Genomic DNA, 72,089 nt, shown 5'->3' on the forward strand with positions numbered 1-72,089 from the left:
GAAGCCACTAGATGGGCATGTCGAGAGCATGTCGAGGGAATGGGAGTTGCACAACAACAGAAGAAGCAGAATCAAGAGCATGTCGAGAAGCCACTAGATGGGCCAAAGATATAGGAGCAACAAGGATAGTCTTCCTTAACGACAATATCAATGTCATCAACGCCATGAGAAGAAGAAATTTTGCAGTCAATTGGAGAAGCAAAGTTTTTATACACAAGGCTTTAGAAATTTCCAATTCTTTTTGCTTCCTCTTCCTTCTATTATATCAAAAGGGATTATAATTTGTTAGCGGATAGGTTTGCTAAGTATTTGAATAAGTTTGATGTGTCGGAAGTAAACTCTAAAAACTGAGTTAGGAGTAGGAAGATAGATTTCTTTTCTAAAGTCTGTAATATTAACTATGATGTAATGTTTTCTGCTTAGTTGAATGAAGGTTTTCTTTTATTAAAAATAAAATAAAAAAATACAGTATATGAGTCGGATACCTATCCACAATCGGTAGATTCGATCCCAAATGCCCGACTTAGTAATCACAAAGTATGATGGTATAAAGCCCAAGACAGTTTTGATGAGCCTAATTTTGCCAGCATGAGTAACTGAGTTTCTTGTCAACTTGACAACTTAGTTTCAACATGGTTGAGATATTGAGGCCATCGGCACGTTATCTAAGATTTTAGATAGTTTTTTTTTTCTTTTTTTGGTAAATCAAAACGTAAGTTCGTGCGTGGTGCATAGCTGATAGCCCCGACTATTCCATTGCATTTGGGAGGTACTTGTGGCAATGGGTCCAAGTTATGGGCATGTAATATTAAACAGGCTTTTAACGCCCAAAATACTCCAGGCTTTGAATCCTTTGATAACTTTGAGTACATTAGTACAATTCATGAGCAATCCCAATATTAGATGCAGAAGTAGCAGCAGAACCCAAATATAAGAGAGCCACATTGAACCATAATCCTGACTCTGCTGCTCACTACCTTGCAGTATTTGCTTCACATAATCACATATAAAATCGGTGGCCGATTTCTTCACCTCTTTCTTGCATTAGCGTTCTCTTGAGTTTGAGTGATCAAAACTGAAATTCCTCTTTGCTTAATGTTTACATTTTCTTGCATCTTGGTCTGTAGCAGGACAACTACCCTATGGAAAGTCGGATATTCTTTCTTTCAGTTTTGTCTTCAAATCATATCCAATTCAAGGTGAGAAAACTACTTTGAGTTTGAACCCTCTCACCTCTGGGAAGTTGGATATACAAATGACACACGAACTGCATTGTACATGCAACCTGATACAATCTGTTATAGTTGAAGCCTTAAAAGTCTTGATTAACCCAAAAGATTAAACGGCATTTTGTCATAAACCAAAAATAATATAATGTAGATCACATATATTAACAAAATTAAGTTAAACAACATAATAATTGTTTTATTCTAGTTATCATCTGAAGAGTGAAGAAAGATAAAAAGAGACCCATTTGCTTTTGATCCAGCTTTCACCTTCCTCGATTCATCTCTTGTTTAAACTTTAAACTACCAGAGTATATATATATATATATGTCTTTTGTCTAAGTGTTGCAGTAAAAATTAACAAACCATATTTTATCTCTCTCCGGTTCACCCACCTTGAGTAGAAAGAGGAACCAGAATCAATTTAGCCATAATGGTGATTCTCATCATCATGGTTATTAGTTGCAAACTTTGCTGCTTTCGCCGGGGGAGGAAGTGATCTGCATCCACGGTGCCCCACGACATTCCATTGTCTTCATCTCTTTCAATGACGATGACCCACGGACATTACTGTTAACCTCGTCGCGCCCTCTCTTCTTATTACTCCCTTTCAACCAAACCCCGAACAATTTCATTCCTTCCTCTTCTTTTCTTCCATTTTCGTCGTCATCATCAACATCCTTTTCGTAAATGTCAACTGTTTGCTCATGGCTGGACCTAGACCCACTGGCAGAACTTTCCAACATGATGCGGTCTATATCACCCGATGCCACATTGAAATACTTGGATAGTACATTTACGAGTTCTCCACATTGTTTCTTCGTTTGCGCCAATTCTGAACTTAGGATTTCATTGTTTTTCTTGAGCTTTTCATTTTCGTTTGATAGATCGTACAGTTGATTGATGTTTGTGGTCTCCTCCATTGTTTGACTCTTGGAACCAGTATTTGAAGTCTCTGAACAACTTTGGTCTTCACTCGGATTTGACGGAGACAATGAGGAACTGCCATTGGATTTTCCATCAGCCAGCGTCTGAAGTGTTTTCGTTGGGGGAGGATGCACTACTTTTCTGCGGTGGATCTCAGAGAGGAGTTCTTTTTCTCCTCGCTTGAAGTTGTCGTTTGCGAACTCCCATCTATCTGGCACGATCTTTCGAAATGCCTGCATGACAATTTCATTCGAGAATACATGCTATTTTAGGACGGAGTACGGATTCAACTCGGCATTTTCAGCTTCTTATAGCAAGAAAATCTAGGAAAACGTCATAGCAAGATTCCCATATGTTCAAGGTCAAAACTTACTTAGTCTCTGTATGGGTCGCTTAGAAAATGAGTTGAACAAAAACAAGAAAATTTTCCAAGAAAACCAAAATAAAATATAATGGATAACGTTATACCATGACAACTATGCGGATTCACCTAACGTCTTTGCGTTAGAAAATGACAACTTTGACAAAACCAACCACTTGACTTTAAAAAATCGGCAGTACAATATGAACGCACAAGGAAGGAGCGGAGGCCTGGTTAGGTGAAGAACTCTAGTCCCACCTTGCACGTAACGTCGGACAATTATGGTCAAAACCAATGACCTTGACTTTATTATAAAATTTTGCCCACCGTTTGTAGTTGTCCATGCAGTTACAAGTTTCTTGAGAAAAAAAATTAAATAGCCTTAATGGCTCATACTATTTGGTAGGTGGAAAGTATAAGGGAAATAACAAAACATCCGTTGGATGTATTGATATGATTCTAAATTGCTTTCGCAACATCTTAAACACGTACAAGTGACCCATTGACCAGTGGCCACTGCCCTACACTTGTGTGAACTAGCAACTATAAATGATCATCTGTAGCATCCTGCTAGTAACATGTGACACTTTGTTTCCTTTCAACCTTATTTAGTGGGACCCTAACAACAGAATTTTCCGAACTTCCCACTTCCAGAAGGAAAGTGGTAGAAAGTCTTTTGGCATGACAAACAGATGAAGTTACGTTCCAACTACTCAATTCTCATGAGAAGAAGAAAGAAGTTTCTTTCTAGAAGAAACTAGGAAAAACAACCAGTTCCTACCAAATGACAATCTACTCCATTTCTCAAGAAGATTAGCAGAACAGTAAGTTCGGGTTTCTATCTAGATGTTCATGTTCTAAATCAAGTTAATTAAAAGACTTAATAAATAAATAGCTAGCGTGCACTTTGATCGAAAAGCAAAATATAATAAAAAACTGTTCTAAAAATTACAGATGAAATGAAGAGTAGAGATGGAAAAATACGTACGTAAGTATTAAGTTGACGAACGAAGCTTGAGAAATTGTTGTGTTTGAAGTAATTAGGAAGCAAATCTCTAGCGAAATCAGCAGGTTTCCAAACAACAAAAGTAGTACCAGTTTCATTCCATGAAACAACTTCATCAGTACTTGAATCTTCTACCAATTGATATGTCTTTGTTAAGAATGGTGCCGGTACACATCTATGTGCCATCTTTCTATACACTTGAAAAAACAGACCTTAATGAAACTGCTATAATAATGACAATTTACAAAGCAATAATCAAAGATTCTTCCTTTGATGATTTTCTTTGATATCCCTTTGCTTTCCTAAACTATGTATATGGTGATCTATATATATGATTAGTAGCTGACTATTGATTAGTATGATAAGGAACTGAAGATAAGAATAGCAGTGAGAAATTCCCAACTCCAGACATAAAAACCAGAAACAAAACGGCAATTCATGAGAATCCAATAAGCTTGAAACCGTGTGTATAGAAGATCATTACAAGTTCTCTCTATTTCCATCAGTACTATCTACTCCTACTATAAAAACTCTGATTCTAAGCGCATAATCATAGTCTTTATTTGTTTTTGTTTTTTTGTCTTGAGTAATATGGTGTGTCTTTTTCTTTGAAATGCCTGGAAATCCAAATGGAATGGTATCTAGAGGGTTTTTTATAGCAACAAAGCAGAGAAGGAGAAGAAGGGAACTTCGAGAGAGAGAAGAATGACTTTTGGTGTTTGTGTAAATATTTAACTGATCCTTGTTGGAATTTTTAAAGAAGTTTGGTTTTGCTTTTCCACCCAGATGAAGAAACTTCAGGGAGTTTCTTTACAATATGGTGTCAAAAAAGTCAACACTCGTGTGTACACGTGGACCAGATTAATAATGATTTTTTAAAGCGTAAATAATGTTTGTTCTTCGACCAGACTAGAATTGGGAATTCTCGACTGGAACCATGTTTGTTCTTCTGGTAGAGCTGTATAGGAACCGGACCGGAATTGGGAACTCTGGACTGGAACCATGTTTGTTCTTCTGATAGAGCTGCATAGGAACCGGACCGAAATTGGGAACTCTCGACTTGAACCCATTAGGAGGTACATGGAATGGGACTGAGCATAGCAACCGGTCAGTACCAAATACTTTGTTCTAAATGGAACCGGATTCGCAACGTATCGAAATTACTTGTTAATATTAGCTATCGATTAGAAGTGAATCCTAGCCATCCATGTAGGTATCCATAAACATATATCACTAATCACTTAATCAGTATCAGTTCATTTCTTTTTTCGACTTCTTTTTCTTTTCTGCAGTGAAGAAGAACAACAGTACCATCAGTGATCCAGCCACACCATCTCTGAGTCTCTATCACCACCACCTTCATCTTTACCACCACCACCACCACTATGAGGCATCAGTGAAACTTTAATCTTTTTTCAGTTGCTTCTTCTTCTTCACACAAGTCAACAAAATTTTAGGGTAATTCATTCATTTGATTTGATTAATTTAGGGTTCTGTTTTAGTCATTGCATGTTCGAATCAAACAATTTGATTAATTAAGGATTCTGTTTTTCTTAATTGCATGTTTAGGGTTTTGAATTATAGTTATGATTGATTGGAAATTAAAATCAATGCGACATGAATTCAATCTCTCTATCTTCCACTTTAATTCTAAATTTGGTTATGATCGATTGACATCAATTAAGAATCTGTGTCTTCAGCATTGGGAAGAGGTTTTTAATGTAGGTGTTAGAGCAATGCTCGGTTTAACCCACTAGCATTGGTATGTCAAGTTAGTTGTCAAATTTAGATGACAAAATGCATCCTTGTTTTAGTCATTAAAGTCAGTTTCAGACCAAGCTAGGTTTAAGAAGTATAGTATAAAATCAAAGACATCCTTGAAGAATGGAGATTGAAGACTACACGAAGACATCTTGGATAACTTCATTAAAGGTTGGTAACAAACTCTTGATTCTCTTATTTACTCTACCTCTCTATCTAACGAAACAAGTGCCCACTCTATGGAACAATTCCTATGAAGATAACTATATATATATATATATATATATATATATACTCGAGGATATTTGAGCCCATGACTTTCTGAGATTGACCTTTATCACTAGAAAGGTCCTCATGTTGTAGTGACTGAGAGTACGAATGTAACAAGCCAAGAATCACTCAATTCCGAGTTATAACAAAAAAGTTACCGAGTTATAACGAAAAAGTTATGAGTGATTTATTAAAGCAACACTTATAAGTGTGCTAAGATTGATTTCGTGAATATGTAATTGTACTCGAACTTTTGGCAACAATTCGTGAACCAAAACCGTGAATATGTGACTAAAAGCCTATTTTGGTGAAGTATTTGGGTGTTTCCTTTCCTAGACAACGTAGCTTTGTTTCCAAGCAACCTAGCCTTGATCATTCACTATAAATAGAGGTTTCACATAACCACGCAACCTATCCCTTGAAAAATTGTGTGTGTGTTGCATAAGGTTGTTTTCCATTTTTTTGTTCTTCACGAACAAGAGTGGGATTTCAAAAGACTTTACTTGGGGATAGTAAAGCACGGGCAAGCTACCTTCTTTGATAATTACGAACATGTTCTTAGGTGTTTTTCATAAACCCTAGATTTGATAGATCAAGATATCTCTAGATTTTTCTAGGTGATCTTGTGAGGAAGAAACAATTAGGTTACAGAATGGTAGACCCTAATTGTTGAGGAGCATCTTCTAAAGAAGATTAACATTCTGCTAGAGGATTTTCAAAAGCATCTTTTAAAGAGAATTGGGGGTCTGCTAGAAGGTTTACAATAGGAATCCCTAAAGATAATCGGGTTCTACTAGAAGTTCTACAGGTGCGCGAATACAACTAAAACATGTATTACATCTAGTATGAAATCTAGTAGTAGGTAATTGGTGTAACAACTTAAATCAGGGATTGTTCAATCTGAACTAGGTCCCGGGGTTTTTCTACAAGATTTTAGTTTTCCTCATTAACAAAAATCTCTGGTGTCTATGTTATTTCTTTTCTGGATTATATTGTTTTACCTTTATAATTGAAATATCACAGGTTGTACGTATTTAAAGCTAGATAGTATTAACTCGGCTGTAAAGAACCTACAAGACTCGTTCTTCTTGAATTCATATCTTGAAATATAGATTACAAGACTTGATCATGTTGTAACTCGGTTCGTGAATAGTTCAGGTATATACTAGGTCCACCTTGTTAAAACAATCTTAATTAAATACAGTTTTGAAACAGAACGTATAGACTGTACAAGGATTGTCTATATATATGTTTCCGAGCGAAAAAGTTGGTGGAGTACTAGTCACCCTCTACTTTTCAGTAGGTACTTTGGAAGCAAGTATCATGTACCTGACCTAGATCTTATTATAGATGCAATTGGTTTTTGATTTTTAGAGATTTATTTTTATCACCTGTGGTATGTTATGACTGTATTTTACTGTGTTTTAAGATTAAAAATCATATGATTGCTTTGAAGTTTCTGATTGAATTAATTTTGGTGACAACATGGATCTGGTCTTTGATTTGGACAACTTCATTAGTACAAGCATTGACATGGAAGCAACAATTGACGTTAAATTTAGACTAAATTTTCATCTTGTTGAAACTGTTGATTGTGCTAATGTTCATTTCCTCTTTATATTTGTAATATTATTGTTATTATTATGTCCTCATGTTTAAGCCAGAACAACTCTTTGAGTGCATCAAATGCAGTATAGCTACACCTGTTAGCTTCTTCATCTTCACTGAATGTGTATTTGGTTGCTGCAATATGGGCTTAAGAGTGTTTGCAATGGTTTATGCATTGATATGTGTTTATTCAGAGTGTGGGATTTTAGTTGTCATTTCTTATGACTGAACAACATGCATTGTTAAATGAGACATCTATGGGAACACTTTGAAAAACTGGATTCTATAACTACAAACTGTAGGCACTGCTTAAATATATGTATGTATGTTTATGCCAAGCGACATATAACTTGATAGTTCATATACAAAATTTCCCGTATATTATCAATAGGAAGAAGAAAAAATTTTTACTTGAACTTTCAACTGATATAATGGAATGGAGCCTAGATTCAAGTTGTCCTCTCGGCGAGAATTAAGGCAGGTATTAAATATATCTTTTACTGAGCTACTCATAATTTTTGATACAATATATCTTCTTTTGGTCTTTTTTATGTATTTTAACTTATTGTTCATTTTTAATGTTCAAAATGATTGATAATTACAGCCACAAAGGGAAAGAGGACTTAAAGGAAGGTTGGTATTCATTTTCTTGTCTCAGGCTCGTATACTTATGGAATGGAAGTGGAAGTGTTGTTTTTAACTTTGTTTAATGTTAAACACTTGAAGTTGAACTTTGAACTATTTTTTAACATGTTTTAAACTTTGTTACTGTTGTTCACTGAAGAAAATAAGTAGTTGAAGAACCAGTTTTAGTATATGTATGCAAGTATGTATATGAAAATTACAGGTAAAAAACTGGAGCCGGACTGGAACCAAATCGGTCATACAGGTACATGTACTGAAACATGGAACTGATCAGTACCAGGTACTCGGTTCTTATGAAACCTATACCGTACCGCCCCATGTGCAGCGCTAGTTCTTCATTTTGAACTTAGCAAGTGGAGAGCACGTGCTTTGCACGGCGAATGATTCACATATAAAATTGTAAGAGCGAGATTTAAAATAGACATTTACAATAGTATTTAATTTCACGTATATTAGTGTTACTAATGCCAGGGAAGGGACATCGTCATTGGCTTCACGTTAACTACATATGTCGGCTACTGAACGGCGGTTGTTAAAATCTAAGATTTTCCTACGTATTTAGCAATATTTATAAGCGTAATTTTAAAAATGTGACTATAAGCTGAAAATAAACATATGGGCGAAAAATACGTGCGAGACAAAAAATGTTTAGCGCTTTTCAGCTTGTTGATGGCATTACAAGAGGGGAGATATATATTTTTTTATTTTTGATGTGGAATACGCAGCTAAACATAACTTAGATATTCATGTTATAAAGAATCGAAGGGAGGAGGTTTATTCTTTCCGAAATCTACAAATTAAACTTATCATAATATGCCAAGTACTTACACACTCAAGCAAGGTATCATTTGCGTATAGTCCAATATGATCAAAAGTTATACAGTTCAAATCTACAAATTAAAGTCAACATTGATGTGTCATGAAAACCCTGCCAGATTTACAGATTTAACTTCAACAACAAAATCTGAAGATTACGCAATCTTATACTACTTCAAATTCATGCAACTTACTGGAAACAACGGTCCAGGATTGAGTGGCTACAGTCCAGAGACAACAATATAACCTTGTTTCATACTTATGAAACAGTCCAAGAGGGATGCAACAACATTAAACAACTAGATCACGTATAAGACTCAAATTAACCAATTTCTGATAGATCACTTCACCTCACAATATTTTGCACCATTAACCACCATCAATGAAGAAATTTTCGAGTCAATTACTCTGAGTTTTATACTCGGATAATACTTGATGCTTATACAAAAAATCACAACGCCTAAATTTAAAGATGTATTTTCTCTATCGGTTTAGAGCGAGCTCCAGGCCCTTTTCATTAGGCTTGAGAAACCAAGATTGAGATAACAAGCAAGGTGCTAAACTCCTTCATTTCATTTGTCTTGATGGATTGGGACATAGTTTGTGAATCTAGGATAGGTACATGGACATCCCTAGATGGATTCACTAGTAAGTTTTACAAAGTCTTTTGGGATACCACCCATCGCCAACTTATGGTCGTGGTCAAGAAGTTCTGCACCAACCTGGACATGCACTCTCTCATGAACCAAAAAAATAGCACTTTAATACCAAAAGTAGAGCATCCATCAAAACCATCTCAATTCCAAATCATGGGATTATATGACGTCACCAACAAAATTAATCTCATAGATTTCTCCCTCTTCTTCCTTTTCTTATCATCCCATTTTAAAGTGCCTTTGTTCCTCAAAGATCCATCCATGACAACATCGTCGTAGCTGGAAAACTATTCCACTACATCAAAAATACTCTAAAAAACATAAGACATTCTTGATTGGGGTTTCACCCACCGAACCTTCATTCACTTAAGTTTCCCAATACGTTTCTATAATATATTACGATGTGCATCTCAGCCACCTACACCATCAACATCAATAGTATTCCCCGTAGCTACATTACCCCTAGGATATGAATTATACAAGGGTATCCACTCTCGTCTTATATATTCATTATTAGCGCCAAAAAAATTTCCTCTAACCTTGCACACCAAGAAAACCTAAACCACATTCAGGGTCTAATTAAGTACTTCACCTTGCACACCTGATCAATTGTTAAGATTTACTTCAGTGCTGACAACACCTCTAGCAACTGTTACAACCCTATTACATGTAGGCGAGACAACACATCAACACCGTGAAATCCATGACAATTCATCTTCGAAGGCTCCCGCAGAATTCAGTGCAATATATACAAAGGATTTTCAATATACCTACTTCAACCTCTATATCTTAGTGTTAGTTTCAAGCATCGTAGACCGTTAAGATAATGTACAAACATATCTCCTGGAGAGATTATCCAGGAAGGCGAAAGATGGAAAACAAAATGCCTCGACCCAGCGAGAAGGTTAATACTAATAAAATTTTCTCTCAATCCCACGTATTGTTAACCGCACAATGCCGACATAACTCCTTCTCACCCATGTTCACAACAAGATAAACTATATCACTAGGAAATTTTTTTCTAATGAGATAATTCTCAATCAAGAAACTCCACCCATCGGATTGGGAGAAGCTGACAAACCCAAAAGCTAAAGGAGGGTTAAGAATCAGAAAAAAACACAAACCACAATAAAGTACTGCTTATGGAGAGTGCATGGACCATTCGTGAACAACCATATTTTATATAAGCAACTTTATGTAAGAAAACATACCTCAAGCAAATGCTCATTTTTACCGCTGAAATCACACTTGTCGTTTACATCCAACCCTCTTTCGGAACAACTTGTTTACCTCATACTCATCATCTAATAACACTTACAATACCGAATCGGGACTGACACCTCCACATCCATCTGACCTCATTGACCCAAATTTATATTCATGGACTCAAACCAACCTTAACGAATTACCAAATTCAACTACAACTATCATCATAAACATCCATATTCCCAAATATGAGTCACCAGATATTATCATTTGGCATCACACAAAGTCAATGAAATATACTACTAGCTCTGGTTACAAACCATCACCCAAAACCAAACTCAACAACTGTTTCCAAATATAGTACTTATGGACACTTTCTTGTCCATAAAAAATACAAATTTTCTTATGGAAAACACTAAATGAAGGTCTACCTACCTTTACCATCCGTCAACGAATTCACTTCACCAATGCTCATCTCTGCCCAGGATGTCATGTAACCCCGGAATCCATAGAACACTTTCTCATTAACTACTAGATTTCAATCGGAGCTTGGAGTCTACTTATTACCAACTTATCTTGTGCCCAATATTTCATCAAGAATAATCAACTTGTCCATATCACCGACTCCACCATAATACCTTAGCTCCTGCAACTTAAGAAACCTTTCCACATCACCGTAACATTCTAGTTTTTATTATATAGTCCTTATGGTTGGATAGAAATGAGCAAAATTACCGTTGGAAACCTCAACAACCAGCAAATTAATCACTTGGGAAAATAAGGTCATGTCTCCCGTACCTTCCAGATACTCTTCCAGAGGTAAATCACATTCTCCCCAATCCGTACCACAACCACAATCTCGGGTGGCTGGATTCTTTCAAACCCAGGTTTGATCAAAATAAACATGGATAGAAAATTGAAGGAAACCCGGGACATGATGGAGGAGGATTCATATGCAGAGAATATAAAAAAAAAATAATCATCTCAATGACACAATCTCTCTGTATTACAACAACTTTGTTAGTATAAACTTGCACAATTCTAATGGAAACGAGACTTGCGAGAGAGAGGCAATGACCTGTTTTCAAACAGATTCAACGAATCACGCATGTTTTATGACCATGGCCGCCAAATCTCCTTGGTACCTGTCAGGTATGATCGGAAAATCAACCATTGTGAAATCCCACAATGCACTCTTCATCATATATACAGAAAGGAAAAATAGACGGCGAACGAGCTAGCTAATCATGCAGATGACGGAAATCTGCAAGAAACCTTCTCAGCAACAATCTGAGATCTTATGATACCAATTTTTACTATCCAAACTGTATTAAATGACCCTATGCATGTAACTTACCCTCGTGTAATCCCAGCTTAATTTAATATAATTTTCTGTATGATTCAAAAAAATAGAATTTGGAAAATTAGAAGTATAATGTAACATAGAATAACTCGGGAAGTTATATATCTTGTACCAAGTTATCTAATTAGTATAGTTAGAACAATGCATTATATTTGTAAAACCTATTATGTTGTACACACGAAGCAACGTGCCCAACATATTTCTTGTCGTGTTATATTGTGTCAGAAATTAAGAGTGTTTGGGTATGTATGGAATTAAGTCATGTTGTATCATGTTGTGATTTGACATCAATTAATCATGTTTTGACGTGTTATGTTGTGCCGACACACGTATTTTATGCTTTTCCAAATATTTTTTTTTCAAATATTTGCAAAACGTGTAATTCAATGAATTTTTTTAGATTATTATAATAAATTGAGAAAAACTTATAAATCTTTTGTATGCATGATTTTACTATGCAGTATATAACATCCACGTATATACAAAAATATTTTGCCAAAAAGCACCGATTATTTTTTCTTTATAAAAATAAATAAATTACCAAACTGGACAAGATGCTCATGACAATCTTAATCGTACTAGTACATCTTACAATCATACAACACTAATATCTTCCCAATTAAAATTAACTTGCGACACTAAATATCCATCAAACGTGCCATTGGTTGAACACTAAAAATCATAGTATGCATGATAACCTAAATACAAGTACGTCTTAACATTATACCACATCAGGGTTATCGATCAATCCTTATAGCCCAAAACTGAGTGATTTCGAATACATATATTTGGGTGGGGAATATAATGATCTTATCTTCAGCGTCATTTATTCTCCAACACATCTTTGATTGAATGTATCATATTTAAGAAGATAGATGCATGTAATGCACTGAATGGACAAGGTGAAATCTATAAATAAGAAAATGTAGCATTTGAGATTAGAGTCGATTTGGTTATATATACCGTGATTAATGACACCTTTATTTTGTAATTTATAAATTTCATCAACAAATACAAATCTCAAAACAAAGTAAGTAGTTTAGTTGACGAGTGGGAATCTATAAATGTGGCTAAGTTCAAATCTTGGTCAAGAAGACAAGGAAAAGTTAAACCCAGATAAAATAGGCTTTGAAAATCATTGATTCGAGATCAATGACTCTTTATTTCCTTTGTTATTATTGACAAAATCATTGAGGGATAACTCAGTTAACATTGGTGAATTGGAAGTAATAGTAAGTGATAAAACAAGATAATGTAATATTATAGGAAACCAGTTGGATTCTTGCTTTGATATAATCGTGCAACAAGTGTGGGGTAAAGGTATGTGTGGTTAGTCTGCAGTAGATTTCATAGGATTCTCGGGTGGCATTCTTATTAATTGGAATAAAAACGCGGTATATCGAAGACCGTGTGAAGGGTTTACACTGGATCTCTTTTAAATGTAAAATGATCTTAGATAATTTTATATGGATGTTATCAGGAGTTTATGCTCCGTGTGATGAAAGGGTTAGAAGAACGTTGTAAGATGAACTGAAGTTGGCTATCGATTCTTGGAATCTCCCTTGGTGCTTAGGTGGAGACTTCAATAAAGTAATTCGTCTCTATGAAGGAGAGAATTGTGTCTCTATAACTTCTGACATGCGAGAATTCTCCCAATTCATAGGGGAAAATGAGTTAATTGACTTGCCTATGTCGGGGTCCAGGTTCACTTGGTCTAGACAGGGATCAAATGCAATCAAGATGGATAGATTTCTGATTTTTGATGATTTTGACCTTCATTATGCCACTTTGGCAGCTTCGGTTCTAGGTAAGCCTCTTTCTGATCGCTTCCCAATTAGATTTTCTTATGAAATGGAAGGTTGGAGAGCTCCATCCTGGAGATTTGAGGATATGTGGTTGCAAGGGACGAATATTTTAGAACTGATGCGACAATGGTTGACTTCTTCCAATTTTAATGGGTCAGTTGGTTACGTTCTAGCTAAGAAGCTTCTAGCTTTCAAATTCAATCTTAAAGAATGGAACAAGACTTTTTTTGGAAGAATAGACCTTCAATCGGAAGGGTTGGTGAGGGAAATTAAGGGCTTGGAGGCCTTGCATCCTCTCTTAGAAACTCAGTTGGCCACAGAATTGTATGCAATTTTCTCTCACAACGGAGTTTAAGAATTTTTCAGACAATAAGGATGTTATGCTCTAGTAGAAATATCGTATGCAATTTTATAGGAATGGTGAAAGTAATAAAAGGTTTTATCACAGAATTGTGAAAGTTCGCAGGCGGAGAAATAACATTTCAAGTCTGAAGATTAATGGTGTTTTTTCGGCGGATAAGGCCGAGATAAAATATACCTTCACTTATTTTTTCGGCGGATAAGGCCGCCAAATCTACTTTCAAACATACTCGAGACCTATACCTAGCATTATGAATATAGACTTCAAGAAGATAAATATTTTGCAGGTCGCGGTTCTAGAAAGAGACGGAAAATGAGGGGGTCTAACAACCACACCCAACAATTCGTTTGGCAATCTGAGAGGACTTACTCCAATACACTTTCTAGAGAATCAACTAGACTGTCAGACTCAATCTAGATTAAAGTATATCAAAGAGTTTAATATCTCTAACTCTTAATTCAATCTACAATCAGCAAATAGAAATCTGCGAGACCGATTGAATAAGAGGAGTAACTTGAACGGTACCAAAGACCAATGTTCAAGTGTCAATCAATGTAAATCAACAACCCAAGGTTGGATATTCTAATTGATTGATCTTGACGCACAACCTGTGATATTTCAATTATATAACAAAATATAATGCGGAAAAGAAATAACACAGACACCAGAATTTTGTTAACGAGAAAACCGCAAATGCAGAAAAACCCCGGGACCTAGTCCAGATTGAACACCACACTGTATTAAGCCTCTACAGACGCTATCCTACTACCAAATAACTTCGGACTGGACTATAGTTGAACCCTAATCAATCTCACACTGATTCAAGGTACAGTTGCGCTCCTTACGTCTCTGATCCCAGCAGGATACTACACATTTGATTCCCTTAGTTGATCTCACCCACAACTAAGAGTTGCTACGACCCAAAGTCGAAGACTTGATAGACAAATATGTCTCACACAGAAAAGTATATAGGATTGAATATCTGTCTCCCACAGAAATACCAAAGAGTTTTTGTTCCGTCTTTTGATAAATCAAGGTGAACAGGAACCAATTGATAAACCAGACTTATATTCCCGAAGAACAACCTAGTATTATCAATCACCTCACAATAAACTTAATCGACTAGAGAAACAAGTTATTGTGGAATCACAAACGATGAGACGAAGTTTATTTGTGATTACTTTTCTATCTTGCCTATCAGAGATATAAAATCTCGAGCCAATTATTTCAATTGCACTCAACATGATAGAAACAGCAAGATCAGATCACGCAACTACAAAGAGAATAGTTGAGTCTGGCTTCACAATCCCAATGAAGTCTTCAAGTCGTTAACCTACAGGGTCTTGAGAAGAAACCTAAGGTTAAAGGAGAATCGACTGTAGTTATGCAACTAGTAACACACAGGAGGTGTGGGTATTAGTTTTCCCAGTTGCTAGATTTCTCCTTTATATAGTTTTCAAATCAGGGTTTGCAATCCAAGTTACCTTGGTAACAAAGCATTGAATATTCACCGTTGGATGAAAAACCTGATTCAACCAAACTAATATATTTCAACCATTAGATCGAACTTAGCTTGTTACACACAAATGAAATGTACCCTCATTTAGGTTTATATAGTCGTACCTAAACGTGTACACCATGTTGGTTCACAAATAGTTAACTGAGGTTAGCCATATGATTACTCTCATATCAACCTTATTAATCTCAACCATAACTAGTTCAAATGACTCAAATGAAACTAGTTAAAGAGTTGTTCAATTGTTTATAAAACACAATTGAAATCAAATCGGTTTGCTTCACTTAAATCAATCATGAACATTATAGCCACGGTTTGCAAAGATTGCATTCCTTATGATTTAAATGTTTAAGTTCATGGACTTGACCGATTTGACAAAGTAACCAGCTTAATTATGCGTACTTAAGCAACCGGATTTGAGTTTGTAAAGTTTCCAAACTCAGCAGAAATTTTCGATTTAATAACTTCCGCCAGTATGCGTACGGGTGCGCATACTTAAGGTGACTAGTTAAGAGTTTTGCCAAAACCAAACTCAGCAGAAATTCTCGGTTCGAGAACTTCCGCCAGTATAAGTACGGGTACGCATACTTAACCTGTCTCCTTCACCAATTTCGTATACACACATATGCATAATCTTGGCTCCCGGTTTATGGACTTATACACTAATGTGCGAACACACTATATATGCTTATATCCAAAGATGGTTACATCATCAACTCTTTATTTCAATCATTGGAACATTCTTCTATAATGACAATAGTCGTTTTCGCACACTATTAGCATCAAAGCAATTTTCAAGATATTGAAAAAATCATTGTCGAAACATTCCAAGCCTACATCAAATGATCGTATCACACAAACCATGTAAGATGTTACTCGGAAATTTTCTCATGATATAAGATGAACTTGGTCGAAACGAAAGCTTACCAACACATATTTCGAGAAATATGTAAGCGAGATATACTCAGCTCGAATACTCAAATGTGTATAAAAATAACTATATCGTAACACGACTTATGTATCAATATAGGAGATAATAGAAATAGACTTTCCAAGTGATAGATAAGTTCAAGTCTCCACATACATTTTGTCGAAGAAGTTCCACAAGCTCCCCTTAGTAGTTCTCGTCTTCAAGAGATGGACATCGAGAGATTTAAGCTCAACTACACTATCTATGTCCTAGTCCGAGACATCTACAAATAGGCTAGAAATCAAGACTTATAGTTTTGATCACTAAAATTAACAAACATGCTTGAGATAGCGCATGCGAGTTTGACCGAGCAATGCTCTAACAATCTCCCCCTTTGTCAATTTTAGTGACAAAACTATCAATACATATGGATTACAAAAAAGATAAAAAATAATCTTCTTACCCACATGCTTGATCTCCTTGGAATCTTCAACGCGACTCGAAATCTTCGTCACTTCCAAGTACTCCATGATCGTAAAGGTTGTAAGTTCAATATCACAGTTGTTGAAGATCCGTAGCTATAACAATGAAAAAACAAATGCTCTCAATTATTGTTATACAGTGTCATAGTATTATTACACAGCATCAAAGTTCAATTGTATCACAACATTGATAATAACACTATGGTGATATGTATCGCTCCCCCTTAGTCAATACATATTTCAACATGAAAACCACTCCCCCTTACATAATGATCCGTAAACCATATGTATTTGTTGTGGACTACACATGAATTCTCCGCATTTTTGTCAACAAAATTGGCAAAGGTACGAAAATTAGTGGGATCCTAATGAAATTTCCACGGAGATACATATGTTTATGGGTAAAAACCGATTCTGATGTTTTTTGGTAATTTGGGGTGTGTTGAATGAGAAACGAATCTAAACCCTAAACAAATGCACTGCATGGGAATGTTTTTAGGTTCGAGAAATCAATCTGTAAGACTCTGGCCTAAACCAAGAAATGGATGTTCCAGATTCAATTCGGTCACACGGTGAAGGAGAAGGATTGATCTTAGGAAGGGAAGCGGAGAAGGTGTATGAGATCATAATGTTGAAGGTGTGGATGTTTATGACTTGCGTATCATAAAATGGTTTCTGGCTACTTGTGTTTTTTGTGTTGAATAGGTTGCAAACCTATTTATACAAGTCATTGAGCGCACCCTGATCTCTTAGGAAGTGGAGGAAGTGAAGTAGTGGAGAAGTGGGTTTTGTACGGAAGGTAGTGATCATCGTGTCTCGTTATGAGGGATGACTGATCACACGTTCTCCCACTACTCTCATTACTGATAACCGTCTGCCTTTCCTGACACATTCTCATAATGGACGCGTTGCACGTCGCACACTGTAAACCGCCAGACCAATACCCCAGTAAGCATCCCCCGGTTTGTGACATGTTTGATGTCTCGAATAAGTGGGTCGTGGGACCCACCGTGGAGAATAGCATGGTGCTATTAGGTGAAACAACTAAGTTGTTTATGAGGGCAATATAAAATATTTTGTTTATTCGATGCATGTGAAGCATCGCAATTAAGCAGCTCAAACTAATCGATGTGTATGCAGCATCATAGTTTTAGAGCCTGATTGCATAAGTCGCGGATTGGCGTCTTAATGGAGGCATGATCGACCACCTTTGGGTGATCGTTTAAGGACCTTACGATCAAGTCATCACTTGGTCGATCGCCTCATGTGGAAGAAGGATGGTCGGTCTTCACAATGTTGCTTTGCTTGTTTTCTAAAAATAAATCTATACCATTCAAATAGGCTGGAGAAGTAGGATGGTCGTGATCGTTTGCGGCAGTTTCAAACTGCCATTGACGCGACTTTAGGGTTTAAGGGGTTGCGTGGCCAACCCTCTTTGGGCGAGCTATTTCGAGGCTTCGATCGTCAGCTCGAGCAGGTTGGTCGGTCATACGGTAATGTGGGCCGACAGTGATCACGTTGATGTCTTCGAGGACGTTTGAGGTTAAATCTAAGCTACTCAAATCAGCTGGCGAAGATGAGTGGTCGAGATCGATTTGCGGAAGTAATGTATTGCCGCAAAGTAATTTTAGGTTTTTTGAAACGGCGTGTTCACGCTTCTTTGGGCTGGCGTTTTGATGCGCTTTATTCTTGTTATGAGCAAGTTGATCGACCACGTGTGGAGTTGGTTCGATGCTGAACGCGTTGGCATCTCCTTGATCATTTGAAACACGATCTAATCCGTCCAATTAGGCTGGCGAAGTTGGACGTATACGATTGATTAGCGGCAGTTGTGTAACGCTACTTATTCAATTTAGGGTTTTAAAGGATGCGCGATCACCCTCCTTGGGACGGTGTTTTAGTAAGCTTTGGTCCCGTTGGGGACAGGTCGATCGACCAAGGGAGAGCTTGGGCCGATAGTGAACACATCGACATCTCTTTGATTGCTCGAAATTTGATCCAAGCCGTCCAACTAGGCCGTCTAAGTTGGACGGACGTGATGCGTTTTGTGACCGTTTTTGTCGGTCTCAATTCGTTTGAGTTATGTTATGCAACGTGAATGCCCATGTTTGGTTCGGTGTTTGAAACACTTGTGAACGAGTTACATAGGGCTCGATCGACTAGGGCATTAGTGGGCCCGTCGGTGGTTATTAAGGTGATTACCTAGTTCTGCTAGGAGTAATCCAAGCTTGTTAAATCGCGCGGACAAATCGTGTGGCCGCGATTATTTTTGAGACTGATATTAACAGTTTAGATTCTATTTAGGGAATAAACATGCGTTCGATCGCGCTATCTTTGATTAAAAGGGCGTCAATACGAGATTCTCTTTGTCAGAGAATGATGTAGCCTGTGCGGGTATTTTGTGCAGATCTCAACACTGGCACTTCGGGAGATTCATGCTACTCTGCTGAGAGTGAACACTTAATCGTCATGTCGTGTCAGTGATGAGAGTTCGGCTGAGAACATAGCACGGAAAATACTAGGCAAATTATGCATTAATTATTAATGCGACATGTTGAAATTTATAGAATATCTGGGATTAATGCACCATTCTGATAAATTTCATAAATATATCGAATTGCTCAATACATATATATATATATATATAAGTGAAGAGGTTTGAACACTCATCACTTCTTAAATGGCTTTATACCCTTGCAGGGCGTCAGTGCATTAAATACAGGGTTTTACAATTTTAGCCTTATTCGAAAAACCACCATCAATATTAAGTCCCCTGCTTAGCACGTAACAATAACATTGTTACGGGGTAATCAATGTATAGTGACGGTTAAATATAAAACTTATGAGGCAAGGTATACAGATGTTACCAGGATAGAGGCCGACTAGGTCTTTGAGCAAGATACGCTTAACGAAGTAACAAGGCTTGCAGTGATCGTCTCCTATCATACGTCAATTGCCTCCAGGTAGATTTGGAAATTTGGTAAACTCCATTGCGCTCGATTGCGAGAGGCCTTGACTTAAATTGATTGGAGTTCGGACTGCTGAGTCGCAACGCAAATCTTCTTTAAACTCCTGAACATTGACTGGAACGGAATTGCGTTCATTCTGACCCTTTATCTCATAGGCTCATTCTTGCCCTTCTGATTCCGATGGTGAAATGCTTGGAATGCTTGTATCGGAAAAATATTCTGGAGTCTTTGAGTGAAGTAAACGAGCTGAGAGGCGTTCTGTTGCTGACGTGCTGCTATCAAGTTTTCAAGGACTTCGTTCTAAGCGACATCCTTTGAACCGTCTTCTGAATCTTTGATGATTGTATGGAATGAGATGCGATGAGAAGTCCCCAGTTACACTTCATATTCGATGGCGCGGCTGGATACGTGAAACCATCTCCGATTTGTACTTTTGGAGTCTTTAATGCACATGTACGTCTTCATGTTGAGAATTTTCTGCGGCTCGTAAAGCTTCAACAATGATGATGCTGATATTAGAAATGAACTGGTTGAGGGACGTGAAGGCATCCTGGCAGTCTCCAAGTGTAATTATCCCGAGCTTATTTTCTCTTGAAAGACGTACTTCCATTGCATTTTCTGGTAAGGTGTTGGAGTGTCTTCAGCCTCTGAAGAGAGGGCTGAAGCGGCTTCGGGGGAGAGTGCTGAAGCAGCTTCGAGAGAGCGTTGAAGCGGATCCTTCTGGAGAGAGCGTTGAAGCGGCTTCAGGAGAGAGCGTGCGTCGAAGCAACTTATGGAGCGTGCGTTGAAGCGGCTTCTTCTGGAGAGAGCGTTAAAGCGGCTTCAGGAGAGAGCATTGAAGCACCTTCTTATGGAGAGAGCGTTGAAACATCTTCAGGAGAGAGCGTTGAAGCGTCTTCAGGAGAAAGCATTGAAGCACCTTCTTATGGAGAGAGCGTGCGTTGAAGCGGCTTCTTCTGGAGAGGGCGTTGAAGCGGCTTCTCCTTCAGTTTGATTTTTCTTTGCAAATTACATGCTTCTTGATTGACCGTCTCTCTTGTGTTGAAGAAATCCTTGACCGACGGTGAAGGAATTTCATGCTGAGTATCAGTCCCCAAGCGTGAGTTACATGGCTCTATCTTGTATGGTCGGTGGGTTTACCATAATAAAGATATCATCATCTCACCTCCGTACTGGTGAATCTATTACTTCTCCATGGGAAAGTAAAATATGCAGAAGTTCGGATTACCTCTGTCCATAGTGGTCGTTGCTATGGTGAAGCTCTGGCGAGCAACAACGATTCTTGGCAGCAGCTATGATCAGAAGAGACTGGCAGGGAGAGGCATGGTAGCTACTTGCACGAATTTGGCAGTCTTCATATATGAGCTTTCAACTTGATAGATGTTGTCACGCTGGGTCTTTGAAGAAGTAGTTTGGGAGAGATTTGGAGTTGAACCCAATGTTGATGAGGATAGTATGAGGCTGTCTTTGCGTCTACGTTGCATTTCATAGACATCCAGGCATATCGTCGGTCTTTAAACAATACATCTGCTCCCTCGAATACGTCTACGTCTTTGGGCATCTTGGAATCAGAATGACAGCGGGCTTGCGTCTCTCCAAATTCAGCATCTTTGAGATGGGTAGTGCTAAGCAGTCTCCAGCGACGCTCCTTTTCCTTTATCATTTTTGGATCGTGTCTCTGAGGAGTAGGGAAGTCCCCTCATGCGAATGACTTAACTAATAGGTCCTGCAAATATGATGAAGCTCTTGACATGGAGAGTCTGTGTGTACCTCTTAAGTTCCAGTCACAACCTCCTTTAGTGACGCAACTACTTCTTCTACGGGAGACGAAATTCTAAAAGAGTCTCTCATAGATGTTGTTGCCGTCGAGCCAGATATGGAATATCTTGGACGTTGTTTTATCATTGTGGCAGTCGTGCATGTGGTACTGGAGTTGAAGTGGGCGATTTTGGATGCGCAGGATGTTGTATCTCAGTGGTTTTTCTCTTGCTGCTTCAGTGAAACCTCTTACAGAAGGTTGAAGGTTGTATTGCTTTTTGGTTCGACGTGTCGAAGAATATTTATCCTCCATTCATGTCATGAGCAGCGTGACTGGGTGCACTGAGGAGGTGGTTTCAAAATGGGAGTTCCACTGAGATGTGTTTACGAAGTTTGAATTCAATGTTTCTTGGTTCTATGAAGGGTTTTCTAAAATCCAGAAGCTGCAAGATGAAACAAACGAATTTCCCTCCGTGGACTTCGTTGCTCGGCAAGAGGAGGAGATCGAGAGGCTATCCTTGGAATTGAAGATGAAGCAGGATGTTCTCCGCAAAAATGAAAGGCGCTCTTTCCAAAAAGAATGAGTTGTTGCTGAAAGAATTCCCTTGAATACTTGCGCATTTTCTTTTATATTTCCATTTTAGGTGTCTTGAGTGATGTAAGGAATTCCTTTCACAGTTTGATTTTCTGGTTTTTGAACTAGTAGGTGATTGAAGTTTTGAATTGGTTTATTTTTGAGATGATTTTATGAATGAGTTTCTGAAAGGAATTATGTTTGAATCGGCTGAAAGCCGACATTCTGGTTTTGAATTTGATCATTCTAAGTATCTCGTAAAAATTGCAAATGTTGCACAAAAAGGGAAACATGTAAAAGGAAGATAATGTGGTGTCTAAGAACAACTGTATCATTGACTTCCTTCCTCGATGTGGGACGTCAAGTCCCCAGCAGGATTTTAAAATGTAAAATTGTTTAACGAAACTTCCTTGTTCACAAGATCTCGGTTGAACGAGACTTGAATTCTCCAAGAGTGGTCGCTTCGAATCCAAGTTGTTATGGTGCGCCTCGAGAAACCCGTAATTGGTTCGATCACTTCGATGAAACTGCGCACGTTAATCTTCGGAGAAAGGGGGTAACTCTCCTGAGTTAATCTTCCTTTGGAGAATATGCTTCAGGACATTGCATTCACTGGTAAAGCAACGAATGAATCTGCGGCAGTGGCAGTACCTCGGGTCCGTCATCTCTTGATCATTTGGATGTTCGTTGTTTCGCTGAAACATTCTTCCTAAAAGAGTGATTCGCCCAAACTGCGGATTCTTTCTCGACATGATGACGCGGGGATTGTTATCTTCTTGAGGCTGTTCTCTTGAGGTGTCGGCTCCATTAGACCTGAATATGTCCCGGGATCGCTCTTATCCGGGTTGACATAATATATATGCGAACCCTTTATGATGATTTGAAGATGTGTCAAGCCTCCTTTGTTTGTAGATGTACGAATTCTCGGAATTACACCATATTCTGGATCTAGACGTTTTGTTGATGAAGTGATAGCGGATAATCCTGATCTTAAATTGGTAGCAGTGGTGGAGTAGATATAGACCTTTTCTTTTGTGACTTCTGCAGGTGTCTTCCTAGGACTCTAGTGGTGTTGAATTTGTTGTCGACTATCTCCATACTGAAACAACGGCTACGCGAATCTTCACTTCGTCTTTCTGGGTGTGGACCTTTGAGGCATTTCTGGCTTGCTCCATACAACACTTGTGGTGTTGCAGAAAAGGTGATTGCTCCATCCGGATCTCGAGAGAAGCCGTTGCGTTCTTCTAAGTAGTAGTCGCGTCTTTTGTCTCCACGCGGCTTTCTGGTCCTTTCATCTGGGAGATTTACTGGTGCTCAGCTATCCAAGGTATTTCCAGTAGCATTGCTTGAAAAGCATTTTTGTGAAGCTTCTTAGTGAATGGAACACCGGAATTGAAATTGGTTGTTGAACCTAAATTGAATTTAATGATTGAATTGAATCTAAGATCTACCCATTTGAAATTGAGAAAATTGGAATGAATCTTTAGAAACTGATTTTGCAACCGAGAGATCAATCTCCCACTGTGGTCGCCAATTGTTTATGGGTAAAAACTGATTCTGTTGTTTTTTGGTAATTTGGGGTGTGTTGAATGAGAAACGAATCTAAACCCTAAACAAATGCACTGCACGGGAATGCTTCTAGGTTCGAGAAATCAATCTGTAAGACTCTAGCCTAAACCAAGAAATGGTCGTTCCAGATTCAATTCGGTCACAAGGTGAAGGAGAAGGGTTGATCTTAGGGAGGTAAGCGGAGAAGATGTTTGAGATCAGGATGTTGAAGGTGTGGTTGTTTATGACCCGCGTATCAGAAAATGGTTTCTGGCTACTTGTGTTGATAACACTCGTGTTTTTTTTTGTGTTGAATAGGTTGAAAACCTATTTATACAAGTCATTGAGCGCACCCTGATCTCTTAGGAAGTGGAGGAAGTGAAGTAGTGGAGAAGTGGATTTTGTACGGAAGGTAGTGATCATCGTGTCTCGTTATGAGGGATGACTGATCACACGTTCTCCCACTACTCTCACTACTGATAACCGTATGCCTTTCCTGACACGTTCTCGTAATGGACGCGTTGCACGCCGCACGCTGTAAACCGCCAGACCAATACCCCAGTAAGCATCCCCCAGTTTGTGACATGTTTGATGTCTCGAATAAGTGGGTCGTGGGACCCACCGCGAATAATACCATGGTGCTATTAGGTGAAACAACTAAGTTGTTTATGAGGCCAATATAAAATATTGTGTGTATTCGATGCATGTGAAGCATCGTAATTAAGCATCTCAAACTAATCGATGTGTATGAAGCATCATTGTTTTAGAGCCTGATTGCATAAGTCGCGGATTGGCGTCTTAAAGGAGGCATGATTGACCACCTTTGGGTGATCGTTTAAGGACCCTACGGTCAAGTCATCACTTGGTCGATCGCCTCATGTGGAAGAAGGATTGCCGGTCTTCACAATGTTGCTTTGCTTGTTTTATAAAAATAAATCTATACCATCCAACTAGGCTGGCGAAGTTGGATGGCCGTGATCGTTTGCGGCAGTTCCAAACTGCCATTGACGCGACTTTAGGGTTTAGGGGGCTGTGCGGCCAACCCTCTTTGGGCGAGCGATTTCGAGGCTTCGATCGTCAGCTCGATCAGGTCGGTCGGTCATACGGGAAGTGGGCCGACAGTGATCACGTTGATGTTTTCGAAGCCGTTTGAGGTTAAATCTAAGCCACTCAAATCAGCTGGGGAAGATGAGTGGTCGAGATCGATTTGCGGAAGCAATGTATTGCCGCAAAGTAATTTTAGGTTTTTTGAAACGGCGTGTTCACACTTCTTTGGGCTGGCGTTTTGATGCGCATTAGTCTTGCTATGAGCAAGTCGATCGACCACGTGTGAAGTTGTTTCGATGTTGAACGCGTTGGCATCTCCTTGATCATTTGAAACACGATCTAAGCCGTCCAATTAGGCTGGCGAAGTTGGACATATACGATTGATTAGCGGCAGTTGTGTAACGCTACTTATACAATTTAGGGTTTTAAAGGATGCGCGATCACCCTCTTTGGGCCGGCGTTTTAGTGTGCTTTGGTCCCGTTGGGGACAGGTCGATCGACCAAGGGAGAGCTTGGGCCGATAGTGAACACATCGACATCTCTTTGATTGCTCGAAATGTGATCCAAGCCGTCCAACTAGGCCGTCTAAGTTGGACGGACGTGATGCGTTTTGTGACCGTTTTTGTCGGTCTCAATTCGTTTGAGTTATGTTATGCAACGTGAATCCCCATGTTTGGTTCGGTGTTTGAAACACTTGTGAACGAGTTACATAGGGCTCGATCGACTAGGGCATTAGTGGGCCCGTCGGTGGTTATTAAGGTGATTACCTAGTTCTGCTAGGAGTAATCCAAGCTTGTTAAATCGCGCGGACAAATCGTGTGGCCGCGATTATTTTTGAGACTGATATTAACAGTTTAGATTCTATTTAGGGAATAAACATGCGTTCGATCGCGCTATCTTTGATTAAAAGGGCGTCAATACGAGATTCTCTTTGTCAGAGAATGATGTAGCCTGTGCGGGTATTTTGTGCAGATCTCAACACTGGCACTTCGGGAGATTCATGCTACTCTGCTGAGAGTGAACACTTAATCGTCATGTCGTGTCAGTGATGAGAGTTCGGCTGAGAACATAGCACGGAAAATACTAGGCAAATTATGCATTAATTATTAATGCGACATGTTGAAATTTATAGAATATCTGGGATTAATGCACCATTCTGATAAATTTCATAAATATATCGAATTGCTCAATACATATATATATATAAGTGAAGAGGTTTGAACACTCATCACTTCTTAAATGGCTTTATACCCTTGCAGGGCGTCAGTGCATTAAATACAGGGTTTTACAATTTTAGCCATATTCGAAAAACCACCATCAACAACATCATGACCAAAAGGTGTATTAACATACCAACAAATTTAGATGCAATCATAAAGCCGAAGCTAAATGCATTCATCAAGGAGTTAATGAAGATACAAGATAACCCCTAAAAATTCCACAGCCGCACTCCCCACAACGATTTGGCAATTAAGCACAAGTTCGAAATAAACTCTCTCCCATAAAATGTCATCCCCTAAGGAACAACAAAGGCGACCTTACTTTCACAAAAAAATAAGGATTTCTTTTGGACAAACAAATCACATGAAAACACGAATTTGTATCCACAAAATTCAATTGAAATAACCACAAGAGAACCCATAGTTAGTTCAATCGAAAAATAACAACCAAATTAATCACAAGAGAACCCATGATTAATTCAATTGGAATACACAACCAAATTAACTACAAAAAGTGATCAATTTAATTGGTCATGCTCGACGTAAGCGAACTTACGGAGCAACAACTAAAATAACCAAAAGAGAATGATTAATTTAGTTGAACATGTTCGACATAGGGAACCTCACGGAGCAACAACTAAGTTAATCATAAGAGAATAAACAACTCAGTCGATTGTGCTCAACATAAGAATCCTTATGGAACAACACAGTATATGCACAAACATTGTGGATAGGAGATCGACCAAATACTGCGGAATAAACAAGGATTCATTCTACTTTTCGTCACTATTTGCACAATGACATATAATAGACTTAATACTTGTAAAAAAAAGTTTTATCCTTTCTTTTTATCAAAAACATGACATAAAAGGCTTTAACTTTTGTAATGTCAAAAGTTAATTCTATCTTCCATCAATACATTCATATCGACATAATAGAGATAACTTTTGAACAAGTATGGGATGGTCATAGGTTCACGGACGTAAACAACATATCACATAACAATTTTCAATATATAAAATCATAAAGATTAAATTTGCAAAAATAATCTTCCAAAAAAAATTTTAGAATATAAATAAATAAATCTAAAAACAATGAAGATGAAAATCGTTGGACATAGCTATGTGTACTCACAATAATGGCTATTTCAAACCCTAGTTATTCTTCTAAAAAACAAAAAAGAATATTTACTAGACATTGAGACCTCTGAAGAATTCTTTATCGTCCCCGAACTCTTTGTCGTCAACAGCCATAGGTACATAGGGTTCATGGAGAAAGGAGTCAATTCCAACAAACCTTCTAGGCTGATGATGTCGAACCAGGGCCTTCTGAATTTCGAGAGTTCTCATTACAAAAGTCTTTATTTGCTTAATCTCCTTTCTAGCTTCCTTCAACTCTTCAAGAACATCAGAAAACTTCTGAGAACTTGAAGTAACAGCTCTTGGCTTCCTCACATTCCTTCTTTTTCTTTTCAAAGTTGGAGGCAACGGAGATTTTTCTTTTTCCTTTATGATTGATGGCTTGACAATCATATTAACATCTTTTCCATCAGAACACATGATGCTTGGAGTCTCCATACGTGTATGGGTTTGTGAGAGGAAATCACAATTAAAACTCAACAGGCAGTCTTAAGATGAAAAGAGTTTCAGAGAAGGAAAAAGGAATGTAGGGTTACGAAACCTTTTAACCACACAGGTTCACGCACACTCAATTCACGACCCTAAAGAGAGTGGAATTGACGAGAATAACCCTCTTTTGATAAACAGGGAGGTTCCTTCCAATATCAATTAGATATGAAAGAATTTCAAACCATACAGCAAATCTAAGAAAAGCAAAACAAAAAGATTTTTTTTTCTTTTCTTTTTAAGCCTAAGGTGTGCAAGTTCTTGTCTCTTTTAATCAGACACATGAGACAAGATGCACAAAAACAACACAATTAATTTGTGATGTGGTGAACAATAATTTTTCCACCATGACCCTTTTGAAAGGAATTCATAGATCCATGTCTATAAAAGTGTTTAAACCATACTCTTTTCTCTAGTGGTCTTTACTTATCTTTGGTAACCAACTTCTTTGAAGAGGATAAAATTTTACATACCTCAGCGGTGTTTTTGAACAAATTTAAGCTTGTTTGCTAAGCAATTTGCTCTTCGTTGAAGTTTCTTGACATGTCTCATCTTGTGTTTATATTTGAAACACTTTGAAAGTTCATGACCCTTGAGTGAACAATAAGAACATGTCAATGGATATGCTGATTCGGACTCCCAAGATGTGCAAGCTGCTAGGCACAGTGTGGAACCTGAAAAATCAGACAGAGAGTTTCCAACAGAAAGGTTAATTTCTTCTTCCAGATTGGTTGAGTTTCTTTCTGGAAGAATATCAAGATTGATGTAAGTATTGCTACAGTTATCAAAATCGATATCTTCACAAAGAAGTGCAACACTTGATTTTTCGTCTTCATTAGAATCATAGTGATCATACATTTCATCAAGAGTTGCAGCAAGACCTTTGTTCTCAGTGTATTTTCTACGATTTGGACACTCATTAGCAAAATGACCAAAACCTTTACACTTAAAGCATTGTGGCATATGCTCGTCAGCATCCCTGTTTTTAGGAGGGACGCGATTGTGAGGTTTAACTGACGACCTAGGTTTGTCTCTTGAAAACCATTTACTTCTCTTCAATAGAAGATCCCTAAACTGTCTTGTGATCATAGAGACTGATTTGTCAATATCTTCATCTGATGAATCAGACTCGGAAAGATCATCCTCAGAGACATAAACACTTTTACTTTTGTCAAGTAATTTAGTGTTCTTTTGTGCTTTGAAGGCAACATCCTTTCCAATTTTGGATGTGTGCTCATGATCAAAGATCTTTCGTTTTCCAACCAATGTGTTTCTTGAAAGAGCATCAAGATTATTTCCTTCAACGATGGCATGCTTCTTAGAATCGTATCTAGATGGCAGCGATCTGACAATTTTCATCACAATGTCCTTTTCAGGAATATTCTTACCCAATGCAAAAGATGCATTAACAATTTCAGACGCTTTGTGATTAAACTCATCAAATGAATCTTCATCTGCCATACGAAGGTTTTCCCAATCGGAATTAAGGTTTTGAATCCTAGCTTCCTTTTCGCTGGTATTACCTTCGAATACGGTTTCTAATATATCACAAGCATTTTTAGACCTAGTGCATGTAGTCACATGGTGCTGAAGATTTGGGGTAATGGCATGTACGATGGCATTCAAACCGTCGGAGTTTTGCTTTGCAGCAAGTATCTCGGCAGCATTGTATTCACCAATGTTCTTAGGAACGTTTACATTCCCTATTGCCTCAACGGGATCATCATAGCCATTAACTACATAAACCTATGATTAAAATCACGCGCTTGATCAAAGGCACGCATAGATATTTTCCACCATAAGTAATTAGAGCCATCGAAGACTGGTGGTACGTTTATAGAGATAGCATCTTTGTCCATATCAGATCGCTACAAACACAGACTTATGAGGTCTTTAATATGTTTGCCCGCTCTGATACCAATTGAAAATGCGGGGGTCTAACAACCGCACCCAACAATTCGTTTGGCAATCTGAGAGGACTTATGATTAAAGATTTTTCGTGGGGGTTGTAGTAATGAAGTTCAAACTCTCGGACTTGTGAAGATTAAATTTAAATATTTAATAAAATTATATACAAAATTATTAACAATGGGTGCGAGAGGTAACAAAGACACTAGATTCCACTATTATGCAAATTTGAATGATAAATATTTCAAAACTCTATTCAATTCTTAAGTCCTTTTTTATCTTTAATTCACTATCAATCATACAGATTCTCAAACATTATTTGCAAACCTTAAGCATAGATTATCAAGAGATTAAACCAAGCATAACCTATCAAACTGAATAACAAATAATTAAGACAATCATTCAAACAATTTAAAACTCTGCAAAAGCAGCGATTAGGTGAATTATATAATTAAATGAAATAGTTACCCATTTATGTTGCATGAATAGCTTCCTCCATTTCCTTGGTTACGAGGGAATTAGCTCATCATAGTATAAATGCTCTCAAAATAATTTATTATAGCTCAAAAATGGTTTACAAATGATGAGAAGAAGAGAAAATGGTGTAAACTGTAATCTGCGACGCACAAAAAGCGTCATAGAATGAACGATAAATGACAAGTGTTGCTGATGTTTAGACTGTGTTGCGACCCACGTCTGTGCGTCTTAGACACTGTTCATAAACGACTGTCCTTGCGAGTCCGTTCTTTGTGTTCTTGGTGTTCTTCATCAGCAGCAGCAGCAGCAACAGAGTTTCATCAACTCTTGATTTCTGCTTCTCTGTCCCTCCTATCGACTCCCCAAACTCTCGACACCCTCTATTCTAACCCAAGAGTTATATTTATACACCTTTAGACCAAGAATAACTTCTCATTAATCCAAAAAAAATCTTCCCATTACTCGGCAGTGAATGAAAATATTCCCAAGAAATTTTCTTTCCATGCACGCGTCTGCTGGCTTGTTTTAACCTCTCCAAATCTTCATAGGATGTATTCAAATCAAACAGGATAACTTCTTACCCATTTGGTCACGTAACTTCCATATAAACAAGAAAATGCCGAGAATAACTCAACTTCCCTGTTTTCGCATCCCACAATTATCCAACCCAATCTAAATCGATTTGAACACCCATACCAGCTCTATCTAGGCCCAAGGAACAAACCCAATCAATTTGGGTCGTTGAGTATCCTTTAATCCCGTCCAAACTGCCAACCCTAAATCTGCCAGTTGATAACAATTTTTCCCGCCAATTTTGGTTTTTGAATTTGGGAAGAAGATGTCCTCCCCCCTAACCAGAACTGTGGTGCGAATAGCAGCTGCCTTGGGGTGACCTGGGGGTGCCCCTTAGTAATTAGGTTACCCCTTATCCAAAAGCGAGAGTCCGAATAACACTTGTCCTCCGGGTGACAAAATCAACTTTTCGAGCCGAATTTTCCAAAAATGTTTATTTCCTAAAAATACATAAAAACACAATATTAGTACAAAATAGAGTTCCAACAATACAGACATTGAGGACAAATTAGACACAAAAATGTGTCTATCAACTTACTCCAATACACTTTCTAGAGAATCAACTAGACTGTCAGACTCAATCTAGATTAAAGTATATCAAAGAGTTTAATATCTCTAACTCTTAATTCAATCCGTAATCAGCAAATAGAAATCTGCGAGCCCGATTGAATAAGAGGAGTAACTTGAATGGTACCAAAGACCTATGTTCAAGTGTCAATCAATGTAAATCAACAACCCAAGGTTGAATATTCTAATTAATTGATCTTAACGCACAACCTGTGATATTTCAATTATATAACAAAATATAATGCGGAAAAGAAATAACACAGACACCAGAATTTTGTTAACGAGGAAACCGCAAATACAGAAAAACCCCGGGACCTAGTCCAGATTGAACACCACACTATATTAAGCCGCTACATACACTAGCCTACTACCAATTAACTTCAGACTGGACTGTAGTTGAACCCTAATCAATCTCACGCTGATTCAAGGTACAATTGTGCTCCTTACGTCTCTGATACCAGCAGGATACTACGCACTTGATTCCCTTAGCTAATCTCACCCACAACTAAGAGTTGCTACGACCCAAAGTCGAAGACTTGATAGACAAATTTGTCTCACAGAAAAGTCTATAGGATTGAATATCTGTCTCCTACAGAAATATCCAAGAGTTTTTGTTCCATCTTTTGATAAATCAAGGTGAACAGGAACCAATTGATAAAACGGACTTATATTCCCAAAGAACAGCCTAGTATTATCAATCACCTCACAATAAACTTAATCGACTAGCGAAACAAGTTATTATGGAATCACAAACGATGAGACGAAGTTTAGTTGTGATTATTTTTCTATTTTGCCTATCGGAGATATAAAATCTCGAGCCAATTATTTCAATTGCACTTAACATGATAGAAACAGCAAGATCAGATCATGCAACTACAAAGAGAATAGTTGAGTCTGGCTTCACAATCCCAATGAAGTCTTCAAGTCGTTAACCTACAGGGTCTCGAGAAGAAACCTAAGGTTAAAGGAGAATCGACTCTAGTTATGCAACTAGTAACACACAGGAGGTGTGGGGATTAGTTTTCCCAGTTGCTAGATTTCTCCTTTATATAGTTTTCAAATCAGGGTTTGCAATCCAAGTTACCTTGGTAACAAAGCATTTAATATTCACTGTTGGATGAAAAACCTGATTCAACCAAGCTAATATATTTCAACCGTTAGATCGAACTTAGCTTGTTACACACAAATGAAATGTACCCTCATTTAGGTTTATGTAGTCGTACCTAAACGTGTACACCATATTGGTTCACAAATAGTTAATCGAGGTTATCCATATGATTACTCTCATATCAACCTTATTCATCTCAACCATAACTAGTTCAAATGACTCAAATGAAACTAGTTAAAGAGTTTTTCAATTGTTTAGAAAACACAATTGAAATCAAATCGGTTGATTCACTTGAATCAATCATGAACATCATAGCCACGGTTTGCAAAGATTGCATTCCTTATGATTTAAATGTTTATGTTCATGGACTTGACCGATTTGACAAAGTAACCAGCTTAAGTATGCGTATGGGTATGCGTACTTAAGCATCCGGATTTGAGTTTGTAAAGTTTCCAAACTTAGCAGAAATTTTCGGTTCAAAAACTTCCGCCAGTATGCGTACGGGTACGCATACTTAAGGTGAATAGTTAAGAGTTTTGCCAAAACCAAACTCAGCAGAAATTTTCGGTTCAAGAACTTCTTCCAGTATGCGTACGGGTACGCATACCTAACCTGTCTCCTTCACCAATTTTGTATACACACATATGCATACTCTTGGCTCCCGGTTTATGGACTTATACACTAATGTGTGAACACACTATATATGCTTATATCCAAAGATGGTTACATCATCAACTCTTTATTTCAATCATTGAAACATTCTTCTTTAATGACAATAACCGTTTTCACACAGTATTAGCATCAAAGCAATTTTCAAGATATTGAAATAATCATTGTCGAAACATTCCAAGCCTGCATCAAATGATTGTATCACACAAACCATGTAAGATGTTACTCGGAAATTTTCTCATGATATAAGATGAACTTGGTCGAAGCGAAAGCTTACCAACACATATTTCGATAAATATGTAAGCGAGATATACTCAGCTCGAAATCTCAAATGTGTATAAAAAAAACTATATCGTAACACGACTTATGTCTCAATATAGGAGATAGTATAAATAGACTTTCCAAGTGATAGATAAGTTCAAGTCTCCACATATCTTTTGTCGAAGAAGTTCCACAAGCTCCCTTTGGTAGTTCTTCGTCTTCAAGAGATGAACGTCGAGAGATTTAAGCTCAACTACACTATTTATGTCCAAGTCCGAGACATCTACAAATAGGCTAGAAAATAAGACTTATAGTTTTGATCACTAACATTGACAACCATGCTTGAGATAGCAACGCATGCGAGTTTGACCGAGCAACGCTCTAACAGAGACTTTACAGAAGAGAAATGTGTTGCTGCCTTGAAAGGTTTAGGTTACAATCTCTCTATAGGTCCCCACGGGTTCCAGGTCCACGCCATTCTTAAATGATGGTCTTTTATGTGAGGCGATATAATGTGGGTGGTCAGAGTTTTCAACAAATGGAGGACCCTAAACTAGAGGCTGAAAGCTTCCTTCCTGTCTCTAATTCCAAAAAAAGACCTCATCGAAGAAGTGAAAGATTTTTAAGCCCATATACGTTAATGGGAAGTGTGTACAAAATGATTTCCAAGGTGATGGCAGAGAGATTCAAGACCTTGATACCTTCTTTGATCTCCGCTGACCAGTCATCTTTCATTAAAGGAAGATAGATCCTAAATTATGCCCTCATTGCCAATGAATGTATTAACTCTGGAATTAAGAGTCAAGTTCCGGGTATTGTTTATAAAATTGACTTCGAAAAAGCGTTTGATCACGTCTCATGGAATTTTATTGACGAAGTTTTTCAAAAGATAGGGTTTCAAGCTAAGTGGAGAAATTGGATATAAGGATACCTCCGCAACTATTCCCTATATGTTTTTATTAACGGATCAGCTCACGCAAAATTCATCTCTGCTAAAGGATTAAAACAAGGAGACCCCATGTATCAATTTTTATTTCTTGTTGTTTCTGAAGCTCCAAATCTAATGTTCCAGAAGGATGTGGAGTTGGGTTGGACTAGTATATTTCAACTTGGTGAGAATGGTATCAAAGTGGGTCATCTGCAATTCGCAGACAATTCTCTTGTCTTCCTTGATTATTCTATAGATCAAGTTAATGCTCTTAGATACTTATTACTTCTGTTTGAAATGTGTTCTGGTCTCCGCATTAATTTTTCTAAGATAAGAATGTTTAGGGTAGATGGTGCCACAAATATTTCAAGATTGGCATAGATGATAGGTTGTAAGTGTGAATTGATGACATATTTAGGTTTACCTCTTCGAGAGTTTGCCGACAACATCGCAAAGTGGGATCTAACTATAAAAAATATACCACAAGACTGCTTTCTTGGATGAGATCAAGCCGATCGAAAACCGGCAAGCTCACTCTTATTAAAAGGGTGCTTTCTTCTGTCCCTATCTATATGTTTTCTCTTTGCTGCTCCGATGAAAGTTATCGAAGCATTAGAGAAAGTTTTCCGAGATTTTCTTTGGATGATAGTGAAGAAAGAAGAACCATCATCTAGTTTCTTGGGAGACTGTGCGTACGTCGCTCAAGAACGGTGAATTAGGGGTTAAATCTCTTCGAAGCATGAACAGAGTTCTCTCCAAATGGTTGTGGAGATTCGATCATGAAATATATGCTCTTTGGAGAAAAGTCGTGGCTTCGAAATATGGGTCGATAAATTCTGATAGAGAAACCAAGGCTCCAAAAGGTGCATCCGGTTGCTGGGTTTGGAAGGGAATTTACAAGAAGATTGAATTATTCAATGCAACTATACTCTACAAGTGGGGGAAGGAAATTCAGTTTTGTTCTGAGAGGATCATTGGGAAGGTGCCGCTTAATTCTCTTCTTCTTTTCCTAATAATCATGTCATTGCCACTACAAAGCATTGGACAGTCGCTAGATGTGCTCATAGGATTCATCAAGGAGGGGGTGGAATTTGGGATTGGAAAAGTGGTTATCTCAAATTTATATTGTTGAGGTATGTTCTCACACTTAAAACTATCAAAGGACTTCAAATTCTGTCCCAGATTACATCAAATGGAGCATTGATATATAGCTCAGGTATTTCCTCGGTTCTTGCTATGCCAAACTAGAAAACGAAGCTGATTAACCCAACTTACATCTTAGTATCTGGTCTAGGTCGTGGTCTCATAAGATAGGGTTCTTTCTTTGGCTTGTACTCTACAAGAGATTAGCTCCTTTGGATACTCTCTATACGAAAGGAAAACTAATCGTAAACGGGTACTTGTTGTGGCATAGGGCTGGAGAATCAGTTGAGCACCTTATGTTTCATTGTAGCTTCTCTTTCGGAATTTGGAGGCACTTCATGGATGTTGTGGGTTTGATTCGTCTAATGAACTGTATTGATCAAATAATCAAAGGGTGGAAGACTTGTACGCAACATCCGTTAGGAAAAGTGTTGTTGCCAGTTATTCCAACCTCCATTTGCTGGTCAATTTGGAAGTGTCGCAACAATATCGTTTTCGAACATGACACCTGGACACTCAACAAGTCAAAATTCAAGCTTATACTTGGAGAAGAATTGCACGAGAGAAAAGTAATACTAGTTTAGATTATGTAATGGGGAACTGAGATAATTTCTTTGTAAATTAGATTCTTAGTCGGCTTTTGGTTGGTTTGTAGCAGGTAATCGGTCAGGTCTTAATTTGCCTGTTGTTGCTGGGATTGTAGGTTCTTCGAGCTCTTCTTTGCTTACTTCTTGTAAGTTTTCGATATAATTTTAAGCTTGTTGATTTAAAATAAAATAAAATATAATGAGAAAATGAATGATAGGTCTAGACCCTTTTCAAGATAACAAAAAATAGTTTTCACCAAATACAAAAAATGAACAGATTAAAACTAAATTCATCAAAAAAAAAAAATTTAAAAAAATTTCCAAAGTTATTCTGTCCACCAAGATGTCGCATCGTTGGTTTCTAGCGGCTCGAGTTGCACACTATTCTTACAGACCCAAACGACGGTTTTATGCTGGGTTCGGTTCTACAAATATGGCTTCTAGTTGTAACTCTATCCGAGTAGCCCTTCCTCTGTTCCAAATTTCCCCATGAAAATAAAAACTGATTAGTAACTCATTAACGTGCAGTACGATGGAACGTTTTTTCTTTAATGGTGGAACTAAAAAAGTTTTCAAACAAGAAGTTTGATTTTCAAAGGGTTGGTTTACCCACCACATTAGGTGGTGTTTAGGATGTACATTAAAGTGAGTAAGTGCGCTTAGAGATTACTGCCTCTTTTACAATTGGGGGTTCTACTTTCTAGTATGGTCTTCATATAAAGTACAGACCCACCAGGATTGATTATGTTATCACTTCCAGATCCTAACACCCAACTGGAGCGAAATGTGTGACTTGCCTTATCTTTGTATCAAAATCAAATAGTGGAAAACAGTTTAGTTTCATGTTTACTTATACGATACTTTCTGGAACAGCTTAACGCGTTTTAAAGGCCATTTTAAGATTATAGATCGATTGGCCGTCAACAATTTAACATGTGTCTTCGTATGCGTATGTGGCATTATTCATGGCAAGATTGTTAATTTCGTTGCAGCTATTTGTACCCACCCACTACCCTCACCCAGGCACCATAGGTCTTGTACCATCCTAGTCAATAGCAAGCGCCAGAAGGACATTTTCAATATGGAAACACCTAACCCATAGTTATAGATCCCCATACTGCACGCCTTATGACATATACGGTTAGTGAGTTTTGTTTTATTAGGCTGCAACGAGAAAAATTTGTGCATGATTTTCTAGCATCTGGAAAAGGAAACGTATGATTTAATTTCCTAGCCCTTTTTCTTTTTAGTTTCTTTGAAGACTGAGAAGCCAGAATTGAAATCCTACGCAGCTCCAAGTTACTTACTTATATTGAAATCTGATCAATTAGGATCAGTGTTTTATCATATACTTATCCATTCGGGGACCAATGAGACTACGATACTAGTCTTACTAAAACAGAATTAACAACGTTGATGACCATTAGCTGTACAGCATATGCCCAGAAAGAGACGTAAACGAGGAGGGAATTGACTTTTTGCAGAGCATTTTTGCTGATATAAGGATGATAAAGTCATAACTACTATAATTAAACATAAATCTTTGGTCTTGTTTCTGTTCTTTTCTTCGGTTTGGGTTAGAATTGAAATTTTTCTATAACATCACGTATGCATGCATATAGGATAGAACGATTGAAGTGATTTTTCAATAGCGAGAATGATTAGAATGAACAAATGAATAAAATTGAAGTTAGTGAAGATGCCTACCTCCCTAGTGAAAAATTTAGTCGTTTGGGTTTAGTTATACCCATGATGATATGAAGTCAAAACTCATTTACAACCCCATTTACCAAAAGTAGCTTTGATTTGTTAACGAGTGCTTTTACACCTCTAGCAGTTAAGGCAGCATCCCACCAGAATTTTAGATTTACCCAACACCCTGAGGGAAATGACAAAATATCCAAGACAACCCTGGTGCATATTCTAATCTAAGTTTAAATAATGTATATGTATACCTAGTCTTGCTGATCTAGCTCTTGTCGAACAAGAAAATAATCTACACGGTTTCTGTGTGACTACATCTTAGAAACAAATATATTTAAGTAAAATAAAAGAAATGGAAGTAAAATTAGGTCCGACTTCTTCATATAGATGAGCCTAACTTGAACATTGATTCACGAGTCAACCCATCCATCAGAAATCAGAACTACTACGCATCCCAACCTCGCGAGAGAAAAATTTCACTATTTCACTACTTGTGTAAGACTTCTTTTTCTCAACTCTTGCTCCTACCCAGCTATCCATGTGAATTGTTGTCTAGTATATTATACATAAATATTCAGTAAGACAATTAGTAAGGCAACTTACATACTCTAAACAAACTAAAAAGAAGCATGTGTATCCTCTAATGTTGCACCAGTTGTTGCAAGAAATCTCTTAGCAAAACAGTTTTTGTGACTAATCTACTCTTTCAGACCTTACAATCTGCACCACCTCCCTCTCTCTCCAGTGTCTGCCTCCTCTTGAACCAAGCAGCTCTACAACTTCTGTCTTTTATCCTTTACATCTTTCAAATCTATCAACACTCTAAATAACAGTATCATTGTCATGACTTTCCAAGCGAAAGGATGTCTGCTGCTTGGGTCTCCACAAAACTGCATTTCTCATCAGGATCATTTGTTATAAGAGATTTACCGGATGGAACAACCTGAAGCAAAGATTACCGACTGAGTTAGGCCTTAGCTAAAAAAAATGAAAACTCAAATTACATGAGATTTCCAGAATCTGAGTATGGTGAAAAATCTCTACAGCCTTACCTGATCTTTGGCTGAATTACTGGTAACCGCAGTTTTTTTCCTTTTGGCTTTGCACTTGATGCTTATAGGAGCCTTTTTGTAGTCTTCATCATCAAAGTTTTGGTCCGACACCTCTGGATTATTTTAATAAAGCAAAACGATCAGAACATCTACACAATTAAGTGATATAAATACATGCTTAGAAGTTGTAACTATTAAGCTTCATCATGATAACCAGGAAATTCAAAAATGCTTAGTTTTAATTTACTAGGAGAACTAAACTAGGTTACAACACCTTGACAGTATAGACTTCACAAAAGCAAAAGGGTCGGTGCTATTAGAGTTACCTAACTTAATTTCTGTATTCCTAATCCTAAAAGGTGGAAACATGTAAACTGCAAGCCGAAGAATCCTGAAAGTACAGAAGTTCTATAGAGACAAACCATCACGTCCATAGCATCAGTTTGCAGCATAGAAAAGGTAATGTGGATCTGCCACGCACGATTTAAAACTACAAAGGTACCAGATAAATAGTACTACATTTCCTGTAAATTTGAATCCACATACTGTAATTTTTCCAAAAATTCTGGTCCACACTTATTAAAGGCACTATTCTCTATTTTTAAGGAGGCATTTAAAGATCAAAATCACAAACATAGCATAATGCGAGGTAGGCAAAGGCATCTGAATGTCAATGAAGTATAATCATGGAACCTTGAACTTGAAACCTCATTGAGGCGAAGAGACGGAAATTCTACCAGGAAATGGAACAAGCTTTAGTAAACCTGCTACCTGTATTGCTCTCAATTGAATCTTGATGATAGAGGCGTTTGTGTCCAGCAGAGAAGTGAATTGTTGTCACTCCACATGACACCATCTTCTGCTCTCTCAAGTAGGTTGCATGACTAGAAGGTGCACAACCGTCTTTCAAGCTGGCTGATGAAACTTCCCGTTGCTTATCCCCAGACCTGAAATGCTGGATCCATTGATTATTTGGAAAAGCATGAGTTTCATCTGCAATTTCCAACTGAGGTTGGGCTCTTTCAAAATTAATTTTTTGCCAGCTTCCAACTCGAAGAACCTTGAACTATAAGAGAAACATGATTGGACGACAAAAGTGATTTTGTAAGACATTTATTACAAGGCCTAGAGACAGGTTCGCAAAGCACATGGTATTTGAAACACAGAATACAATTCCACACCTGGCCGGAGGAACTAATCGCATTTGATCTTTTTGAAGAGTTCAAATCCAGTTTATTTATTTCTCTCCCGCCAAGCAAATCAGTGGAACGGGAACCAAGATTATATAACTGTTTGACAAAAGAAGCTTCCATGGAACTGAGATACAATCTGTGCTTCTCATCAGTCCATTCTGTTACCGAAGGTTCTGACATCTTAATCTCCTGAAATGAACACTCATCATGAGGGAAAGCTACATGGAAATCCATAATAAAACTTCAGCAGGTTATACAATCGCCTAGCTACACCTCACTGGATGCATAAATAGGCGTTAAAATGAAGCCCACCCGAATCAATGGAAATGGCTCACAACATCCTTTGGTAGCCTAAAACTAGTGTGTACAAAAAGTTATTAGATCTCTCAAGTGTCTGTCTACCTACTAGGAGGACTTGCAAGCATTTACGACATATACTATACAGTATAGTTTTTTCTAATCAGCCAGAGCAAGTGTTTTATACTAGTGGTTTGCTACTTCTCATCGCTATACAAATTATCTTGAAAAAATATGGTTGGAAACAAATTCATCAATGAGTAGTCCTGTTTTCATGTTTTCTCAAAACAAATCCAACAAAACAAATAATAGAATCTCCTATTATTTCAAAGGAACTTGGCAAATAATCCATAAAAATTAGCATATCATTAGAAAACATTACATTTAAAAAAATTAAAATACCTAGTTACCTAGCCTGAAATATGAGTTTAAGTAAATAGACAAATGATGCAGAAAAAAGCAAACCAAACTAAATTTCACATTCTTCAACCCTAACAAGAAACAATGTCTAAAACAAATAAACAATATCTAAAACAAATAGTAATACTCAAACAAATCTATAACAAGGATTATACATAATCCAGGATCGTGTAAATCTCTCCAATCTATCAACTAATTAAGAAAAAAATATATATACATAATCATAATAACAATGGAAAAAACGAATAGAAATCATTACCGGCCTCAAGATCTCGTCATTCTGAGCCAAATCCTTGGAATTCCTCCCAGTAAATTCCGCCATCACGAAGCTATGCTCTTACTTGATCTGAGAAAACAGTTAGAGACCAAAAGAAGAAGAAAAATCGTCTATTTTTACCTCGTAAGGCTGATAACATCTACTGTCAAAGATATTTCGCCATTTCTAGAGAGAGAGAAAGAGAAAATGAATTCATGGATCAAATTTTTTCTGTTTTTTAATTTCGCTTTTTATTCCAGATGAGATGATAGATAGAGAAATAAGGGCAAGAGAATCGCGTCGTGTCGAGTCGTAAAATATCTATCCAGATGGCTTCGCTTTTACGACGTGTCGTTACAGTCTGGGTAGTGCCAAGTCAGACACTCATAAATATCTAGCGAACAAATGAGACACTGGGACTAGATATTTTCTAGGAATGGAAATATCTGTCGTTATTTATGATTACGTGGCTAATACTGAACACGTTTTACAATTAGATATTTTTTTTGGGCACCGGCGCACCGCTTGGTTTGTACTTATTTGTCGCCTCTTTTTCTTTGTTTATTCTTGTTTGATTTTTGTCTACTGCAAGAAGATATTTTGAACTTTTTTTGTGTGTTGGGATAATGTCTAGTTATTTCTTGGAGATTACTCCTGCTACCTAATTTTCTTTTTATCTGGAAGAGGCCCGTTCAGTGGACGAGCTGGGAGATGAGGTAGGGTATATAGCTTACGCAAGTCACTTGGTTTAAATAAGTGAAAACTACTGACAAATTCATTTTTCTATTTTTCTCCCTTGAGAAACCCACGTTCAGAAAAAATCACGGGTGTATCCATTTTTTCTGAGAAAATTTCTCCCAGACCCGTAGTTTTATAAAATTATGTTTCGTCTTTTTTCTTCTTCTCTTCTCCGATTCGTCTTGTTCTTCCTCTTTACTCTACTGTGACCTCCCTACGAGTAAAATTAACCATAGGGAAAACCCTAAAAATCAGAAGCAAATCATAATCCTAGAAATCAGAAGCAAATCATCTTCACGGAAAGAGAAGAAGGTTATCACGGTAAGAAAAATGCTTGGGAAGCTACGTTGATAGAAATCGCGGAGCTGATTGATTTCGCCATTTTTCTTTTCCAGATTTAGATCGATTTCAATTTCTTTTGTTGTATCGCAGAGTACTCCAAATGGAAAGGAGATTTTAAGATTTGTTTTCTCGTTTTTGTTAGATCTAGTTTCAATTCGGATGCTAACATTTAATATTTTTTTCCATTATTTTAGTCCGCAGCAGGAGAAAGTTCGGATTTGAGACTAGATGTGGGTTTAGCGCCTTCAAATAATGGCACAGAGATACTTTCTCAAGGTTATTAACATACGATTGGTTTGTATTTAAGAAATTTAAATCATGGTACCGAAAAGTGTTGATTTTGTTTTGCTATTGGGTGTTTTGCAGATGCACAGGAGAAGTTAGTTAGCAATGGCAAGGTAATCTCAATTTCAATAGTTAAATATTTTGTGATTCTTTACGTTACATAAATTGTGGATGAAACTCCACAATCTGTTTACATCTTTGAGTTGAATGGTCTTTTGTATAAGTACTAAAATGTCAATGATCAAAACTCAACCAAGGTTGATGACAAACCAAGACAAGGACAGAACTGAGAAGTTGATCATCATATGTATTGTGTGTTTTGACATAATAAATTAAGAAACTAATTACATATTTTCTTAAGTAATTAGCTCAATGTGTGGAATTATCATGCACCATGGCTGTCTTGTCATTCTGAATGAGATTAGGATGGCCATGGCATTTTGCTGCTGGATGTATTTGAGTATAGTACTAACAACTTGACTATGTGAAAACCACAATATGATAAAAGTGAAAATTACAAGAGCTGGCATTTTGCTGGTGGACATGTATTTTCTTAAAATAACCTTAAGAATTTGCTTGCAAGAGTTGTAAGCACAAGTTTTGGTTCGGTATGTCTCTAAATCAACATGTTTGGTTCGGTATCTCTCTACAAGTGGTTTCAAGCACTCATAAATAAACATGACCATCATTAAAGTAATATTATTATTAATATTGTGGGGAAGCCAAAATAAATCCAGAAAGACTTGGTGATGTCATGGTATTGCAGACTATTGAGCTGAATTGCAGGTGGAACCTGGTGTTTTGAGCACAAGTTGAAGCGGATGGAGAATGAGTTTTGTTACTGCAGTAAATGGAGATGACAATACTCATGGAGAATGGTAATGCCGAGGAGATGATGCGCTAATATTCAGCTGTTGTTGTTATGAATTATGGTGTATGTTGATTATTTACGTATTGATTGAGCGAGAACAAATAGCTTCTTCTCATATTTTTCAAGTGTGTCTCGATGCTGCCCTTTATCATTCTCGGTATTGTTGAATTCTTGTATGCAGCTAAGAAAATGGTTGCATAGTCTATTATGCATCTACAAAAGTTGTCGGTTTAGCTATGCTTCTTTGAAGATGCATAACACGTTATGCAGCTATTATTTTAGGTGCATGATAAGTTATGCAGCCTTTTTTTTGTTGCATAACTTGTTATGCAGTTTAGAGAATGGTTGCATAATACGTTATGCAACTACTTTTTTGTTAGTATTAAAACCAACAAAGAAAAAGGTTGCATAACTTGTCATGCACCCATGATAATATCTGCATACCATATTATGCAGTCGAGAAAATGGATGCATAAAGAATTATGCAACCATATTTTTGTAAGCACTCAATTAAAAAATTGATGCATAATTTTTTATGCACCGAAGGAAATGGATGCATAACATGTTATGCATAAATTAATAGATGCATGAACCAAAATATGGTTGCATAACGTTTTATACATCTTTTGTTGTGTCTGCATAATGTGTTATGCATCGTTTTTGGTGGTTGCATAATGGTTATGTATCAATTTTTTGAAAATTTTACTTAAAAGAACAATCACTTCCGATTTTTTTCGCAAAAAACTTCAATTTTATATTGTTGTTTGTACTCGTTGTGTAGCTCTCTTAAAAAGATTTCCAACGATATAAAATTTGTAAAAATTCTAAGGCGCGGATTTTTAGATATGTTATATCCAAGTTGCATTGCCAATTATACCCCTGAAAAATTAGGATGCATAATCCGTCATGCGGATGCATAGCCCGTCATGCAGACATTTTTCAAAATTTTCATATAATTATGGGTGTCACGGTATCTAAAATTAATTGTGGGCCTGACAATGAAAATATTATTTTTTTTGGGCCTGCGCGTAAGTTTCCCTTTAAATAATGTAGAAATAATCGTTTAGTCCCAAAGTTACTGGGCTTTAGACTCTTTAGTCCACTCATTTAAAGCCTAGTACCAAAAGGTCCAAATTCACCTGATTTTGTACGAGTTAATCCTTTTGCTAACGATTCAGTCCAAAATGATCTTTTATGATGACACAAATAACCTTGTGAAAATATCGTATTCTGTTTTATCATCTCTTCATTTCTTCGTTTGTTGGCACTGCTGTGAAAACGAAAGAGAACTTGGGTTCTAGTTGTTGGTTTTGTTTTCATCTCGATTATTCATTAAATTTTTTTTTCTCTTAATATCTTGTTCTTCTCTATTTAGTTTTTCTCTGAAACCCTAGAAATTGATATTGATAGAGATAACATCAGATCGATGGTAAGATTTATGTGGAGGAGATTCAGAACTTCAATAGGTGAAAATCAATTTATTTGATCAATTACTTTGGTCGAGATCTATTACTTTGATTGATACCATGAGTTTCTCCAATCAATTTTGATAATACTTTGACTAAAGAAAATGATGTTTATGTTGTTTCTTGTTGAGATTTTTTTTAATAGTTGGATCTCCTTTGCCAGAGAAATCACCGGAGAGAGTTGTGGAGGATAGAAAGTCATTATTTCAAATGATAAATATGATATTAGGTTAGTTTGGAAAGGAAGAGATGGAAATTGTTTGATATTGAAATTAGATTCTAAGTTCTTGAGTGAAAATAGGTTATTTTTTGCTAATCTGATTGTGGATTTTTATAAGATTTATGTCGTTTTAGCGATTCTATGTAGAATTGAGGTTTATAATTTGGGAGTTTATCATTAGAATATATAGCTTATGTTTTCAGATGATATCATGAAAAGTTTTCAAACGGGTGTTTCAAGATCGATTGATGCATTTGAGGTAATTCAGCTGGGTTCATATCTTGAATTCAGTATCCATTCCATATTTATTTGAGTATATGATAAATATTAGCTATTCTGTAAATTTCTCTCATAGTTATTGTTTGTTACAAGATTAAATAGTTCTTAGAATAACTGGATCTCCTAAGTTTACTGTTTATCATAAATTGATTTCTCGGCATGAATACATATGGGTGGTAATGATTTTTTGTTTGTTGTTAATAAATGTATTCTTTTTTTCTTTTTTAAATTGGATATTTGGTTTGATTTACATACATTTCCCTATACAGGTGATTTTGTTGGTCATAAATGCCACTAGTGGAGTTGGAGGTACACGTTTTGTGTCAATGTTTTCTTTATTAATTTTCTTAATTATCTTACATATGAAATCATGTGCAATCTATGGTGCGACCTTACAAGGTTAATATCAAGGTTTAGGTCCTTGAGTACCATGGTTCTGAAAATATCATCTCTTTACACATGATAATATTAAAAATGAACTGAAAACCTTAATTAAAAGTATAATTGAGACTAGTCCTACTCCTGGACGTGTTCGTCTCTTCTAGTATAGAGGTGATTGGTTGCTTAATTTGCCTAATGAAGACAGCTAATTGGCTGCCATAGTGGCCACCATTGACTACTAGAATTCGATTAAATAAGAGGGAATTAGTTAATCATGGCTAGGAGACCTCCATGCATATAGATGTACATATTAACATGTCGTTATTGCTTCTGGCAGGTGCTAATTCAACTTTTTTTTTCTATCCTCCAATCAACTCATTTTGATTACGGGTAACGTACAGGGTTGCGGGATCTCTATCATGTTTGCTTTGTGCATAATTTTGGATCCAAAACTAATTGGAAGAATTGGGCACAAATTGCCAGGGGCTATATATTGAGTTGATTTTCCGTGTGTACATAGTTGTACACCTGTTTTCTTAATGTGTACATAATTGTACACATGTTAATTTTCAGTGCGCACATAGTTTTACATCTCTCAATTGTTAGTTATATAACTTAAGAATGTGATGGGTACGCGGCACTATACGGAAGTTGACTGCCATTACATTCCTGAATATGCAGAATCATTCAGTTTCTTATGTTTGTTGTTGTATTGATCGGATTGCAGACATCAAAGCTAGAGTTTAATCAAATCCCCGTGAAGATGCATGGGTTTGTGACTTCTTGGGAAATTATAAAAACATCCTTATTAAACAGTTTTTCATTTATGTGCAGATATGTGTACATAGTTGAATTTCAGCAATCACTTTTTGTTATCGAGTTGTTAATGTGTACATAGTTGTACACCTATTTATTCTTTATGTGTACATAGTTGTACACCTATCATTAATGTGCACATAGTTATAATATTCTGCTTGTTCCTTTTCATTGTAGTCTGCGTTATTCACTTTTAGGACAATATTAACTGAGGCTCAGGGAATTTTTTTTGGTTGCCCCGTCTTTTGCAATATTTTTTTAGCCTCTGGGGTGACTATGTAAATCAACATATATTAATTTCAGAAGTTTAGGTATAACATCTTTGATTCTTATGCTCTCCTTTTCAGCACCTTATTTTGATGAAAACATTCTCACTTTTTCCAGTGCCTCTCTTGTTCGGCGCAGTCCTAATCCTGGCAAGAGGAGTGCATCTCCTCGCAGGACTCTTCCATCTAGGGGTGAAAGTTCTGACAGACGCAGTCATGAAAGTCCTAGAAAAAAGAGCTGATCTCAGTGTTCTTGTACCCATCACAACAGAATTCTGAGGCTAATTTAAGTTATCGGACCACATTTTTTGTTTTTTAATCTTTGAAACTACAAATAGTAATTAAGCATGTTAGACTCGACTTATATTGCATGACTGATGTAGGGTTTACATAATGGACAAGTCACATCCTTTGACTAGGTGTAGGGTTTATATAATGTACAAGTCACATCCTTTGAGTAGGCATGTTGTTTAAAAGGCGGTGGATGTTTGCATGTTCTCTTCGAAGTACATGTGTACATAGTTGTACACCTATTGACTGTTAACGTGTACATAGTTGTACACATGTTTTGATTATAAGAAACTTCTTTCATCAAATGTTTATTTGAAAATATTTTCTTGGTACTGAATCAAGAACTTCTTTAGGTGAGCATGTTCGGTTGCTTAACAGCGTTATTACTCTCCCGTCCTTGCTTTCTTTCGATTTTTTAGGTTCTGAAGTTTTGGTTTTGACCAAAGGAAATTTCTTTTAAAAATGGTTGAGATTTTAAAACAATCCATAAGATATTACAAAGATTGAGTTTACAGATTTTGGGTAAAGTGACAAATTTGAAAATGATCTTAGAGAATACAAGATTGGTTTGGCTTGCTGGTGTGATCAAATGTTTGTTCGATTATGTATAACTGTCTTCTAATGTCGACGACTGCAATCTTTTCTTTAATCGTCATTTTATTTATTGTTGAAAATATCAGGAGCCTAAATTAGGCGATAGATAATGACCGACATTCCTCTGAATGTAACATTACCTGGAGCCTAGAATGGACTTGCATTCATCTCTTTGATGATTAGAGAAGATGAGTAGTGCCACTGGCGGAACTTAAGGTGTGATTAAGTTCATCTTAAGTTGTTGTTTTTCGATATCATGAGATGATTTTAATAGCATGCTTGGTATGTGTTTAGGTACTTTTCGAGGGAGCTTAAGAACGTGGAGAAGAACAATAGACAAGTTGTATGTGGTGTAAAAACTGGTGCACCTTGTCTTGTCTTTGGATTTGCTGGATTTTTGTAGATGTACATGTTTATACAACAGTGTAAACTAAGATTTAAAAAAAATGAAAATTATATAGTCATATGGGTACTCTTTTCGTAGATATCGAAAAGAGCTTTCCGAATATATAAAATTTGCGAATTTTGGGTAAACGGTTCGAAAGATAAATCATTTTTTAATTATTTTTATATTATTTAAAATTGTTGACATTGTCATTGTTACTTTGGATTAAACTATAAATATTTTGACTAAATTATAAATCTGGAAGGTTATATGCGTATTTTTCATATTTTAGATGTCTTTTGGACTAAATTGTACCTAGTTAACTCGGGATGGACTAATCTATACTTTTTGATGCGTTTTTGGACTAAACCGTTTTTTTCCCTTAAATAATTAACTGGAAGAGGCCTCATTCAGTGGACGAGCTGGTATCCACTTTTGACTATTTAGTTTACATCGGCAACTCTTTCAAATAATTAACAAAAATGATTGGTGCACCGTGTGAGAGGAGAGTGGGCCCCACTTCCCTATCCCGATGTTGAAAGAGAATCCTGGACTGTTTGATCCCCTCTCGGTACACATCACGGTGCACAAACTCGGTAGGTCTAGACAAGCTCAAGAATTAAAAAGAAAACTTCAATTTTCATGGGTAACAGAGATTGGTAATCAAACCTTCAGTGGTTTTCATTTCTACATATAAAGAGAAAATGCTTGCACGTGTTTAACAAAAGATTTTTTTTCCAACTTTCATGTTACAACGTTGAAGAAGTTACAAATACACTGATACGCTGAGGGGAATATAAACGTCAACCATCTTCCAACTAAACAAAACAAGAAGCAAAACACTTATACAAACGCTGGAAGAAAAAATGGTGTTTAATTAAGAGACTTGATCAACTACTTTGTGTGAATTAAATTTATTCAAAGCTCCTAGAAACAATTGCTTTCAGATGACATGCACGGAGTAAAAAATTGTGGGTACCATCTCTTTATGGAAGAAACGAGGGCGAAGTTCAGGAGGATAAATGCTTTTGCTCGCCTCCGGGGATTACACCTTCTTTCAAATCGACTTGGCCTGCAGAATCAAAGGAAATCAGTAAATTATGGGGAACCACACCAACCAGGGATTCAGTTATACTTTGGTTTTCATGAAATGGTAAATACTTGGAAAAAAACAACAAAAAAAAAACCTCACATCAACATGAACAGGAAGGCCGGTCTTTTTGACCGAATAGAAGTTTTTAGTTTAAAGCCAATTTCTGATCCAAGGGACGAACAGGTAAAAGATATCCGAAAATTGACACTTCGACTCACATCTAGTTCGGGACCTCAAGGTTCTTCGCATGAGTGAACCTTGAGCTCCTCATTTCCAAAATTTTAAAGATCGAGGAATGGAAGTATTCTGACTCCGGTCTATTTCACTACTTTGAATGAGCAAACATTGAGCTCTTCATTTCCAAATACTTAAAATGATCAAAAATGGTAGTGGTCCCTAACTCGGAATGATATTTGACATGGAATTCTAAGAATAATGAGTTGAACCTTACCAAACAAGGAACTAAGAGATGGAGTCTTCGACGCACCCTTCGACCTTATTGTACCTGCAATGCTCATGAAAATTTATTTATTAGAGCTCCATCTCCATGCTTGAAATCTGCAATGAGATCGACTCATCTTTGGAACTCAAACAAAGATTAGTGGCTCTTACTAGTAAAAGACCAGGACATGAATTACATAGGATAACCAAATCATGCTCACCTGACGATCCAAGAGCTTTTAGACCATCTGATTTCTTGTACGTATATCCTATGAAATTGGCATCTTTTGATGTCAGCATCTTCAATTGAAAAAAAAATAGATTAGTAATGTCATTTCATGCCTTCCATAGATAATTCCACTGGCCCCAAAAAGAATTATAAACAAAAGAAATTTCTAAGGAAAGGAATATGATTGTTGGTACCTTACGCCAAGGTCCCACTCTTGGCAACTCCGCTGTAGGATCTTCTACCTATACATGCATAGAAAATTACAAAAATTAGTTTCAAGGTGAGAAAGGATAAGAGCAACGAATTGCAGGCATGATGGAGAAAACACACAAAGGCTTCATATAGGTTATAATGCTTTGGTCATGAAGAGAGACATTATCAGGCATAAAGAATGTTAATTCGCATTACAACGATGTATGGTAGTTAATCTTAATCAATGAATGCTGCACAGAGACAACAGTGACTATGATGTCAAATGTGAATTGATGAACACATATCTGTCCCTCTCATGCGCAGTGAGGGGAAAAAGGTATATATATTCTTCTGTTAAAGCATGAAAGGCAGGTACCTGCAAAAGTTTATCCAACTATCTGGTTCTTTCTTTTCAATAAAGCGACAATAATGTTATCAATATAGCAAGATTATCACACGATTAATTCGCGAGGAATTTGAAATAGCTTGAACTCACATCATCGAACTTCTCAAAATTCTGTGTGTCTAATTCCCCATCAACAACAGGCTGGTAAGCTGCTTCCATCTCATATAACTTGTCCCAGTGACAACCTTCAAACCATGGATGTGCCTGCAACAACATTTGATGAGATCCAGCACGATAACGTCATGTGCTAGTCCTAAGTGGATAATATTTACTCAGCAATCAGTACACTTACTTCTACAATCAATTTACAGAATACAAAATTTGGCTAATAGTAAATCACCTTTATTTCTTCCACTCCTCCTCTGGTTCCCAGTCTAGTTTCAACATCACAAAGCAAGTGACAGATCAGATCCCTAGCCTTAGGTGATATTTTTGGTTCCTCGGGGAATTTCAAGCATGTTCTCCAGTTAATTATCTGAAAAGCATTCATCTTTTAGGCACCTGTTGAGATATAAAAAGGAGGTGTACCTCACTAAATCTGAAATGAGTGTCACTTATAATTTACCTTGCGACAAGTAATTCTTGGGTCTTCGGAACAAAATGGAGGATATCCTATAAGCATCTCATACATAATTGCCCCCAAAGACCACCTAAATTGCATTAAAAAGAAAAAGAAAAAAACAAGGACATAAGACAAACCTAAAAATATGAGAAGGGTCGAGGAGCCTTTTCAGAAATTACTAATATTTTGTATCACTAACAGACTGAGTCCTAACGAAGTTGTAGATCTAACACTCCCCCTCATAGCTTCAAGTCTAAATTATCCTAATACCTCATACTTTCTTTTATTTGAGATATGTTTTCTGAACTACAGACTGCAAGTTCTCCGTCTACCAGCCATTTAGCCAATGTATTCTATCTTCAAATAATTGTTGATCTATCAAAAAAGTATTACTTCATTTTGTCTTCTTATTATGCACAACTGAACTGTCATCTCAGCGGGATGAGAATACAATTCGTTGTTTCAAGGAAAATGAAAAGCTTGAATCTTAAGTTAGTCATGAAGTAAGAAAAATGCAAGTAATACTATAACTCCTAATTACCAATCCCTGTGATAATGACACTAGATAAGAATCAAGTTGAAATTCTTTGAATGTATGCCAAATATCTGTTGAATGTTTTACTAATATCAGAAATGCCAGAATGGTCTAAAAGTTGAAGCTTGAGAAGTAACTCACCAATCACACTCCATTCCGTAACCTTTTTTCAGTAGAACTTCTGGTGCCATATAATCAAGTGTCCCCACGGTTGAATAAGCCTGAAGGATAAAAGCACAAGGTGCTAAGTCAGTTCAAAACACTCTTCAAAGTGACCAGAGTGAATATTTGAAAGTAACTAGTATATCCATATAATGCAGCGTATTTCTAAAATGTGAACCATAATTACCAATACACGACGGTTGCGTTTCCATTTAAGCAACTGATCTTTAGGCATTGACCAAGGCTCTCCATCGGGCCTAGAATTTCCTTCTGCTTCGGTCATATTTGTATCTTGAATGGAGAAATCTTCATTTTCCAACAAAATTGTTGAATAATTGTAATCAAGAGGCTTACACAAACCAAAATCAGAGAGTTTCACATGACCATTTTTATCCAACAGTAGGTTATCTGGTTTTATGTCCCTGCAAACAGATCAACCACAAAATCAGAGGTTTGTTTTTTAAATAAGAAGAATGAGAATCAGATGGCAAAATGGCCTTACTACCTGTGAACATAGTTATGTTGGTGTATAGAGCTAATAGCTAAAATGCTCTCTCCCATGTAGAATTGCGCAACATTTTCACAAAGAATATCTTCTCTCATCAGAAGAGTCATGAAATCACCACCAGGTAAGTACTCCATGATAAGGTATAAGAATTCAGAATCTTGAAATGAGTAGAAAAGCTTCACAATACATCGACTATCAACTTCTGCTAGCAAATTCCTCTCAGATCTAACGTGCTCAACCTAAAAAATGTTCATACATAAAAATGCTCAGGACAAATGTTCAAGTAGCAGACATCAGACTATATAAAGAGATCACGTGTCAAATCATTCACCTGTCCACGACTAAGCATTTCCGATTTCTTCAACTTCTTCATTGCAAAAACCTGTCCAGTTGTTTTAGCTCGGCAAAGTCTAACCTGAATCAATCACCAACAAGTTAATCAAATTATAACTCCATAGTTTCCCATTTGCAAAGTACAGTTTCACAAGATACAATCCAATATCGAAATTGATGATGCCTGGTCCATACCTCACCAAATGCACCTTTACCAATTAATGTTAAGAGTTCAAAATCATCAATTCCAACTTTATGCCTTTGCAATCGCATTAATTCCGTCTCCTTCCGCTCCAAATTTCTTAACATTTCTTGTTCTTCCTCATTTGAAATTTGAGCTTCTGCTGCTTTTCTTTGTAGTGTTCGCCGTCTTAACAACAAATTAGAAAATCCATAATCAAAATCGTAAACACATTAACTACAATCTAATCCTAAATTGCAAGGACACAAAACTACATTGAAATCACACTAAATTCAAATATGTGAATTCAACTTCAGCAGTCAACATCAGTTCAAGAGAAGTGATGTAACGAGTCAGAGAAGTAGTTTGAAATTGAAAATTCAGAAACGAACCTTTCTAATCGATCATGAAGTCCTTGTAAGTAGTTCTTATAGTGATTCTCAATAATCTGTTTAGCAGCAGCAGCTTTTTGTCTAGTAAACGGAGAAGAAACAGAAACATCTAAATCAGCACCATTCATCGAAGGAGAATCACCATATTCTCCTCCTCCGTTACGATCTTCTTTCATCTTCAAAGTTCCAAGTTTCCCTCCACCACCATCACCACTTTCCATTTCTCTCTTGACCTAATTGGTAATCAGATCAGATCTAAATTACTATTAATCAACAAAGGACTTAAGCACTTGAATTCAGAAGTGATGAATGAATAATATTTGTGTTATTTAATGAAGACAACCGAAAAAAGGATGAATTCAATTTAAGAAAGGTATTGATTGGATGGAATCTGACGGTTGTAAGAACTTTCCAGCTATGAGTTCAAATCAAAAAAACATGAATACCAATGTGAAAGATGAAAAAAACTAGATCGATTGAGCTGTCTCTTTCTTGGCTATCTTCATAGAAAAACAGATATATATATATATATATATATAGATGATGATATATTTTGATTATTAAATTAAAATACAAATATAAAATTAGTTACACTGAGAAAGTAAAGAAAAAACTGTTGGTTTTTGTAGTTTTGTGATGTAGTTTAGGGGAAAATAACAAGAGTTTGAAGTGAAACTAATCTCTTCGCGATCTTTTTATTTATTGTTACTTTAAAATCAACTTTTTACTATTCATCGTCATCAGCTAGATTCTAGACCAGTAAGAAGTTTGAAGGTGTTATTAATGGATAAAGAAAGAGAGTAAGATATTGAGATTGACGAGAGTTAGAGAGAGAGAGACGAGAGTTGTCGGCGGAGATCCATCATTACGTAACCAATAGTGATGATGATTATTCACTTCTACAGCTTGCAGCCTTGTACTAAACAACTGATACAAATTCTTCTCTCTCTCTTCATTTCCTTTTTAGTCTGTTGATTTTCTCTTTTTTATTTTCCGTTCTCTTTCTTTTCTTTGTGTATTTTAGCAAATTTACTAGAATTTTTCTATGTACAAACAGTGGATTTTGATTTAAACTGGTGCACTTTTTCTTTCGGTTTCCTTTTTGTTTTGTTTCAACTGAGGAAAATTTCACAAATTAAGTTATTGACAGGTAAGGCCAGTAAGTATGGATAAAGAAGAAGGGAAAAAGGCTATTGGATGGATATACGTACACACCAAGAATGTGTTCGTTTTTGCCACTGGATATGGAGCATTTTCCATATGCGGCATATATGTACTGTACAACGACTACTCTAAGCAACTCGTGAGTTGCATGCGGTTTGTTTTGGATGGTAAATGGGTGATGCGTCATTAATGCAACTACTAGTTATCCACTAAATGAGGGTTAACACACCATAGATTAACTATAACACATTATTATTCCGGATGCAAGAGATATGATCCTAAACGCAACATAAATTATGCTCAATGAACACAATGGGATGTGCAATTGAGATGTTTTGCGAACGAGGAGCCTGCCAACGCTACAACATAATGAAGAAGAACGAATGATGGTGAACAACGCATGACGGAAATAAAAAAAGATGAAGATAGTGCACAAGTGTATCATCCAAAGAAAGAAGAGAAATACTATATGATTTTACTAACTTTTACAATACTGTGCAACCTACAAAAACTATATAGTACAGCATGGTATCTCAGTTACCCCACTGGTGATACTGGTGTTGTATATGTCTCCTAACATCGTTTGCGAGTTGCTGTCCTTCTTGGGAAGTCACTGACATCTCAGTGTGCGGTTCTTGTACATTGCAACTCCAAATTTGTGTTTTGAATTTTATTTTACCATCCACAGTTAGACTCGAATTTTCATGATCAATTTTAAGTGATTCGGTATCATGAAATTTGGAAGAGGGAATACGTCCACAATAAGACTTGATGTTAAAAAATTTCTTTTAAGACTTTGAGCTTTAATTTCATAACCTGATTCTTTTCTGGGGATGGGTTGTAGATCGAGGTAGTAAAGACTAAAAAAAAGAATTGTAAATTGGGGATGGAATCCTAGGCTAATACTTGGAAGGTGGTTGCTATTTCTACGTCTGTTAAGAGGCTTATATCCGCTGTCGATCACAACTATGTCGGTTAGGCTTATATCCGCTGTCCATCACAACAAAGAAAAGAAAAAAAAGTGGCTTCTCTTCGTTTTCTTTTTTAATTTCTCTATGTTTTTCGCTTTGTCAGCTAGATATGCTTGTGCATTTCGTGAATCGGAACATAGATCCTTCCTAGTATATAGAAGGCTATCATTGGGGCGTCACATTTTATTAGAGGGACGTCACCTAATAAGACAAAATGGATCACCCATAAGTAATATCAAAAATTTCTTATCTCAAATAATTTTGTAATGACTAAACAATCCTTATTTAGTTTATTTTAATTTAATTTAATTTAATTAGATAAAAATTAAATTAATGAATTTTGTTGTATACTTGGTGAATTCTGAGAGTTTTTGTGGGAAGAAAAACTGGCCGTAATATAAACTTCTACGGTTGGAAATAATCCAAAATCTAGACGTAAAATCACTTCTAAGGTTTGAAATATTCCAAACCTGGACGTAAAATCACTTCTACGGTTGGAAATATTCCAAACCTGGACGTAAAATCACTTCTACGGTTGGAATTAAAAGGAACCTGGACGTAAAATGAGTTTCTACGGTTGGAACTAATTTAAACCTGGACGTAAAACTACATGCAAATAAAATTCTGCGGTTGGATTTAATCCAAACCTGGACGTAAAATCACTTCTACAGTTGAAAATAATCCAAACCTGGACGTAAAATCACTTCTACGGTTGGAATCAAAAGAAAACTGGACGTAAAATCGGATTCTACGGTTGGAATTAAAAGAAACCTGGACGTAAAATGAGTTTCTACAGTTGGAACTAATCCAAACCCGGACGTAAAATTACATGCAAATAAAATTCTACGGTTGGAATTAATCCAAACCTGGACGTAAAATCACTTCTAGTTAAAGAGTAATCTAAACATTATGTATATGTGTTAGGATATCCCATAACCATTTTTTTTGAACATTAAGAATCCAAATAAAACCCCTCTATCGGAATATGACGCCCCAATAATAACCTTCCCTATATACCGGTCCAAAATTAAAAGGAAAAAAAAAAAGGAAAAAGACTACCGAAAACAACACACATTGACATTTTTTTTTTCTTTCCATTCATTTTTATCATCTGCTTCTAAGATCACCACTAATTTTTTAACTAAAACGTACACCCTGGGAAATGCACGTGGCTGTGTTGTGGTATCATAAATGCACCTCGATCTCTCTCTTGAATATTCATCGCTCTTCTTCAAGACAAGTTTCTCATCCCTAAATGTATGGGTCTATGGGCACATGTTGCCATGACATTACTAGTAGTACTAGATAGAAGTCTTCTTCCATTACAAACGCTTGTTGTAGTCTCTGCTATTCAGTGTTTGTCATGTGTCGTGTTCTTCATCAATGACCCTCCCCACTTACACACCAACCCGTATATGGTGCTGCTGTCTTTTTGTGCTATATTCCATGTATCAGAGATCTCTCAATTGAATTTTAGTTGCTAGATTTCAAGGGCTTCTCTGATCATCAAAATGCCACATCGTGTAATGCTATATAGAATCTCCTTTAATCAGGATATACTTTATCCTCTATTTATAAGTTACGTGGCTAATTTGGTGTTAGAAAAATCGTTTGAAACCGAAGATAAAAAGGGTTGTTACGGAGTAATCCCAAATTCCCTTTAGCCAACTGTTTTATAAGTGGCTAGTCTACTCCTAATTAATTAGTGTTAATCAATACTTTTTATAAGAACTTTAATTAGCTTTTGTGTGAAGTTAAGTGCTTGCTTTTCCAATTGGGAGGGAGTGATGGGGTTAGCTTAATTTGTGTGAAGTTAAGGTCTTTGGGAACAAAGATTTTTAAAAACATCTCTTTAAACAGCTTATTTTTCAATTGGGAGGGAGTGATGGGGTTAGCTTAATTTGGCTAGTTTTTGATCTTGATTGTTAGCTTAAGGCTACCTGTTGAGCTCTCTGAATTCTTAGTTACTTTGTAATTTTCTGTAACTCTTTCATGGATGCCACTTGCTTGTGTTTATCATGTTTTTTAATATATTTTGCCCTTTCTGAGTAAAAAAAGAACTAAGAAATTATGATTTACTTATTTTTAAAACACCAATCTCGGTGGATGTTCATGTACTCGTTCATCGATTCGAGGTTGATGTTCTTTGTTCACGGAGGACATCCAGAATCAATTGATGCGTGTACATAAAATCTAATTATTATAATTAGTTGCTTTATAGTCTTATATAAATCGATTGATGCGTTTTCATTAAAAAAAACTCATTCATACTTTTAGAACATATTCATTCATTTCAAATCAACCTAACTCACTTTCGTTGACATCACGGATGCACTTAGCACGTGCAACAAGTCTTTGATCCCCTGGACGAGTTATAATTTTATGGGGGCTTACATAGAGATCTACCCACAAAAACTTCTAAAACTATAATCTACATCGGAGGAATATTTGTCCGCTTCAGCAAAACCTGCCATAAAGTCCGAGGCATACTTTGGAATTTTGGATATCATGAATTGATAGCTATCATCAAATGTGAATGCTTTTCCATTTTCCTCCAAGTAGTGCGCTTTTACGACTTCCTCATACAAAAACAGAAACACAAATTTACTTTGTTAGTGTTTGTTAATTAAGAGATCAAACAACTAAGATTATGTAAAATAAACTCTCAAAATACTTGCAAAATATTGCAGATACAATCTTAGATGGCTACCGTTGAAGATCCGTTGTTGAATAGCTATGAAATCAACCATCGTATTTTGGATAACTTGGTACCTATCCGAAATTACGAGGGTACCCAAATACACCACGTTTGTCGTTTCAACCTATAAGTCTAATATCAAGTGTGATCGTCTATGGACAAAGTCGAGACAATGAAACAACAAGGTATTCACTTGACAATAACTACGGTACAAAACAGATTGACTATAGGATCAATGTCAAGTGATTAGGATTTAACGTACAAGTGTTATTTACTTTATTATAATAAAAACAATTATAACGCGGAAGTAAAGTAAATGACACAGCAAGATTTTATTAACGAGGAAACCCGCAAATGCAGAAAAACCCCGGGACCTAGTCCAGTTTTGAATACTCTCAGAATTAAGTCGTTATACAAAGAACAAGACGAACTTCGTATAGTTGATGTTAGAGCAATGCTCGGTCGAACTCGCAAGCGTTGCTATCTCAAGCTTGTTTGTCAAGTTTCGTTGTCAAAACTATAAGTCTTAATTTCTAGTCTACTTATAGCTATGTCTCGGATTAGGATAGAATGTGTAGTTGAGCTTTAGACTTCACGACGTTCATCGATTGAAGACGAAGAACTACTAAGGGGAGCTTGTGGAACTTCATCAACAAAAGGTATGTGGAGACTTGAACTCATCTATCACTCAGAATTCTATTTCTATTCTATCTCCTATTGAGACAAAAGTCGTATAGCTATATAGACTTTACATTATACACATTTGATATTTCGAGCTGAGTTTAACTCGCTTATATCTTTCTCGAAATATGTGTTGGAAAGATTTTTGCGTTAACCACGTTCATCATTATTCTTGACGAAAGTCAAAAAATGATCATGTGAAAATCACCTGGTAACATCTTACATGATTTGTGTAAGACAGTCATTTGATGTAGGCTCGGAATGTTTCGTATTGATCATTTGATCACTTGAAAATTGCTTTGAAGCTAATAGTTTGTGTGAGACAGCTATTCTCGTCTTCTAAGAATGTTTCAATGATTAAAATGGGAGTTAAGAGCTAAAACCCATGTTTGGATACATTACGGTTTGTATACTTAGTGTATGAACTGTTTTGTCGGAATTCAGGACCGGAAGTTTGCATATCTGTTTGCAAACTTATTCAACTGTTTAAGTCATGGTACTTAAGTTTGCATACCCGTTCGCAAACTGATTAATTGTTGATTCCGGGAACTAAGTTTGCGTATTCGTTCGCAAACTGTTTCAACTGAGTTCGGTCCGGAGCTAAAGTTTGCGTACCCGTTTGCAAACTGTCGGCTTATGACCAATGTCTGGAACTTAAGTTCACGTACCTGTTCGCAAACTTAAGTGGTTCAAATTCTTAAATCGGTTAAGTATGATTTCATACTCATGAAAAAATACATTTATAAATTAAGGAATGCAATCTTTGCAAACCGTGACTAAAATGTTCGTGAACTGATTCTTTTGAATCAAACCGATTTTTCTTCAATTGTGTCTTGTATACTTCTATGTGAATATAAACAATTGAAAAACTCTATGAGTAACACAATTAGATTTATTTTATTATCAATTGATCTAGAAGTGTTAAGATGAAGAAAGTTAAGAGAAAAATGTGCATATGGCTAACTTCGGTTTACTGTTATTGTGCCAACTCAATATACACGTTTAGGTACGGTTACCCATATCTAAATGAAGGTATATTTCATTTGTGTGTAACAAGCTAAGATCAATCTAACGGTTTAAAGATATTAGCTTGAATCTTAAATCAGGTTTCATCTAACGGTGAATATTGATTGCTTTGTTCCAAAGTTATCAAACCCTGATTTGAAGACTATATAAGGGAGAACTCTAGCAACTGGGAAACCTAATCCCCACACCTTATATGTTATACTAGTTGAGATTAGAGTAGATTCTTCTTTAACCTAGGTTTTTCCTAAAACCATTATAGGTTAACGACTTAAAGACTTCATTGGAATTCTGAAGCCAGACCCAACTATTTTCTTTGTAGTTGCGTATTCTGATCTTACTTTGTCCTATCGTATCGAGTACTATCTTCTCTAATATTTTATCGAGATTTATCTCCGATAGATAAGATATAAAAAGTAATCACAAAGCTCTTCGTTTCATTCTTTGTAATTCCGCAATAACTTGTTCTATTTTCAAATAGTTATAGTTAAGTTATTGTGAGGTGATTGATATTTCTTGGTTGCTCTTCGGGAGTATAATACCGGATTATCAATTGGTTCATATTCACCTTGATTTATCAAAAGACGGAATAAAAACGTCGTAGGTACTTCTGTGAGAGACGGATTTATGTATTAGAATAGACTTATCTGTGGTGACATATTTGTTTATAAGTCTTCGAATTTGGGTCGTAGCAACTCTTAGTTGTGGGTGAGATCGGATAAGGGAATCAAGTGCGTAGAGTCGTGTTGGGATTCAGAGGCGTAAGGAACACGATTGTACCTTCGTCAGTGTGAGATTGGTTAGGGCTCAACTACATTCCATTCCGAAGTTAACTTGTAGTAGGCTAGAGTTTGTAGCGTCTTAATAAAGTATGGTGTTCAAATCTGAACTAGGTCCCGGGGTTTTTCTGCATTTGCGGTTTCCTCGTTAACAAAATTTCTGGTGTCTGTGTTATTTCTTTTTCGCGTTATATTTTCTATATAATTGAAATATCACAGGTTATGCATAGTTCAATCAATTAGATAATTCAACCTTTGGTTGTTGATATAAATTGATTGACACTTGAACATTGGTCTTTGGTATCGTTCAAGTTGTTCTCATAATAATCAGTCCCGCGGATTCTATCTGTTTGATTTGTTGATTACATTGAGAAACAGAGATGTAACTCTTGAATGTATTTTCCTTGATTGAGTCTGACTGTCTAGTTGATTCTCTTGGAAATATATTGGAGTTAGTCCTTACAGATTGCCGAAACAAAATATTGGGTGTGGTTGTTAGATCCCCGCTTTTTCAATTAGTATCAGAGAAGGAAAACACGTTTAAGACCTATAAGTCTGTGTTTGTAGCAATCTGACTCTATGGACAGAAACGTTATCTCTATAAACGTATCACCAGTTTTCAATGGCTCGAACTACTTATGGTGGAAAATTGTGATGCGTGCTTTTCTCCAAGCTCGTGATTTTCAATCATGGGTTCGTGTAGTTAATGGCTATAATCCTCCGGTTATTACAGAAGGCGATGTAACTGTTCCAAAGGATATTAATGCATATGATCCTGCCGAGATTCTCGCTGCAAAGAAAAATTCTGACCGATTAAATGCCATCATCCATTACCCCAGATCTTCAGCACCATGTGACTATGTGCACTAAGTCTAAAGAAGCCTGGGATATCTTAGAAACTGTTTTCGAAGGAAATTCCTCTGAGAAAGAAGCTAGGCTTCAAAACCTAAATTCTGAGTGGGAAAACCTTCATATGGCTGATGAAGATTCATTTGATGAGTTTAATCACAAAGTGTCTGAAATTGTTAATGCATCTTTTGCAATGGGTAACACTATTCCTGAAAAGGACATTTTGATGAAAGTTCTCAAATCGTTGCCAACCAAATACGATTCTAAGAAACATGCCGTCGTTGAAGGAAATAATCTTGATACACTTTCCAGAAATACTCTTGTTGGGAAGTTAAAAATCTTTGATCATGAGCATACATCCAAATATGGGAAGGATATTGCTTTCAAAGCACCCTGTCGTTGATCCTATTTAGACTGATTCATCATATGAATATCTTGACAACTCGGTTTCACTGATCACAAGACAGTTTAGAGATATTCTTTTAAAGAGAAGTAAACGGCTCATCAGAGATAAACCCAGGTCATCAGTCAAACCTCATGACCGTGCTCCTCCTAAAAACAGGGATACCGTCGATACTTATGATGAGGATATGCCATAGTGCTTTAAGTGTAAAGGTTTTGGTCATTTTTCTAACGAGTGTCCAAATCGTTGAAAATACACAGGGAAAAAAGGCCTTGCTGCAACTCTTGATGAGATGTCTGGTCACTATGATTCAGATGAAAATAAAAAGTCAAGTGTTGCACTCCTTGGTAAAAATATTGATTTTGATAATTGTTGCAATACGTACATCAATCTTGATATTCTTTCCAGAGAAACTTCGTCAACCACTATGGAGGATAAAATGGATTTGTCCCCCTGTTTACTGAAAATTCTATTTCACGTGTTTCAGGTACCTCAATTTGTTTAGCAGTATGCTCAGCTATGGTGTCTGAACCGTCCTACACATTGACATATTCTATTGTACTTTTAAGGGTCATGAACTCTCTAAGTGTTACAAGTACAAGCATAAAATAAGATATGTCAACAAACTTCAACGGAGAGCAAATCGATTAGCAAATAAACTCAAACTTGTTCAGAAGCCTAATTCATCTGAGGTATGTAAACTTAATACTTCTCCGAAAAAGTTAATTTCTAAATAAAAAATTAGACCTCTACAGAAAATAACAAGGACTAAACATTCTGTGAAAAAAGGTATTAAGGATTCTGTAAAAGAAGAGTATGGTGGATAGATTATAGTTCACCCCAACCCAGCTTAACTGTGTTGAAGGTGCATCTTGTCTCATGTGCCTATATTCAAAGAGACAAGAGATGTGCACAGATCAGGATTTAGGGGGGGAAATTATTGTTTTATTTTTCTCCTCTTTGTGTTTTTGGAATTCTGTTGATCATTTCATATCATAAATTGGTATTGAAAAGGTTTTCCTTTTTCATTAAAAGAGGGTTAAAATCGACAATTCTATCTTCTTTAGGGCTATGAATTGGTCGTACGTGAATCCTACTCTATATAGGTTCTGTAACCCTACATTTCTTTTTCCTTCTTTGAAAACTCTTTTTATCACAAGATTGCTTGTTGAGCTTTAATTGTGTATTTCTCTCACAATTTCATATTTGAATGGAGACTCCAAGCATCATATCTTCTGATGGAAAAGATATTAATATGATTGTTAAGCCATCAATCATGAAGGAAAAAGATAAATCACATTTCTCTACAACTTTGAAAAGAAAAATGAAGAATATGAAGAAACCAAGGGCTATCCCCTCAAATCTTCAGAAGTTTTCTGGTGTTCTTGAAGAGTTGAAGGAAACAAGGAAGGAGATTCAGCAAATAAAGGTTATTGTTTTAAGAACTCTTGAAATTCAGAAGGCCCTGGTTCGGCATCAGTCAAGAAGGTTTGTTGGAATTGACTCTTTTCTCCATGAACCTTATGTTTCAATGGCTGTTGACGACAAGGAATTCGCGGAAGATAAAGAATTTTTCAGAGGTATTAATGTCTAGGAAACTTCTTATGAGAATTTATTCTTGTTTTTGAGAAGGATAACTAGGGTTTGGAATATCCTATATTGTGATTACACATAGCTATTGACAATGATTTTCATCTTGCAATGTTTTTAGATTTATTTATTTAACTACGCACAACCTGTGATATTTCAATTATATAAACAAATATAATGCGAAAAAGAAATAATACAGACACCAGAAGTTTTGTTAACGAGGAAACCACAAATACAGAAAAACCCCGGGACCTAGTCCAGTTTTGAGCACCACACTGTATTAAGCCGCTACAGACACTAGCCTACTACAATTTTATTTAAATTCTAAGTTATTTGGAAGATGATTTTGCAATATTAATCTTTATTGGTTTTATATATTGCAAAAAATTATGGGATATGTATGTTTACATTCGTGAACTATTATTGGCCCATATATGTCAAAAGTTAAGTCTATTATGTCATTATGCAATTATTGATGGAAAATAGGATGAACTTTTGATTTATATGTCAAAGATTAAGTCTATGGTATCATTATGAAAATATTGATGAAAAATAGAATGAATCTTTGATTATTTCGCAGTATTGATCTTTCTCTGATCCACTTCTATGTGAAAGTATTGTACGGCTCCGTAAGTTTTCCTATGTTCAGCATTTCCGATTAAATTAATCATTGAGTTTCCTTTGTGGTTAATTTAATTGAGTTTACTGGATGTAAATTCATGTTTCATGTGATTTGTTAATGTCCAAAGAAATCCTTCTTTTCTTATAAAAGCAAGGTCGCTCTTGTTGTTCTTTCAGGAATTACATTTTATAGGGGAGAGTTCTTAATTGAACTTGTGCTTAACTGCCAAATCTTTGTGGGGAGTGCGGCTGTGGAATATTGTAGGAGTTATCTTTTACCTTTATAAACTCCTTGATGAACACACTAAGTTTCGACTATGTGAAATCATCGAAACAAAGTTGACATGTTCTCTTTTTAGTCATGAAGTATCTCTTTGAGAATTTCATTATGATCCCGCTAGTTTTCGTACCTTTGCCAATTTATATTGACAAAAAAGGGAGGAATTATTTGTAGTTCACACTACATATACATATGGTTTACGGACCATTATGTAAGGGGGAGTGTTTTTCATTGTGAGATGAAGTATTGACTAAGGGAGAGTGATACATATCACCATAGTATTATTGACAAAGTTGTGATACAATTAAACTTTGATGTTGTGCGATAATACTATGACATTGTATAGCAATGATTGAGAACATTTGTTTTCTTATTGTTATGGCTACGGATCTTCAACAACTATGATGCTGAGTTGAACACGTTCAGAATCACTGGAGTACTAGGAGTGACGAAGAATTCAAGGAATGTTGAAGAACCAAGGAAATCAAGCATATATGAGAAACTACAAAGTTTATTTATTTTGTAATCCATATGTATTGATAGTTTTGTCACTAAAATTGACAAAAGAGAAGATTTTTAGAGCACTGCTCGGTCAAACTCCTAAGCGTTGGTATTTCAAGCTTGTTTGTCAAGTTTAGTGTCAAAACTATAAGTCTTGATTTCTAGTCTACTTATAATTATGTCTCGGATTAGGATAAAATATGTAGTTGAGCTTTAGACTTCACGACGTTCATCGATTGAAAACGAAAAACTACTAAGGGGAGCTTGTGTAACTTCATCAACAAAAGTTATGTGGAGACTTGAACTCATCTATCACTCATAAGTATATTTTTATTTTATCTCCTATTGGGACAAAAGTCGTATAGCTATATAGACTTTTAAATTTGATATTTCGAGCTGAGTTTAACTCGCTTATATCTTTCTCAAAATATGTGTTGGAAAGCTTTTTTCTTTAACCATGTTCATCATTATTCTTGACAAAAGTCAAAATATGATCATTGTGAAAATCACATGGTAACATGTTACATGATTTGTATGAGACAGTCATTTGATGTAGGCTCAGAATGTTTCATATTGATCATTCGATCACTTGAAAATTGTTTTGAAGCTAATAGTTTGTGTGAGACAGCTATTATCGTCTTCTAAGAATGTTTCAATGATTGAAATGGGAGTTAAGAGCTAAAACCCATGTCTGGATACATTACGGTTTGTGTACTTAGTGTATGAACTGTTTTATCGGAATTCAGGACCGGAAGTTTGCATACCCATTTGCAGACTTATTCAACTTTTAAGTCAGGGTACTTGAGTTTGCATACCCATTCGCAAACTGATTTAACTTTTAAAGTCCGGTAACCAAGTTTGCGTACCCGTTCGCAAACAGTTTCAACTGAGTTCGGTCCGGAGCTAAAGTTTGCCTACCCGTATGCAAACTGTCGGCTTGTGACCAATGTCCGGAACTAAAGTTCGAATACCCGTTCGCAAACTTAAGTGGTTCAAGTTCTTAAATCGGTTAAGTATGATTTCATACTCATGAACAAATACATTTATAAATTATGGAATGCAATCTTTGCAAACCGTGGTTAAAATGTTCATGAACTGATTCTTTTGAATCAAACCAATTTTGCTTCAATTGTGTCTTGTATACTTCTATGAGAATATAAACAATTGAACAACTCTATGAGTAACACAATTAGATTTATTTGATTATCAATTGATCTAGAAGTGTTAAGATGAACAAGGTTAAGAGAAAAGTGTCCATATGGCTAACTTCGGTTAACTGTTATTGTGCTAACTCAATATACACGTTTAGGTATGGTTACCCATATCTAAATGAAGGTATATTTCATTTGTGTGTAACAAGATAAGATCAATCTAACGGTTGAAAGATATTAGCTTGAATCTTAAATCAGGTTTCATCTAACGGGGAATATGATTGCTTTGTTCCAAAGTTATCAAACCCTGATTTGAAGACTATATAAGGGAGAACTCTAGCAACTGGGAAACCTAATCCCCACACCTTCTGTGTGATACTAGTTGATACTAGAGTCCATTCTCCTTTAACCCAGGTTTTTCCTAAAACCATTATAGGTTAACGACTTAAAGACTTCATTGGGATTCTGAAGCCAGACCCAATTATTTTCTCTGTGGCTGCGTGTTCTGCTCATACTTTGTTCAATCATATTGAGTACTATCTTATCTAAGATTTGCTCGAGATTTATCTCCGATATGTAAGATATAAAAAGTAATCACAAACCTCTTCGTATCATTCTTTCCGCATTAACTTGTTCTACTTCCAAATAGTTATAGTGAAGTTATTGTGAGGGGACTAATATTTATAGGCTGCTCTTCGGGAGTATAATACCGGATTATCAATTGGCTCCTGTTCACCTTGATTTATCAAACGACGGAACAAAAACTTCGTAGGTACTTCTATGGGAGACAGATTTATCTATTAGAATAGACTTATCTGTGAATGACATATTTTTTTATAAGTCTTCAAATTTGGGTCGTAGAAACTCTTAGTTGTGGGTGAGATCAGCTTAGGGAATCAAGTGCTTAGATTCATGTTGGGATTCAGAGGCGTAAGGAACGCGACTGTACATTAATCAGTGTGAGATTGGTTAGGGCTCAACTATATTCCAGTCCGAAGTTAACTTGTAGTAGGCTAGAGTCTGTAGCATCCTAATACAGTGTAATGTTCAAATCTAGACTAGGTCCCGGGGTTTTTCTGCATTTGCGGTTTCCTCGTTAACAAAATTTTTGGTGTCTGTGTTATTTCTTTTCCGCATTATATTTTCTATATAATTGAAATATCACAGGTTGTGCGTAGTTCAAACAATTAGATAATTCAACCTTTGGTTGTTGATATAAATTGATTGACACTTGAACATTGGTCTTTGGTATCGTTCAAGTTGTTCACATAATAATCAGTCTTGCGGATTCTATCTGTTTGATTTGCTGATTACATTGAGAAACAGAGATATAATTCTTGTTTGTATTTTCCTTGATTGATTCTGACTGTCTAGTTGATTCTCTTGGAAATATATTGGAGTTAGTCCATACAGATTGCTGAAACGAAATATTAGGTGTGGTTGTTAGACCCTCGCTTTTTCAGTTGAGACCAAGTAATCTACCCCTAGTTACTTAGTTGCCTCAGTATGCCTGTGTCTACGACCGTATGGTCGTGCACGTGAATCCTTAGAAAAAAAATCACTATCTCGAGTTGCTTTACCGATGTAAAGTCTTAAGCACACAACTCCTTTTGATCGTCTTCCAAATAATAAAGGAACAAAGCTGTTTGGTAACTACTCCAACAATCTTTTAGAAAAAGATTCGTTGAGTTTTGACAAAGTCTCTTCCGTTTAAACTAGTAAACTCCTTTGTCGGCTAAGATCAATCCAAATCAGTAACTTAGATTCGGATTCACAACTATCGGATTCGGATATTAAGAATACCACCAAATGATAGTTGCTGATCTAAGCGACTATATGATCAAATCTATCAAACATAAATCAGATCTAAGTCGGATCTCAGTCGATCAAGACGTGTGCACAAATCACCGGATACGAAAAATAATAAGAAAAATCTTCTTGTCTTCAAATTTTTTGATTGCCTTCTTATGTACCTGAACACCACAAACTTGAATTCATTTATGATCAATTACAAGCATAACATAGTCTGTTAACAATGGATGATCACAAGTTGTTCTGAAGATCCCGTAAATACTTTGATCTAGTTTGAGTGACCTTATATCAAGAGAGAATGCTCTCAAGAATAATCGAACTAGCTGCAATCACAGTTTCAACAATCGTTAGTCAATCAAATCAATAATTAAAAACTAAAACAAAAATGCACTTATCTAGTTTTCCACCAACGGTACTCGTAGAAATTCTTGATCCCATAAAAGTCCTTAAACGAGCAGTCGTAAGAGATTTCCCCTAATTTGGGTACTTTCCTCTCCGGATAAACGGATCCACCAGAAACAACACAAATGAAGTTTGCCTGGCTCTTAGGATAGTTTGCACGAAATGCAAACTCAACTATTTATAGACCAAGGTTGTTTAGACAATAAGGAAATTCCAAAACCGAAAATGTTCTCAAGATATTCAATAAGTACCTAATTTCGGTTTTCATATTTCCAACTAATATCCAAACTGTAATTCTGAAATCTCTCATTAAAAAATATCTAATTTTAGTCTAGCACTTAACTTACATAACTTTCCAAGAAATATATTTTGATTTGCTGGAAAATCAAAAACATATAATCGAAAATCTTAATTAAAAGATTTTCAATATTTTGGATTGGGATCACCTTGAGTATCAAGGAATATCTCGGAACAATAAAAGATAAGAATTATATTCGTGTCAAAATTATGTGGACATCAAGAACTTTCCTATTTAGCAAACCCCAATTCCAAACTCACACAAAACTGTAAAGTAATATGTGAATATAGAGGATCAGATTTTCTCTTAGGACCGCTTCTACCATGACTCCTAACATAGGTTAAGATTGGTTTTGGAAAGTCTCCAAATATAAGTAGGGATCGGTTCTACCTTGACTCAAAACAATAGCTATGATTGCTTCTACTATGAGGTAAGGATCGGTTCTACCGAGACTCCCAACAATAGTTAAGATTGGTTCTACCATGTATCCCAATACAGGTAAGGATCGATTACACCAAGACTCTCAGCATAAGTTAAGATCGGTTCTGTCGCATATCCCAAACTAGGTAAAGATCAGTTCTACCATAACTCTCAACATAAGTCAAGATCGGTTCTACCAAAGTTCTTACCTAGGTTCGAATTTGTCATCCAATAGATCTTCAATGAAAATCAGACCAAACCGACTATTGATTTCCTTTCGATTACGAATCAACTTTCGTATATGTATTTCCTTTAAACATATGTAATCAAACATAGTTTCCTAGGATGAAATCACACTCATATCCAATACACAATCAAGTAACGAGTTATATAGATTATGTCGATGTCACATTTACAAAGTTCAAAAAATAAACGTTATACTTCGTAATCAAATATTCTTCCTTGAAACTTTGATCATAATAAAATGACCAAGTCTAATACTAGAGAATTAAATATAACCTCGCATGTTATGTTTTCAATCTTAAAACGATTTGAAAGCAATGATAGGAATGGAAACAACTCAAGTCAATATCATTATACCTCATATGGAAGGATGATGTCCTCATTATAGTCGATACGTCTTCACGATCTTCAGGTCTTCAAGGTAATACTTGTATGTCTCAACATTCCTAGATTTTTATAGTCTAACCTAAATGAAGTTGACTCTAGTACATTCAATCAAGCGACTTTAATTAAGTGAGTTTTGATACAAAAAATATGACAACCAAAATTGACACACCAACGCTTGGTGGGTTCAACCGCGCAATGCTCTAACAATCTCCCCCTTTGTCAATTTTAGTAACAAAACTCTAATACATATGGAGATGAAAGAATTACAAAATAATTCATTCTTCATACGCTTGATTCCGAGTTTCAATTGCACAATATCCTACACATATTAAAAAAATAAATGTCAATGTTGAAATTTGAATAACAAAATATTTACTCCCCCTAAAGGAAATCTAGGTATATATTCAGTTCGAACATCTTTGTTATTCCCCTTTTGTACTATGAAACACTACACATCAAGATCATATGTTTCTCCTCCTTAGTTTATGCTTTACTCTTTTCGTTAGATATAATGTTTAAGCACATATATCCTTTCCTAGTGATCATAAATGACTTGTTTACTCCATACATTTCCCCCTTTTTGTCACAAAAATGACAAAGAAACGAATCAGCATAAGAGCAAACCGAAAGGATCTTACAAATCCATAATACTTATACAACATATAAGAGTTAAGCATGAAGGTTTCACATACCATGTTAGATAACCAACACTAAAACCTAAATTACCTAAGTAATCTTGTTTTAGTATATTATCAAGGAAACAATTTCCCGAAGCAATATTCCCTTAGTCTGATTGATCAACCAAGATAACTTAGTTACAAACCAAACTGATTATGTATGTATAATCGGTTTATTCATAAGACTCAAAAGAGATCAGAATGAACTCAATTTATCTTATCAGGTTTTAATTATTCATATAATAACTTAGACCTTCTTTTAGACAAGATAAAAACTAGGTTAGTGTAGAAGGTGAAATTTTGGATAAGGGGTAAAAGTGTCATTTTAAGATCATAAACAAAACTCAACTCTCACGGGAGAGATTAAGCCCTTGGTCCTCAAGGCACCCATAGCCACGATTTCCAGTATACGTCCCCGAGAGACACTACTGGTCGTGATGCCATGATTCCTAGTATACATCCCCGCGGGATACTGCTGGTCATGTATGTTAGAGCATAAAACGTCCCCGGCAGACTTATGAGCCAAAATAACCACAATTCCAGCATGTATTCGCGAGACGTAACTGATTGTGATGCCATGATTCTTACTATACATCCCCGCGAGATACTGCGGGTCATGTAGGCTCTGTAGATGCGTAAAAATGTCCACGACGGACTTATGACCCAGAGCGGAGACATACATGTCTCCTGTAAGCACGACTCACCCTATTTGAGATCAAGGACTAATTCCCAGTATATCATCGCGAGATACACTGGTCATGTATACCCTAGGATCTGACTCGACTTACTAAGGCTTCCAAATAATTCTTAGGATATCCCCGCTAGATACGCTGGTTATTCTTCCTCTGGGCCCTTTAGACAGACTCCTAGAATATCCTTTCAAGATACACTAGTCATGTTGGCCCTATTATACAGACACAATTAACTCCTAGCACATCTCTGCAAGATATGTTGGTCAAAGACCCGAAGTCTCGCAGAGACATTGTTAGTCGTGCAAGCCTTCCTTTCTCTCCTGAACATGTCCCAACTGACTTCGGAAAGACTCAATCCCGTCGGCCAAATTTCGGAGAGACTCAGTCTCGTCGTCCAAACTTCAGAGATACTCAGTCCCGTTAGCCAAATTCGGAAAACTTCAGTTCCGTTGGCCAAGTCTCGACAGCCTCAGTTGCGTCAGCCAAACCTCATATGGCCTCATCCGAACTGAGCTATCTCGCCTGAAGAGTCTTATACAGGCATAAGACTGAGGCACAAGCCTTATCTAGGGATCAAGTCTATTTTTTAACGTCTCAAACACACTGCTAGTAAATTGGGACAGAACTGTACATATCTATCCAAAACGTGAATAAGCTCCTCTGAGCTCTGCATGCTCAACAATGGGACCCACAATCAGAAATACGGTCTCCACGTGATATACATGACCGACCATAGAGAGGGAGGTCAACCTCATCTTCTCTCACACTCTACACACGATTTCTGAGGCATTCCATGTCTTTTCACGTGACTCATCCTAGCCATTCTCACAAATCAGAGAATATCTCTCTATCTTGGCCAACTCGGCTAAAGAGAATATTTATCACTCTTATCACATCATCACAAAGTCTGACTCAGCTCCACACAAATGGGGGGTTAACAATTAGGGTTTTGGTCTGGCGGTCTACGGCACGTGTGAGAAATACTCGACATATTTCTCACCGCATAAGAGAGTAAAGACGGTGGGATGATGAGATAAACTCAACCTAGTTTATCTCTATTTATTCCTGAAGATACGAGAGAAGTGCTCCGCACGGCAAGCAATTCCTATCTTCACCGACCTGAGATTAGAGAATTCATCTATAATAGGTCTTCTATTTCTCCAAGATGACAGACAACTTTCTCATAAACTCCCAGAGAAATTCTTGTTCAAACCCTAGAATTCTCTGATCTCTCTCTTCATATGTTTCCTCCCTAAGACCTTCCTTAAACCTCTTCCATGTGACTGAAGCAGCCTTTGGACGGCCACTGTGTGTGGTTTAGGAGAAGAATGTTTGTGCGCAACCTCCCGTAACTCACTTTCAGAAACCCTAAAATTGACTTTAGCCTCTCAACGATTTTAGGTAACCACTGAAAAGCGAGGGTATAACAACCACACCCAATAATTTGTTTGACAATCTGTATGGACTAATCCAATATTATTCCGAGAGCATCAACTTATAAAGAGATCTATGTTAGAGCATTGCTCGGTTGAACCCACCAAGCGTTGGTATGTCAAGTTTGGTTGTCATATTTTAGTGAATCAAAACTCATTTTAAGAGTCGCTTGATTATGTACTAGAGTCAACTTCGTATAGGTTAGCTTGAAAGTATTAGGATATGAGACATTACAAGTATTG

The 72,089-nt window shown here is 36.5% G+C and overlaps 3 protein-coding genes and 2 long non-coding RNA genes across 7 annotated transcripts; 2 read left to right on the plus strand and 3 right to left on the minus strand.

Moving 5' to 3' along the window:
• Window positions 1-1,367: 1,367 nt before the first annotated feature.
• Window positions 1,368-4,245, minus strand: LOC113356843 (heat shock factor protein HSF24-like). Its single transcript, XM_026600074.1, has 2 exons — window positions 3,503-4,245; window positions 1,368-2,386 (listed from the first exon to the last, which is right to left on the minus strand). Exons 1-2 carry the CDS (start codon window positions 3,704-3,706, stop codon window positions 1,685-1,687), a joined length of 906 nt encoding a protein of 301 aa, XP_026455859.1. The 5' UTR covers window positions 3,707-4,245; the 3' UTR covers window positions 1,368-1,684.
• A 33,654-nt stretch (window positions 4,246-37,899) lies between these two features.
• Window positions 37,900-41,078, minus strand: LOC113356845. Of its 2 annotated transcripts, none has more exons than XM_026600077.1 (5): window positions 40,807-41,078; window positions 39,819-40,019; window positions 39,409-39,592; window positions 38,638-38,750; window positions 37,900-38,528 (listed from the first exon to the last, which is right to left on the minus strand). In XM_026600077.1, exons 1-5 carry the CDS (start codon window positions 40,867-40,869, stop codon window positions 38,427-38,429), a joined length of 663 nt encoding a protein of 220 aa, XP_026455862.1. In that variant the 5' UTR covers window positions 40,870-41,078; the 3' UTR covers window positions 37,900-38,426. The 2 variants fall into 2 exon arrangements, with proteins under 2 accessions (XP_026455862.1, XP_026455861.1); XM_026600076.1 differs by having other exon boundaries at window positions 39,409-39,703.
• Window positions 41,079-41,494: 416 nt separating this feature from the next.
• LOC113356846 lies at window positions 41,495-43,190 on the plus strand. The gene is made up of 3 exons (XR_003363239.1): window positions 41,495-41,862; window positions 42,078-42,159; window positions 42,250-43,190. It is a non-coding gene; the product is annotated as an uncharacterized LOC113356846 (long non-coding RNA).
• A 1,245-nt stretch (window positions 43,191-44,435) lies between these two features.
• LOC113356847 lies at window positions 44,436-46,372 on the plus strand. 2 transcript variants are annotated; one of them, XR_003363241.1, is made up of 3 exons: window positions 44,436-44,984; window positions 45,274-45,313; window positions 45,787-46,372. It is a non-coding gene; the product is annotated as an uncharacterized LOC113356847 (long non-coding RNA). The 2 variants fall into 2 exon arrangements; XR_003363240.1 differs by having other exon boundaries at window positions 44,436-45,313.
• A 2,021-nt stretch (window positions 46,373-48,393) lies between these two features.
• Window positions 48,394-53,754, minus strand: LOC113356844 (serine/threonine-protein kinase 38-like). Its single transcript, XM_026600075.1, has 13 exons — window positions 52,772-53,754; window positions 52,394-52,568; window positions 52,197-52,280; window positions 51,863-52,104; window positions 51,545-51,779; window positions 51,337-51,416; window positions 50,664-50,748; window positions 50,439-50,573; window positions 50,189-50,302; window positions 49,695-49,742; window positions 49,493-49,571; window positions 49,282-49,335; window positions 48,394-48,809 (listed from the first exon to the last, which is right to left on the minus strand). The coding sequence occupies exons 1-13, from the start codon at window positions 52,990-52,992 to the stop codon at window positions 48,748-48,750; spliced, it is 1,614 nt and encodes a 537-aa protein (XP_026455860.1). The 5' UTR covers window positions 52,993-53,754; the 3' UTR covers window positions 48,394-48,747.
• Window positions 53,755-72,089: the final 18,335 nt, after the last annotated feature.

Source organism: Papaver somniferum, chromosome 3 (genome assembly GCF_003573695.1).
Source record: "Papaver somniferum cultivar HN1 chromosome 3, ASM357369v1, whole genome shotgun sequence".
Lineage (NCBI taxonomy): Eukaryota > Viridiplantae > Streptophyta > Magnoliopsida > Ranunculales > Papaveraceae > Papaver > Papaver somniferum.

Coding starts and splice junctions, on each gene's coding strand:
- LOC113356843 (XM_026600074.1), bottom strand. CDS start 3,706: ATGGCACATAGATGTGTACCGGCACCATTCTTAACAAAGACATATCAA. Junction 2,387..3,502: donor TTCGTCAACTTAATACTTAC/GTACGTATTTTT, acceptor ATTGTCATGCAG/GCATTTCGAAAGATCGTGCC.
- LOC113356845 (XM_026600076.1), bottom strand. CDS start 40,869: ATGGCGGAATTTACTGGGAGGAATTCCAAGGATTTGGCTCAGAATGAC. Junction 39,704..39,818: donor CGATTAGTTCCTCCGGCCAG/GTGTGGAATTGT, acceptor TTTCTCTTATAG/TTCAAGGTTCTTCGAGTTGG. Junction 38,529..38,637: donor GTAATTCAGCCAAAGATCAG/GTAAGGCTGTAG, acceptor TCTTTGCTTCAG/GTTGTTCCATCCGGTAAATC.
- LOC113356844 (XM_026600075.1), bottom strand. CDS start 52,992: ATGGAAAGTGGTGATGGTGGTGGAGGGAAACTTGGAACTTTGAAGATG. Junction 52,105..52,196: donor AAATGCTTAGTCGTGGACAG/GTGAATGATTTG, acceptor AACATTTTTTAG/GTTGAGCACGTTAGATCTGA. Junction 48,810..49,281: donor ATCTCTTAGTTCCTTGTTTG/GTAAGGTTCAAC, acceptor TTGATTCTGCAG/GCCAAGTCGATTTGAAAGAA.